The following is a 72,089-nucleotide window of genomic DNA, read 5'->3' as shown; positions in this document are numbered from 1 at the left end:
AATCGCGGTATTGACACAATACGAGCCGTGTACCTCCTTCCTGGTGGAATGACTGGAACGCAACATGTCATTCTCAATGGAGAGAAGTCTTCCGAAGTAAGAGTGATTTCAGGTGTGCCGCAGGGGAGTGTCATAGGACCGTTGCTATTCACAATATACGTAAATGACCTTGTGGATGACATCGGAAGTTCGCTGAGGCTTTTTGCAGATGATGCTGTGGTGTATCGAGAGGTTATAACAATGGAAAATTGTACTGAAATGCAGGAAGATCTGCAGCGAATTGACGCATGGTGCAGGGAATGGCAATTCAATCTCAATGTAGACAAGTGTAATGGGCTGCGAATACATAGAAAGATAGATCCCTTATCATTTAGCTACAAAATAGTACGTCAGCAGCTGGAAGCAGTTAATTCCATAAATTATCTGGGAGTACGCATTAGGAGTGATTTAAAATGGAATGATCATATAAAGTTGATCGTCGGTAAAGCAGATGCCAGACTGAGATTCATTGGAAGAATCCTAAGGAAATGCAATCCGAAAACAAAGGATGTAGGTTACAGTTCGCTTGTTCGCCCACTGTTTGAATACTGCTCAGCAGTGTGGGATCCGTACCAGATAGGGTTGATAGAAGAGATAGAGAAGATGCAACGGAGAGCAGCGCGCTTCGTTACAGGATCATTTAGTAATCGCGAAAGCGTTACGGAGATGATAGATAAACTCCAGTGGAAGACTCTGCAGGAGAGACGCTCAGTAGCTCGGTACGGGCTTTTGTTAAAGTTTCGAGAACATACCTTCACCGAAGAGTCAAGCAGTATATTGCTCCCTCCTACGTATATCTCGCGAAGAGACCATGAGGATAAAATCAGAGAGATTAGAGCCCACACAGAAGCATACCGACAATCCTTCTTTCCACGAACAATACGAGACTGGAATAGAAGGGAGAACCGATAGAAGTACTCAGGGTACCCTCCGCCACACACCGTCAGGTGGCTTGCGGAGTATGGATGTAGATGTAGATGTAGAACTGATCGGCTGTCGGACCGCCTCTGTCTAATGGGCGCTGCTCAGGCATGGTTGTTTACTCTTTCGGCGGTTTAGTGACATCTCTGAACAGTCAAAGGGACTGTGTCTGTAATCCAATATCCACAGTCAACGTCTATCATCAGGAGTACTGGGAACCGGAGTGATGGAAAACATTTTTTAATGTGTGTAGCATGTAAAAATGTGCCTGTCTCAGTATAATCGTAGCCAGAAACTTCCGTTGGTGTAATATACTCGCAAAGCACTAAAAATGCATTTTGTTTTACTGTGCCTCATTACACAATAATTATAGTAACATGTCAGTAGAAGTGCCGCTTCACTGTTTGCACTTTCGGTCTTGGATACGAAACCCGGATATGCTTTCATTCTTCTGTCGGTCATAAGACCTAGTGGCGACCCTTTTGTTCAGTAGTTAATTTGATTTTATCAGGCCATTATAATTAAAGTACAACTAACCATGGTGTTCAGTGAGAGCTGTAATTATCGTATGGCAGTGAAACTTCGTAGATATGCTAATGCATTAATGCGAAATCGATCTGAGCTGGAAAAAAAAAATTATTTCCACTTTTGGCCACTAGCTGCAAATCTGGCGCTGTACAACATCTCGTCAACGTCTCGGGTGCTCGTATTGAACATATTGTGTAGGCGGCGGTTAATAATAAAGTCAACATTATGCCTTCCTCACTTGTTTGACCTTTTCTACTCACATTTATTTCCTAATCCATTACGTATGGAAACATTCTGCATGTCTGTCTTGCATTCACAGCGCGAGGTTTGTGTTTGGAGACCAAAACTGGAACTATTTTCTCCAGCGTAAATCAGCTCTGCATTAAAGCGATAAAACATCTACCGAATTTCGCTGCCATACGATAATTACAGCCAACACTGACTTTGTGTGAGTAGCTACACTTTAATTATAGCCACTCAGTATTATATTCCAGGTTCACCAGATGAATTGTAACTGGGACATAACTAATTCGCACGCTGAGAAGATCTGGATAGTCTTTAAGGGAAGGAAAGGAGCTCTGATTGTGGAAGCGAGTACCTGTTACAACCATCTAGGGAAGTTAGTAAAGCGACAAATCGATTTCAGTATACATTTTGGCTCAGAATACGTCAAGAACCTGAATTCACTTGTAATGGTGAGCGCTAAACCGTAATGTAACATGTATGCCATCGTTAACAGTGTTAAGGATAGAGTAATTGGTAACAGAACAGGTTACGTTGCTTGCGGCACTCCTGCTGATGCACAACTGGACTGAGCATCTTTTACTTCCGATGTACCCACACTGCATACTGTTAACAACAGCATACACTTTATAGCCATGTTGAAGAAAAATCACAAATGAAGGCGGTTAATTTATAACATGAGCGGTTTAGAGCTTAAGCCTATCTTCGGGTGATTACATTCAGTCCTGCATTTGGACATTCAGTATTGGAATTCATTGTTATAAAAGGCCAGTTACGTGTTGTTGACAAATGAGATGTAAATGATAAGAGCTGAAAGTAGAGAAGAACTAAAATGTACATACACCACAATGAATTTTCACTTTGCAGCAGAGTGTGTGATTATAGGAAACTTCCTGGCAGATTAAAACTGTGCACTGAGCTTGTCTCGAACCTTTTGCGAGTGAGTGCTATACCAACTGAGCTCCGTGACAATGCCCCATGACCCGTCCTCAAAGCTTTACCTCTGCCAGTAGCTCATACACATACTTGGGCGTCCCCTGGGCGGTTGTATACCGGCTGATCCTTTCACTCCAGAAGAAACATGACAATCCTACAGAAAAGGACCTTATCAGGCCCAGCACTGACGATTATCTCTGTAAATATTGAAGGCCTGTCTGCATGCAAAGAACGTCTACTACAAGACCTCTGTCAGAAAGAGAAATGTGACGTCCTGTGTCTACAAGAAACTCACAGAGACAGCACACTCAAAAGACCCAAGATAAACGGCATGCGACTAGTAGCTGAAAGGCCACACCGACAGTATGGCAGCGCAATCTTTACCAGGCCAAACGTGCAGATCCTTTCAAGCAGTATAAACGACATCAATGATACTGCAGTGCTAACCACTGAACTTAGTGACTGCACTGTTACATCAGTGTACAAACCACCAACTGTGGACTTTTCCAGCTCCAACGTAAACAATTTTAATAAAGACAGAATTAATTTTGTAATCGGTGATTTCAACAGCCACAGTACGCAGTGGGGCTACCAAGAAGACGACGACAATGGCACGGCTGTGATCTTCTGGGCCGAGCTAAACAACCTAAAACTGATACATGACAATAAACTGCCTGCTTCCTACAACAGTGGCAGATGGGGGAGAGGTTATAACCCGGACCTCATCTTCGTTAGCCATCAAGTAACGTCCCAATGCTCAAAAGGAGTTTGCTCACCAATACCAAACACCCAGCACCGTCCAATAATGTGCCAGATCACATCTGTTGTTAAACCCCATAGCGTACCTTTTCGCCGTAGGTACAATTTTAAGAAAGCAAAATGGTCAACCTTTCAAAACCTCATGGAAGATTCTGTAAACAACCTACCACCTGAACCAAGATTCTATGACAATTTCGTGAAGGCTGTGCAGTGGTGTTCCAAGCAATCGATCCCTAGAGGATGCAGAAGCAATTATGTTGAAGGCCTTACGCCAGAATTAGAGGATCAGTTGCAGCAATACCTGACACTGTTTGACGCAAACCCTCTGTCCGCGGAAACTATCACTGCGGGCGAGCAGCTAACCGAGTCACTAGCTAAAACCAGGAGAGAGAAATGGCTGAGGACAATAGAGGAATTGGACATGAAAAGGAGCAGTCAGAAAGCCTGGACACTCCTTAAACGTCTCAACAATGACCCGACTTTCTCTCCAGGACATACTCCCGTCACAGCCGACCAAATAGCCCACCAGCTTCTCAAGAATGGGAAACCCGACACCAAAATCAGGAAGTCGGAGACCAAAATAGACAGGATTGAACACCAAGAAAATTCAACTCTGGCCACCCCTTTCACAATGGCAGATCTGGACAAAGCCATAGCGAAATGCAAGCTAAGGAAGGCCCAGGGCCTGGACGGGATTTTTGTTGAACAGATTAAACACTTTGGTCCCAACGTTAAACAATGGCTACTGAAACTGTTTAACAATTGCATGGAAACAGGTCAGATTCCCACAATCTGGAGGAAGGCTAAAGTTATTGCCATTTTAAAACCAGGCAAAAATGCTGATGACCCCAGAAATTTCCCACCCGTATCACTTCTCTGCCATATCTTTAAAATCTTTGAAAGAATACTCCAGGATCGCCTCTCTAGTGCCATAGAACCCTACCTAATCCCCCAACAAGCACGTTTCCGCCCAGGGAAAAGCAATACATCTCAGGTAATTAACCTCACGCAGCTGATTGAAGACGGCTATGAGAACCGGAAAATAACCGGTGTCGCCTTTATAGACTTGACAGCCGCATATGACACCGTCAACTTACGTCTGCTAATGAAGAAGCTGTATGGCATTACCAGGGACTTTAAATTCACATCCACAGTTAGAAGTCTGTTAGAGAACCGTAGGTTCTCTGTGGAATTCCAAGGGATGCATAGCAGGTGGCGGGCCCAGAAAAATGGTCTCCCTCAGGGCAGCGTATTGGCACCCTTACTTTTTAACATAATTATACACCATCGATCAACCACTGCCAGCTGGTACGGAAAACTATATCTACGCCGATGACCGTGCTATGGCCGTACAGGGTGACTCCTTTGAGGATGTTGAGACAAAGCTCACGGATGCGCTAGACATGCTCTGTCAGTACTACGCCGACAATCAACTCAAGCCGAACCCTAGCAAAACACAAGTCTGCGCCTTCCATCTCCGTAACAAGCAGGCATCCCGTAAGCTGCGTGTCTTCTGGAAGGACACACTCCTCGAACACTGCGTTAATCCCAAATACCTAGGAGTAACCCTAGACAGGGCTCTGACGTATAAACAGCACTGTATTAACACCAAAATGAAGGTGAGCGGCAGAAATAATATTCTTCGGAAAATAACGAACTCCTCCTGGGGCGCAAAGCCAGAGGTAGTGAGGACCACAGCACTAGCAGTTTGCTTCCCAGCAGGCGAATATGCAAGCAGTGTCTGGCACAACTCTACCCACGCTGAACAGGTCGACATTGCTCTGAACGAGACCTGCAGGCTCGTCACTGGATGTCTGAAACCGACGCCAACAGACAAGCTCTACCATCTGGCTGGGATTGCACCTCCTGCAGTGCGAAGAGAAGCGGCAGCCTATAGTGAAAGAGCGAGGGCTGAGATGGCAGAGAGCCACCCCCTCCACAAAACTCAGCTAGCCACCAAACGCTTGAAATCTAGACGCAGTTTTCTCAGAGCAACCGAAGATTTTAGCGACCAACCTGGATCTAGGGTGGAGAGATGGAAGCGGTCGGGAGAAGGGCACTGGATGGAACCAAAGGAAGAATTGGCACCAGGTTACGATGAGGACTGGGTGGTCTGGAGATCACTAAACAGGCTACGCACCAACACTGCACGGTCAAGAGATAACCTTCTGAAGTGGGGATATTCTACTACATCTAATCTCTGCGACTGTGGAGAGGTGCAGAAGACCCAGCACATGGTTAACTGCCCTGAATGTCCTTCACACTGCACTTTAGAGGATCTGATGTTGGCAACCCCAAATGCTGTCGACGTAGCCCGCTTATGGACCAAATGCCTATAACAGTTTGTTTCTGTGCACACATATTTGTATATATATTTATATATATTTTCATATGTCTGTAATTAATTTTTTTTTCTGTGTGCTATTCATTTATTTATATTCCTGTATCCTGTATTCCTGTATCCATGGTGCTTCTGACACGAATAAAAAAAAATCTGTACCTACATGCTCACATATACACTGAGGTGACAAAAGCCATGTAATACCATAGTGCAGCAGCTCGACATTGCATGCACTCAATGTCGTAGGAAGTCCCCTGCAAAAATGTTGAGCCATGCTGCCTCTATAGCTGTCGGTAGTTGCGGAAGTGGTGACAGTCCAGGATTTTGTGCACGAACTGACCTCTCGATTACGTCCCATAAATGTTCGATGGAATTCATATCAGGCGACGTCGCCAAACGATTTGCTCGAATTGTCCAGAATGTTTTTCAAACCAATCGCTAAAAATTATAGCACGGTGGCATTTCACATTGCCATTTGGGGAAATGAAGTCCATGAATGGTTGCAGATGGCCTCCAAGTTGGCGAACACAACCATTTACAGTCAATGATAAGTTCAGTTGGACCAGAGAACCCATCACATTCCATGCAAATATAGTCCACACCATTATGGAGCTGTCACCACCGTGTACAGTGTCTTGTTGTCAAGTTGGATCCATGGTTCGTGGGGTATGCGCCACACCAAACCGTACCATCAGTTCTTACCAACTGAAATCGGACTCATCTGACCAGGTGACTGTTTTCCAGTCGTCTAGGATCCAACCGATATGGTCGCGAGCCCAGGAGAGGGACTACTGTTAGCAAACGCACTCACGTTGTTCCTCTGCTGCAGTATCCTATTAATGCCTTATTTCACCTCAGTGTTCTACCAGACACGTTCGTTGTATGTCCCACATTGACTCCTGCGGCTATTCCACGTAGTGTTGCTCGTCTGTTAGCACTGACACGCAAACGGCGCTACTCTCGGTCGTTAAGTGAAGGTCGTCGGTCATTGCGTTGTCTTTATTGAAATTTGGCATTCTCAGCACTCTGTTGACAGTCTGGATCTAGGAACACTGAATTCGCTAACGATTTATGAAATGGAATGTCCCACGTTTCTACCATTAACTACCGTTCCACCTTCAATGTCTGCTGATTCCTGTCGTGCGGTCATCACGTCGGAAACCTTTTCACATGAATCACCTAAGTGCAAATTACATCTCCACCAATGTGCTGCCATTTTATACCTTGCGTGCTTGATACTACTGCCATCTGTATATGTGCGCATCCCTATCCGATGACTTTTGTCACGTCAGTATATAAGTTAAGCAACTTCTCAGCTGCAACGTTATTTCCAAAAGACAGTAGTCGTATACAGCTTATAATGCGACGTTCGTCCCCTCGTGTACTTTTCCGTGCGCTCCGACGTAAATGGTTATTCGAAGTCACTAATTGTCTGTCCTGACGAATGACATACCACTGTTAGCGAATGCACATTCGCTTGTGTTCGCTTCGGTAAGAAGGGGATTTAATAGAAAGGAAAATTCTTTCCTTCCCCTCTGATTCCCCAGAAACACCCTCGCAAGTGTACCACCGTCTGACTGGCACCTTGCGCATCCTAGGGCAGGGTTCTGCGCAGTTGATACACCGAAACACTGTCATAGCGTGAAGACTACGGCGCCGCCTTCCGAAAACAAACCGCCTCGCGCGGCGCGTCGGCGCGGTTTCCAGTATTTACGGCCTTGTCGGTAGTTTTGTGCCTGCCTGCCGCCAGCTATTGTGTGGGAGGCGGGGGCGGTCGTGTGTCGGCGCAGCCGCCGCCGCTGGCGCTCCTACCTGCCGGAGGCGGCCGGGCCGCCGTGTTCTTCACGGCTCCCGCCTCCGCGGCGCAAAAAACCGCCTAAGTATACTCCAGAAAGAAACTAATTTCATCCTGTTAGCAGGCGCATTTCGGCGCTTATAAAGAGCGCCGCGGCCAGAAGTGCTGCGTCAGGCGAGTATGTTACGCTGGTTAGGTTAGTGACACAAGGCCGGAGCGGGGGCCGTCCCACCCACACGCCTGCAACACACACAACACATTATGGACGGCCGCTGCTCGTAAGCGCGATTTGATAACGCCGCGATTCTGGGAACCACCACCCCTTCTATGCAGGCCTGAACCGTGCGTTTGACTACATTTCTTAATATGACGTTTTAATTTGAATCTTTCAACTCAGTTGTTAATAGTTGCATTACATTCGTACAATAGGCCTATTTCAACGGTTATGCCAAGTGCCCCTGCGAATATTACAGTTAGTAAATTTCATTTATTTTTGGGATATTTGTACATGGAATTACACTACTGGCCATTAAAATTGCTACACCACGAAGACGCGAAATTTAACCGACAGGAAGAAGATGCTGTGATATGCAAATCATTAGCTTTTCAGAGCATTCACACAATGTTGGCGCCGGTGGCGACACCTACGACGTGCTGGCACGAGAAAAGTTTCCAACCGATTTCTCATACACAAACAGCAGTTGACCGGCGTTGCCTGGTGAAACGCTGTTGTGATGCCTCGTGTAAGGAGGAGAAATGCGTACCATCACGTTTCCGACTTTGATAAAGGTCGGATTGTAGCCTATCGCGATTGCGGTTTATCGTATCGCGACATTGCTGATCGAGTTGGTCGAGATCCAATGACTGTTAGCAGAATATGGAATCGATGGGTTCAGGAGGGTAATACGGAACGCCGTGCTGGGTCCCAACGGCCCCGTATCACTAGCAGTTGAGATGACAGGTATCTTATCCGCATACCTGTACCGGATCGTGCAGTCACGTCTCGATCCCTCAGTCAAGAGATGGGGACGTTTGCAAGACAACAACCATCTGCACGAAAAATTCGACGACGTTTGCAGCAGCATTGACTATCAGCTCGGAGACTATGGCTGCGGTTACCCTTGACGCTGCATCACAGACAGAAGCGCCTACGATGGTGTACTCAACGACAAACCTGGGTGCACGAATGGCAAAACGTCATTTTTTCAGATGAATCCAGGTTGTGTTTACAGCATCATGATGGTCGCATCCGTGTTTGGCGACATCGCGGCGAACGCACATTGGAAGCGTGTATTCGTCATCGCCATACTGGAGTATCACCCGGCGCGATGGTATTGGATGCCATTGGTTACAGGTCTCGTCACCTCTTGTTCGCATTGACGGCACTTTGAAAAGTGGACGTTACATTACAGATGTGTTATGACCCGTGGCTCTACCCTTCATTCGAGCCCTGGGAAACCCCACATTTCAGTAGGATAATGCACGACCGCATGTTGCAGGTCCTGTACGGGCCTTTTTGGATACAGAAAATGTTCGAATGCTGCCCTGACCAGCACATTCTCGAGATCTCTCACCAACTAAAAACGTCTCGTCAATGGTGGCCGAGCATCTGGCTCGTCCCAATACGCCAGTCGCTACTCTTGATGAACTGTGGTATCGTGTTGAAGCTGCATGGGCAGCTGTACCTGTACACGCCATCCAAGCTCTGTTTGACTCAATGCCCAGGCGTATCAGGGCCGTTATTACGGCCAGAGGCTGTTGTTCTGGATACTGATGTCTCAGGATCTATGCACCCGAATAGCGTGAAAATGTAATCACATGTCAATTCTAGTATAATATATTTGTCCAATGAATACCCGTTAATCATCTGCATTTATTCTTGGTATATCAATTTTAATGCCCAGTAGTGTAATGTGCACTCGTACTTACGTGTTGAAGTACATATTGCATCACTGATTAATCCATTTGTCAATTGTCGATGTTTTTATGGCTAGTTCAATGATGTTGTATGTTTACAAATTGGCTATAGCTAGTCAGCGGTATTGTTTGTGCTGCGGATAATTTAGTTGTCTGTGTAATCTTTGGTTGCTAATTTTATATCCGATGTCATGTTCCAGAATGTCAATAAAATTTTCTAGGTAGCTTTAATGTTTGAAACCGGTCTGTTCGTTTAATATGGCGTGCGCTTAATTTTTCGTTCTTATATAAATTTTTAATTCTTCAGGCATGTTTTTGGCGAGTAATTTTGGTGTTATAAGTAGAATTTGAAGCACAGTTTCTATTTTGTTGACTTCAGGGTTTTGACGGACAAAGAGACTCGACTGATTGCTTTCACTATCTTTAGATCTCTAGTACTTTCTCTAAATCTGATGTTAAATTTCGTCTTGTTTGTCCAATGTAACATCAAAGTTAGTGAGCACACTAGAGGCAGTGATAGTCAAAAGTCGAGTTTCTCTGTGAATTTAAAAATCCGAAACTCTAAAGTCAGCAAAATTGAAACTGCTCTTCAGATCTTCCGTATAATACTAAAAGGACTCACCACGAACATGCTCAAAGAAATGAAAATTTATGTAAATATGAATAATTATCCGCAGGACATATTAAACGGACTGACCGACTTCAAACATAAATATTACCTAGACAATTTTTTGACATTGTGCAACATGAGAAACGATAAAAAAATAAACAACCAAAGAGAACAAACTCAAACAATACCGCTGACTATCTATAACCACTCTGTAAACATACTGCATCATTGAGAACTGTCAACTCCCCGTAAAAACAACAGCAATTGCCAAAAGATTTATTAGTGACGCAATATTTACGTTTCGCCTAACTAGCCGTAAGGGTACATGTACTTTTAACTCCGTATACAAACAGATTTGATGACTGGGTGTTGTGTGATGTCCTTAGGATAGTTAGGTTTAAGTAGTTCTAAGTTCTAGGGGACTGATGGCCATAGCTGTTAAGTCCCATAGAGCTCAGAGCCATTTGAACCATTTGAACAAATAGATTGAAAATAAATGAAATTTACTAACTGCAATGTTCGCAAGTGTCTTGGCAGTACTGCCGAAATATTGGTTTAAAATGTAATATTACGAAACGTTTCTTGCCGCGGGCCCAACTACGTATATATGTGTATAAATTTTTTTTAAAAAAAGCTAAAGTTTATCCACGTTGTATGGAAGTGGTTAAAGTAAGCGATTTTCCCATAAATTTATGAAATACTTTCTACTGCTTCAGTCACTTTTTTACCAATACTTATTAGCACCACACAATTTGGCAGGATGCTGCTGTCAACAGGTGCTTTACAGTTACATGTCATTAATATGAAGTGTGATGAGAATTATTTGCTGGGTGTGCCAGTGAGGGCACGTACTAAAATTTAGTCATGCACGGAAAGATTAGCTTCTTTCAGCACAAATCTTAAGCGAGGCGTATGTTTAAATCTTTTCATTTATCTGACATACAGAACACTGTAACAAACACATCATCATTACAACACTTTCGCATTGAGAAGTTTCCATTACGAGGACTCTGAACTGCTGAGACAAACATATTTCAGTTGCTAAGATAGTACAAACAATGAAAATCGTTTTATATAAGCGTATTTACATCATGGCACATATTAAATATTATGTTTATTTGGTGTTTATTGGTTATTCAGTATGTTAGATAATTTTTTCTCTCCATTTATACGTGGTGTTTCAAGAGGAATGATCAATACTCAGGGATATGAGAGAAACCATCATTCGTAGCAAAAATTTCTACTAAACATGGACTCTAAACTGCATACCTTAAAAGCTATGAACACTTGTTCATCTTCCACAGTGTGAAAGAAGTCTCGTCTACTGCAAGCTCTTTGCTTTTCATTTTTTGGGAGCAGCTATTGTGACCGAAGAAAAAAAATGTCAGGCTAAATGTGGGTTCTAGTATGCACTTCTTGATAGCTATGAGCACTTGTTCGCTAGAAGAGATATGTGTCACAGTAGCGAAAATGAACAAGTGCTCATAGCTCTTAAGGTATGCATCTTCGACCGCAAATTTGCTGGACTTTTTTTCTTGTTTTGGTCCATACTCCTATGTCTCAAAATATTGAAAACAAAGAGCTTGCAGCAGAAGAAAATTATTTCACAGCATCTAAGATGAAGTAGTGCTCATTATTATTAAAGCACGCCTTCTAGAGCCCTTGTTTACTGGACATTTTTGCTAGTAATAAATGAAATAGATGGTACTGCTTTTGCTTTGTTTATCTCTCTTTCCATCTTGTTACTACTTTCTAGGTCATAGCCACATTTTGAAGCGATCATTTCAGCCGTCAGCCAAGCTGACAGTATGGGATGCTTCATCACTAAACCTAAACTTCTCCCGAACAGGTAATGAATGCACAACGGTACCGACCGGCCGCCGTGTTATCCTCAGCCCACATGGGTCAGTTGATGGGGGTATGGAGGGGCATGCAGTCAGCACACCGCTCTCCCGGCCGAGTGTCAGTTCACGAGACCGGAGCCGCTACTTCTCAATCAAGTATCTTATCAGTTTGCCTTATTAGGGCTGAGTGCACCCCGCGTGCCGACAGCGCTCACCCCTCCAAGAGCTAGTTCAGCCCGACAGCGCTTAACTTCGGTGATCTGAACGGGAACCGGTGTTACCATTGCGGCAAGGCCGTTGGCACGCTCCACCACTGCTCATCGACAAATAAATTAAAAAATTCAGTGAAGCTGTGGTACACCCGTTTCCCAAACATACAATTTTCAATCGATGTCGCGAGCTAATGACCGCCCGATGTGCAAAGTAGTCGACGACGACCGCTCGTTAGGAACGAACTGAGCAGCCCGCGGAGGACTTCAGATCTGATACGTCACCCGGAGGTCGCGGGCAGTTAATCCCTCCATTACCCCCCTGGTGGAACGTAAATTCCAGACTGCGCCGGCGCGACCGAGACTTGGCGGTGATGAATGTTTACACGGGCGGGCCTTTAATTGCGGGCCGGCGGTAACGAAGCCCCCTGCGCTATCTCGGCGACACGCACGCCTCCGCCGGCCTCTTGTGTGGCCCGCTCCGCCGCGCTGCGCAGCTCGGCACGGCGCGTGTTGCCGCTGATGAAGACGTCGCCGTCGCAGTCGCCGTCCGGCTGACAAATCGCCGGCACGCTATGTCAAGGCCGCACCGCTGCTCTGTGTGGTCCGCGTCCCCCCCCCCCCCTCCGCCGTCGCGCCGCTAACGACTCCCGCCCCTCCGCTGCTCTCCCACCCCTCCGGCAGGTGTGGCGGCGAGGTGGCGCTGCCTGCCGTTGTCTCACGCCCTCACGCCAGCTACACGCCACCAGGCAAAGCCGATGACTAAACACCACAACAGGATGTCAGATATAGAAATGGGTTTTTCCAGTGATGATGATACAAACGTGTTTTTGATAAGTATGTCCTGCAGCGAACAAATGAGAAACTGAAAATGGAAAACGTCCTAAGCGCCAAATTTGAAAAAAAAGGGGGGGGGGGTTATCTCTGTTTGTACGTAACTGATTTGTATCCAGAAAACTGATAAGGAATTCTGATAACACACAATTTGGCTACGTTCACATGACGGATATCGGAAGCGTTTTCAACCCGGATTTTCATCCAGTAATCTGACATACAACCGATCATATGGGCGCGCGTTGCGGCGCGTTAATGCGGCGTTAATGGAGAAAATGTGCAGACGCAGACGAACGCGCTTTCACGCAGTGATACCAAGTTAGATGGCCGGCCGAAGTGGCCGTGCGGTTCAGGACGCTACAGTGTGGAGCCGAGCGACCGCTACGGTCGCAGGTTCGAATCCTGCCTCGGGCATGGATGTGTGTGATGTCCTTAGGTTAGTTAGGTTTAATTAGTTCTAAGTTCAAGGTGACTGATGACCTCAGAAGTTAAGTCGCATAGTGCTCAGAGCCATTTGAGCCAAACAAGCTAGATGGCGCGCTCGTGCTGTTCAGTTGATCGCACCTTACCGTCGTGACTAGACCAATTTTCTGTGTTTCTTTAAAGTCAGTCCCGCTATTAGACCGTCTTATTTGCAGTGTTACATTTACATGGTCATGATTTCGGCTTTAAAGTGCCATTATCAAATGTTTTAATGTTATACAGTGCCTAAGATGGCATACTGTCGTATTTAAAATACACTACACTTGAACCAAGATGGTATACTAAGTGACAAAACAAAGCAGTAGGCTTTTACCGAAATATTGACCCGTAGACAATGTGTCTAATAGTGTATTTTAAATACGACAGTATGCCATCTTAGGCACAGTACAACACTAAAACACTTGATAATGGCACCTTAATGCCGAAATCATGATAGTGTAAATGTAATACTGCAAATAAAAAACAGTCTAATGGCGGTACTGATTTAAAAATATATATATTATGAAAAAATTATTAAATTTTCTGTGTATTTCAGTTATTTTTCTCTGTTGGACGTTGCGAAAAATGAGCGAGACCGAAAATCAGAATACTGACGTCGAGCTACTATTTTTGAAGTTTACTGCCGGAATTCCATTTTTTGCTTTCGATTTAATGTGAGGGAAATGACTCAAGGGAAAAAAAATGTAGGTAGGAAAAACTGAGTCGTGCACAAGTACACTTCCGTTTATGTCATACAGTTTGCATTTTGAAGTCTACCTTAACTGACAAAATTGTTCGTAAATGTAACCCGAACGTTATTCACTGATGAAGTGGGTCATCCCTTGAGGATAGCATTTATACTTTTGAGATTTCCTTCTAAGACGTCTTCGTATTTAAATCCACATTTGTAGTATAATCGCTCCTATAATGTGTTCGGCACCATCCACACTGACGTCTCCTGGGCGATGTTGTATTGTCCACTTACTATATGCCATACCAAAAGCACACTCGACATACCTGTGTGCTAAAGGTAGCCAACAGTTAAATATCAGTTTTTCAAAAGTCAGCTACTTTCCGGCGTAGGGTCTCAATACATTTTCCATCAGCTTAAATGCTTCATCATCTGTGACCATGTAAGGAAAGGCCATGTCGCGGTTTTCGGTTAATGGTCTTGGTTTCGGTAGATTCTGAAATTTTCCAGTGAATTCTGCATGTAGAACGTTATCTAAAACTTCGTGAGTCGCTGTCTTTTCCATAAGCTCGAATTTCTACCCAGATAGAGAGATAGCAAAAATCACACAGCGCCAACATAACAAAATATAAAAGTTTATAAGTATGAGGAACTAGAATGTTCTGTATTTTGTATATGAAGTGTTTTACTAATGAGAGATCCGTTGCAATCCGAAAACATTGCTTCCCGTTGACCAGTCTGGCGTGACACTTGAAGATAGCAAAACGAAAGCCGAAATCTTAAATTTCACGTTCAAGAAATCGATCACACAGGAGAATCAATACAAACATACCGTCATTTGACCATCGGATAGACTCCGTATGGACGACATAGTAATAAGCATCTCTGGCTTAGAGAAACAACTGAAACATTTTAAAGCAAGTAAGTCACCAGGTGCGGATGAAATCCCAATCCGGTTTTAAAATGTTGAAATGTGTGTGAATTCTTAAGGGTTCAAACTGCTGAGGTCATCGGTCCCTCGACTTACACACTACTTAAACTAATTTAAACTAACTTATACTAAGAACAACACACACACCCATGCCCGACGGAGTCCTCGAACCTCCGGCGGGAGGAGCAGCGCAATCCGTGACATGGCGCCTCAAACCGCGCGGCCACTCCGTGTGGCAATCCGGTTTTACAAAGAGTACTCTCAGGCATTGGCCTCTTACCGAGCTCGCATTTATCGTGACTCTCTCACCCAGCACAAAGTGCGAAGCAACTGGAAAAAAGCGCAGTTACTCCAGTGTATAAGAAGCGTAAAAAAACTGATCCGCAAAATTACAGATCAATATCCCTAACTTCGGTTAGCTGCAGAGTCCTTGAATATAGTCTCAGTTCAAATATAATAAACTTTTTTGAGTCTGAAAACTTATGTTCATGAATCAGCATTACTTTTAGAAAGCGTCGCTCCTACGAAACTCGGCTTGCCCTTTTCTCACATGATATAATGCACAGTAAGGATGCAGGGCAACAGGCAGATTCCACATATGTGGATTTCCGGAACGCATTTGACACGGTGTCCCACTACAGGCTGTTAGAAAGGTACGAGCATATGGAATAAGCTCACAGATAATTGAGTGGCTTGAAGACTTCTTAAGTATGTTGTCCTCGACGGCGAATCTTCATCAGAGACAAGGGTATCGTCAGGAGGCCCCCCGGGAAGTGTGATACGACCACTGTCGTTCTCTATATGCATAAATGATTTTGCGGGCAGGGTGGGCAGCAATCTGCCGTTGTTTGCTGATGATGCTGTGGTGTGCAGTGAGGTGTCAAAGTTGAGTGACTGTAGGAACATACAAAACGACTTAGACCAAATTTCTAGTTGGTGTAATGAATGGCAGCTAAGTCTAAATGTGGAAAAATATAATTTAATGGGGATGAGTAAGAAGAACAAACCTGTAATGTTCGGTTACAGTATAACTAGTTCCTGCTTGACACAGTCAAGTCGTTTAAATATGTGGGCGTAACATTGCAAAGCGGTATGAAATGGAATGAGCGTGTGAGAACTGTGGCAGGGAAAACGAATAGTCGACTTCAGTTTATTGGCAGAATTTTAGCAAAGAGTGGTTCACCTGTAAAGGAGACAGCATATAGGACAGGGTCATCTTCAGATACTATCGATTTTTTTTAGATTTGGTGTTGTTAACACTAGCTGTTTGCTATTTTTCCAACAACTGATGTAAACAACACACATATACAGGGTGAGTCACCTAACGTTACCGCTGGATATATTTCGTAAACTACATCAAATACTGACGAACCGATTCCACAGACCGAACGTGAGGAGAGGGGCTAGTGTAATTGTTTAATACAAACCATACAAAAATGCACGGAAGTATGTTTTTTAACACAAACCTACGTTTTTTTTAATGGAACCACGTTAGTTTTGTTAGCACATCTGAACATATAAACAAATACGTAATCAGTGCCGTTTGTTGCATTGTAAAATGTTAATTACATCCGGAGATATTGTAACCTAAAGTTGACGCTTGAAACCTCCGACGTTCAGTTGCTCGTTGTAACAAACACGGGCCACGGTCGGTGAGCAGCATCTGCAGGGACATGTTTACAATGACGACCGTGCTTACGAGTGTGGCTGTAGTGCACAGTTGTGGTTTGGTCTAGCTGTCGCAGTGTCCGCATATAGCGCTTGCTGCTATTGTTATTCTGCATTCGTCTCCGTACGCAGACCAACTGTAGTACACCGTGTTACCAGACGTCTGTGATGTGTAGTGTTGTACGAACTGTGACCATGGTGTATTCGAACTCTGAAAAGGCGGAGGTGATACTCATCTATGGCGAGTGTCGACGAAATGCAGCTGAAGCCTGCAGGGTGTATGCAGAACGGTACCCGGACAGAGAGCTTCCAACGTGCCGCACATTGCAAAACATCTACCGCCAACTGTATGCAACAGGTATGGTCGTAGCACGCAAATGGGTCCGTAACAGGCCCGTCACAGGAGAAGCGGGTGCAGTTGGTGTGTTAGCTGCTGTTGCCATGAACCCACACATGAGTACACGGGACATTGCGAGAGCCGGTGGACTGAGTCAAAGTAGTGTCATGCGCATACTACATCGTCACCGCTTTCACCCGTTTCGTGTGTCGCTACATCAGCAATTACATGGTGATGACTTTAATCATCGAGTGCAATTCTGTCAATGGGCATTAACAGAGAATGCGTTGCAGTTCTACCTGTTTACCGATGAAGCGGATTTCACAAACCACGGGGCAGTTTAATCTACGGAACATGCATTACTGGTCCGTGGACAATCCTCGCTGGCTCAGACAGATAGAGCGACAGCGACCGTGGACTGTAAATGTATGGTGCGGAATCATTGGCAACCACCTCATTGGTCCTCACTTCATTGCAGGGGCCCAAACAGCTGCAACATACATCGCGTTTCTACAGAATGATCTGCCAACGTTGCTCGAAAATGTCCCACTGGAAACGCGTCGACGTATGTGGTATCAGCATGATGGTGCACCTGCACATTCCGCAATTAATACTAGGTTGACCCTTGATAGGATGTTCGAAGGGCGTTTCATAGGACGTGGAGGACGCATAAATTGGCCAGCCCGTTCTCCTGATCTTACACCTCTGGACTTCTTTCTGTGGGGTACGTTAAAGGAGAATGTGTACCGTGATGTGCCTACAACCCCAGAGGATATGAAACAACGTATTGTGGCAGCCTGCGGCGACATTACACCAGATGTACTGCGGCGTGTACGACATTCATTACGCCAGAGATTGCAATTGTTTGCAGCAAATGATGGCCACCACATTGAACATCTATTGGCCTGACATGTCGGGACACACTCTATTCCACTACGTAATTGAAAACTGAAACCACGTGTGTACGTGTACCTCACCCCTCATGGTAATGTACATGTGAGTCAGTGAAAAAGACTAATAAAAAGGTGTTAGCATATGGACGTAATGTGCTGTTCCAGTCTCTTCTGTACCTAAGGTCCATCACCGTTCCCCTTGGATCCCTACGTAATTCGGTGCTCTCCGATACACACGATCGAACAACGGAGGAGTGGTACTCAAGCGTCAACTTTAGGTTACAATATCTCCGGATGTAATTAACATTTTACAATGCAACAAACGGCACTGATTACGTATTTGTTTATATGTTCAGATGTGCTAACAAAACTAACGGGGTTCCATTGAAAAAAACGTAGGTTTGTGTTAAAAAACATACTTCCGTACATTTTTGTATGGTTTGTATTAATCAATTACACTAGCCCCTCTCCTCACGTTCGGTCTGTGGAATCGATTCGTCAGTATTTGATGTGGTTTACGAAATATATCCAGCGGTAATGTTAGGTGACTCACCCTGTATACCCGAAGCAGGATTCGAACCTGCGACCGTAGCAGTCACGCGGTTCCGGACTGAAGTGCCTAGAACCGCACGGTCACCGCGGCCGGCGACAATTATACACACACTACGAATATAGTGCGGGACGATAAGTTGGGAATGTGGGTCTCACGGGAGGCGTGCCAGAGATAAGTCCCTGCAGTCTCACTATCCTCTGCGTCTTCGATGGCTCAGATGGATAGAGCGTCTGCAATGTAAGCAGGAGCTGCCGGCTTCGAGTCCCGGTCAGGGCACACATTTTCAACTGTCCCCGTTCACTTATATCAACGCCTGTATGCAGCTAGGGGTATTCATTTCACTGTAAACAACAACAATAATAGTACGAACGTCTACAGCCGTCTGAAGAAGAAACTATCGCTACGAAACCTGTAACGATGGCATTTGTGTAAATAAATAGCACTATATAGAGTGGCTGGCTGCTGTTTTCGTCTCTGTATCAACTAACTTGTGTTTTGTAAACAGCCACGGTCTGAAAAATGTCATTTTTCTGCAAAACAGAAGAAATTTTCTGTTCCAAGTGTCTGTTAATACTGTGGCACTAAAATTTGTTTGTGACGAGCGAACCTGGCAATGCTTCGCAATTGCTAAATTTGTGTGGGAATTGGATGTATGTCCTGATGTCCTTCTCCCCCTGTCTCTGTCCATCTCCTCCTCTCCCTCCCCCCACACTCCATCACTTCCTCCATCGCTCAGTCGATCCGCTCCTGCCCCTATCTCCCTCCAACTCCTCCTCCTTCCTCTATTGTCCTTCTCCATGTCAATTCCCACACCCCTTCCTCCCTCTCTACTTACTGTTCCCCTCCCTTGTTGACATTGAGAGTTATTTATCGTTATAGCCTGTGGAACGTTGATTGGAGAGTAAAGTGATTTAAAATAAATGGGTAAATTGGTTGGGATCATTGGTATAAAGGATATGAGAGACATCTCGTGCTGCTGGATCTGTAGGAATAGTAGCTTCGATGACAGTATTTCGCCTCTTTTTAATCTGCAAGCGGATAGGATTACCAAGATTTGGATGATTCGGATTCCGTAGTAGTGTTCTAACCATACGCCGATAAACCATAAATACAAACAACTTTCCTGTTTCTCTTTAAAACCGGCCTCGAGGGAGAAAACAAAATAGCACATAGAGGGGTATTCAGTTTACATATACTGTATATAAAAGCAGAAAGAACTCGTATGTATATGGGAGAGAATATTATTAGTTCAAAATGGTTCAAATGGCTCTGAGCACTATGGGACTCAACATATGGGGTCATCAGTCCCCTAGAACTTAGAACTACTTAAACCTAACTAACCTAAGGACATCACACACATCCATACCCGAGGCAGGATTGGAACCTGCGACCGTAGCAGTCACGGACTGAAGTGTCTAGAACCGCACGGCCACCGCGGCCGGCGTCAATTATTAGTCTAATGGTTTAAATTCCTTGCTGTCATAGTTAAAACGGAAAAGAAAACCAAACAGCACGTAGGGCCTATATATAACATAGCTTATGTCAATTTTGTTTATTAGAACATCCTTTCAAAGTTTGAAGTAAATCAGTCAAGAGTTTTTCGTGATTTTTTGCTATCAACGTTTCCTCTAAATATAGCCTGTGTCCTTCCGAAAGTTTATTAAAGTATCGTGCAAAAGTTTGAAGTAAATCGGTAAAGAACTCTTCGGGATTTTTGTTAATAATCTTTACTCCCAAAGCATAACACCACAAATATAAAAATATGAAGCCTGTGTCTACCCGAAAGTTTATTAAAGAATCTGGTAAAAATTTGAAGCGAACTGGTAAAGAACTTTTGCTAATTTTTAATAATTGAAACATCGACTTGTCTTTATATAATAGTATAGGGTTGTTTTGACGGAGGAGGCCAGAGACCGATGTTGTCGGTCTCATCGGATTAGGGAAGGACGGGGAAGGAAGTCGGCCGTGTCCTTTCAAAGGAAGCATTCCGGCATTTGCCTGGAGCGATTTACGAAAATCATGGAAAAACTATAGCAGAATGGCCGGACGCGGGATTGAACTGTCGTCCTCACGAGTGCGAGTCCAGTGTGCCAACCACTGCGCCACCTCGCTCGATATATATACAGTAGTATAGACAAAGTAAATACAGAATTACGTTTCTAAGCAGTAGAACTGTAGTCAAGAAAAACCGTGTCTCACAGTTGTTGAATTTTGGAAATACAGAGGCAAGCGCAGCTACACAAGGAACATGCGCAATCTACTAACGGAGGTTTCTAAAACTTTCTCGGTTGTTTGACACCTAGATCAAGCCTAGGGACATACAGCAGAGCACCGAGATCACAACAGCACTTATAACGTTTTCCGTTTCCACTCTTTAAATATTTTCCTTCCTGATATTATCTTGACACCTAACCATACACATCATATACTTGAAAATATATTTTACTTACCACCTCCTCCACATTTTTCACGATAAACTTGATCCATTGTGAGTCACGTACTCTACTCAGAGCGGCGCTTCAGTAGCTGTTGTCATTCACGCAGCCTTTATGGGCAGTATTTCGATACCTAACACTACGCAGTATCCGCTGCATTCCTTTTGCACTCCGGCTGGTTGATGGGACTTAGCGAGCATCGCCTGTGCTGGCCGCTATGTAGCAGTTTTCATGGGATGATCTACGAGTGCGCGGCCGGCCTCGCGTGTGTACAGAGGTCGGTACGGTACTGGCAGGCCGTAGTGTGTGGTCGAATCCGCAGAGTGACCGGTTGCAAGGTGTGTTGATGTTTTGACGGCTGTTTGTTCAAGTGCACAAACAACCGAAATACACTTTAAGACACATACACCCAAAAAGATACACTACAAAGGAATTATCGGAATGGGACGGAAATCAGTAAACGTGATTTACTTGTACAGGCAAACAAATGATTACAATGTCACAAAAAATTGATGACATATTAAAGATAAATAAAACAAAGAGCTTCATAAATGAGTCAAGTCAATAACGCGTTGGTCCAGCTCAGGCCCTTATGCAAGCTGTTATTCGCCTTGGCGTTAATTGACAGAAATGTTGGATGTCAAATGGTTCTACGCGCTATAGGACTTAACATCTGAGGTCATCAGTCCCCTAGACTTAGAACTACTTAAACCTAACTAACCTAAGGACATCACACACATCTATGCCCGAGGCAGGATTCGAACCGGCGACCGTAGCAGCAGCGGGGTTCCGGACTGAAGCGCCTAGAACCGCTCTCCCACAGCAGCCGCCATGTTGGATGTCCTCCTGAAGGATGCCATACCAAATCCTGTCCAGTTGCAAAGTTAGATCGTCAAAATCCCGAGCTGGTTGTAGGGCCTATCCATAATGCTCCAAATGTTTTCAATCGGGGAGAGGGCGAGCGCATAGACAAGCAGCAGAAACTCTCGCTGTGTGCGGGCGGGCATTATCTTGCTGAAATTTAAGCCTGGGATGGATTGCCATCAAGGGCAACAAAACGGGACGTAGAATGTCGTCGACGTACGGCTGTGCTGTAAGGGTGTCACGGATGACAACGTGACAAACAAAGGGTTCCTGAAATGAAAAGAAAAGGCACCCCAGAAAGCACCTGCTAGTTGTCCGGCTGCCTGGAAGGTGACAGGATGTATCCCACTGCTGTCTGGGGCATCTCCAGACATGTCTTTGACTGCTGTATTGTCTTCAGTGACGAGTTTCGCTTCGAACTGAGCCCCGATGACCGTTCAAATGGTTCAAATGGCTCTGAGCACTATGGGACTTAACAGCTATGGTTATCAGTCCCCTAGAACTTAGAACTACTTACACCTAACTAACCTAAGGACATCACACAACACCCAGCCATCACGAGGCAGAGGAAATCCCTGACCCCGCCGGGAATCGAACCCGGGAACCCGGGCGTGGGAAGCGAGAACGCTACCGCACGACCACGAGATGCGGGCGTCCCGATGACCGGCGAAGGTGTGTCCGGATAGCAGTGGAGTAGCAGCCTGACTGTCACCATCCATGAGGCCCGACATCCAGGAGTGATGGTGTGGGGTGCCATTTATTTTCATAGCAGGACCGCTTTAGTTGTCACCTGCGGTACCATTACAGCACACCGGTACGTCGACGATACTCTACGCCCATTTTGTTGCCCTAGGTTTACATTTCAGCAAGATAATGCCCGCCCGCACACGGCGAGAGTTTCTACTGTTTGTTTTCGTGCTTGGCAAATCCCACCTTGTGCAGTAAGGTCGCCGGAGTCTCTCCAATTGAAAAGGTATGGAGCATACTGGGAGGGACCCTCCAACTGGCTCGTGATTTTGACGATCTAACACGCCAACTGGACAGGATTTGGCACGATATCCCTCAGGGGGACATCCAAGAATTCTATCAATCTATGCCAAGACGAATAACCGCTTATATAACGGTCAGAGATGGACCAACGCGTTATTGACTTGCTCGGTTTGTGAACCGATTTTTCTTGAACAAAACATCCAATTTTTGTGAAATTGTAATCATTTGTTTGTATCCATACATCATGTCAACCAATTTCGGTCCAGTTTGGATAATTCCGTTGTGGTGCGTCGTTATTTTGCTGTTGGGCGCCATCTGTCATTCTGCCAACAGATTTTACTCTAAGACTGTTTAAAGGCAATGTAACAACACCAGTGCACCGTTGGGAACATCACCGGCGTTTGTCTGGTGTGCTGAAGTTGGTTTGTTCTTTTCTTCTTAACGGCTCGGTTAAGCAGTTTCCTAGCGGCGTTGCGATCCCAGCTGTATAAGGATTTTCTTTCTGGTAACCGCTTGTTCCCTGGGCTGTTTGCCTTCTACAATAAGGTAGAAAAACCAGCTAGTACTAGATCCTAGGAAGAGACGACGACAAGTGCCATAACCCGATTTCGCAGAAACTTCGCGGAGAGGAAGAGGCGTCAAAACAAGCGAACACGTGTCTCGGCTTATCCGTAGATACTCAACCGTTTCTGAGAAAATGACCTTAAAAGTGTTCGTGGTAGTGTACATGTCTTCTAGCCAGTAAACACCTGAAGCGATAGGGTAGTGGTACAATGGCCAGCGGGGCAACCTCACATATTTACATCCCGTGTTCGAAATCCGATTACCATTCTTATTTTTGTTTTTCATTCACCTGTGTATGCCCTTATTACATTTACATCTACATGGATAAGATGGATAATTCTGTATTACTCGAATCTCGAGCAGCGCGAGGAAAAAACGAACACCTTTATATTTTCGGGCGAGCTCTGTTTTCCCTTATTGTAATATGATGATCGTTTTTCCCCAAGTAGGTCGGCGTCAACAAAATATTTTAGAATTTGGAGGAGAAAGTTTCTGATTGAAATGTCGTGAGAAGATTCCGCCGCAACGAAAAACGCCCTTGTTTTAATGATGTCCGTCCCAAAGCCTATATCATTTCAGTGACGCTCTCTCCTCTATTTCGCGATAGTACAAAACGTGCTCCCGTTCTTTGAAGTTTCTCGATATACTCCGCTAATCCTGTCTGATAAGGATCCCCCAGCACGCAGAAGTACTCTAAAAGAGGACGGACAAGCGTAGTGTACGCAGTCTCTTTAGTAGATCTGTTATATTTTGTAAGTGTCCTGCCAATAAAATGCAGTCTTTGGTTTACCTTTCCCACAACATTTTCTATGTGTTCTTTTCAATTTAAGGTGTTAGTAATTGTGATTCCTAGGTATTTAGTTTAATTTATGGCCTTTAGATGTGACTGATTTATTGTGTAACCGAAGTTTAACGGATTCCTTTTAGCACTTTTCGTTATTTAGGTTCAGTTGCCAATTTTTGTACCACACCGATATCTTTTCTAAATCGTATTCCATTGTGTATTGAAATAACATTGTCTTTCGTGCTCCGCTCCGGGTAGCTGATTGGCGCCGGCACGGTAGCTCAGCGTGTTCGGTCAGAGGGTTAGCTGCCCTCTGTAATAAAGAAACTGAGTTAATGGATCAACAATGAACTTAAACGGATGTCTTACGACGTCCTCCCCGAGCAGATGCAACGAACAAAAGCCGACAAAATGAAATTAAAAAAAAAAAGGTGGTCAGCGTGACAGACTGTCAATCCTAAGGGCCCGGGTTCGATTCCCGGCTGGGTCGGAGATTTTCTCCGCTCAGGGACTGGGTGTTGTGTTGTCCTAGTCATCATCATTTCATCCCCATCGACGCGCAAGTCGCCGAAGTGGCGTCAAATCGAAACACTTGCACCAGGCGAACGGTCTACCCGACTGGAGGCCCTCGTCACACATTTCATTTTTATTGCCTTTCGTCTTCCTTACTCGTCTGCTAATTGTGTGTCTTGTGAATGAATACTAAATAAATAAATGAGAAAATTATTTGAAATTTTTTTCGATCAAATTCCTGTAGCGTATTTTGAATCATAATCAATCTCAAATGCCAGTTTCCCGTAAAATGATCCGTTATTCGTGGTTTTCTGAGAAGTTATTGCCAACGCGAGAAATCTTCAGCATTGTTCTTTCCCGAATGAGATTAATTTGATGAACTGTCACTTTGAGAAACCTGACTTCGCGCTGCACTCGTGATATTCGGAATTTGTATGTTTCTAATGTTTCTATTCTAGGTATGATTCAAGGAAATTCACCAAGAATAAACGTATAAATAAAATATAACAATTAATAGAAGAATTGATATAAGAATGAAATGTAAGAATATGAGAATTTAAAAGGATTGTAACTCCTGAAAATACCATACATACATACTACACTCCTGGAAATGGAAAAAAGAACACATTGACACCGGTGTGTCAGACCCACCATACTTGCTCCGGACACTGCGAGAGGGCTGTACAAGCAATGATCACACGCACGGCACAGCGGACACACCAGGAAACGCGGTGTTGGCCGACGAATGGCGCTAGCTGCGCAGCATTTGTGCACCGCCGCCGTCAGTGTCAGCCAGTTTGCCGTGGCATACGGAGCTCCATCGCAGTCTTTAACACTGGTAGCATGCCGCGACAGCGTGGACGTGAACCGTATGTGCAGTTGACGGACTTTGAGCGAGGGCGTATAGTGGGCATGCGGGAGGCCGGGTGGACGTACCGCCGAATTGCTCAACACGTGGGGCGTGAGGTCTCCACAGTACATCGATGTTGTCGCCAGTGGTCGGCGGAAGGTGCACGTGCCCGTCGACCTGGGACCGGACCGCAGCGACGCACGGATGCACTCCAAGACCGTAGGATCCTACGCAGTGCCGTAGGGGACCGCACCGCCACTTCCCAGCAAATTAGGGACACTGTTGCTCCTGGGGTATCGGCGAGGACCATTCGCAACCGTCTCCATGAAGCTGGGCTACGGTCCCGCACACCGTTAGGCCGTCTTCCGCTCACACCCCAACATCGTGCAGCCCGCCTCCAGTGGTGTCGCGACAGGCGTGAATGGAGGGACGAATGGAGACGTGTCGTCTTCAGCGATGAGAGTCGCTTCTGCCTTGGTGCCAATGATGGTCGTATGCGTGTTTGGCGCCGTGCAGGTCAGCGCCACAATCAGGACTGCATACGACCGAGGCACACAGGGCCAACACCCGGCATCGTGGTGTGGGGAGCGATCTCCTACACTGGCCGTACACCACTGGTGATCGTCGAGGGGACACTGAATAGTGCACGGTACATCCAAACCGTCATCGAACCCATCGTTCTACCATTCCTAGACCGGCAAGGGAACTTGCTGTTCCAACAGGACAATGCACGTCCGCATGTATCCCGTGCCACCCAACGTGCTCTAGAAGGTGTAAGTCAACTACCCTGGCCAGCAAGATCTCCGGATCTGTCCCCCATTGAGCATGTTTGGGACTGGATGAAGCGTCGTCTCACGCGGTCTGCACGTCCAGCACGAACGCTGGTCCAACTGAGGCGCCAGGTGGAAATGGCATGGGAAGACGTTCCACAGGACTACATCCAGCATCTCTACGATCGTCTCCATGGGAGAATAGCAGCCTGCATTGCTGCGAAAGGTGGATATACACTGTACTAGTGCCGACATTGTGCATGCTCTGTTGCTTGTGTCTATGTGCCTGTGGTTCTGTCAGTGTGATCATGTGATGTATCTGACCCCTGGAATGTGTCAATAAAGTTTCCCCTTCCTGGGACAATGAATTCACGGTGTTCTTATTTCAATTTCCAGGAGTGTATAATAACAAAAGTATGACACTTTTCCTGAAGCCTGGTTAAATAATTTGACAATTAATGTAACTTCCTTGTATCTCCTAACTTGATAACAACATTAGTATAGTAACCTTCTACGAGCATGGGTATATAATTAAAAAATAAAATAAATAAAACCAACAATCTATTTTAGAAAACGGATTGCAAAAGTGAGTCGCTGTGACAATAGCTACTGGGCCGCAATTTCGGCTGCTAATATAGCGCGCTCAGAAGGCATCTTAAGCACGATAAAGTATCTACGGACAAGCTGATACACGTGCTGGCTTATTCCGACTCCTCCCCGGCTCAGCGAAGTTTCCGGGAAATCGGGTTGTGACTCTGTCCGTGTTCTCATCGTTAGCTGTAGCTACGGAACACGCGGGGAACGTCCTAGAAGCAAGTTAATCTTGTAGACCGTACCACGTCAATGCAAAAAGTTTCTAGACTGGATCAGTAGAAAGTAGACAAAGGTCAAGATAGTGGTTGTAATGCTTCACCTGTTCTACATAGTCTCTCCCCACGTGTATACATCGCACAAAACGTTTACACAGTCATGTGAAAATGTCAGAAAAGTCCTTCTATTGTTGTTCAACTCGAGCGTAGCATTGGCTTGAATGCTGGTTATGTCGTCAAAGCGGGGACCCTTCATCTGAATTTCTTCACTTTGCCATTTTGTGCTAGGTTCCTATTGATGACATCAAGTCTTGTCACCCTTGATGAAAAGAGAATGTTATCCGCGTTCTGCATTTCAGTCAAGTCGCTGCAGGCGTTCGGGAGTCAATGTGAAAGGGTCAGACTTTGCAGACACTTTTCTCTTCTGGAGAATGTCTTGAACACTTGATGTAGAGATGTGTTCCACGGCAATTTGTGGCACAAAAGCTTTGACACGCTGCAGTCGCACGTCCACTGCATAACACCGCCTGCTCACAACTGACTGGACGAATGCACACCTGTTGTTTAAGGTTGTTAGTTCAAGCTGTCACAGTAGTTAACGCGCTGACATCGCTTATCCGCCAGAACAAAGGCATTCTTGAAACTTTTTGGACGGCTGGTGTATTACTGTAGACTGACGTTATGCAAATCCTCTGCTTGATCAAGTAACTTTCTTATTATAACATCAGGTGTTTATTTTACATTTACTCCTTTAACAAATTTTTTATAAGATTAACAGCTGTGAAATTTTACAACCTATTTTACTCTTGTCATTTTGTATTTGCGCCTTTGATTTTTTTTAATTGTCCAATTTCACGTTGACTTCATGTATCTATATATTTTTTAAAAGTGTTATTCCAGCAACTGAAATAGTTAGATTAATATTGATTAAATTTGTTACAAGAAGAGCTGTTGCAAGTCTTTTGTACATAAAGCAGTTGGACACAAGAATACAGTTATTATAAATTACAAACGCTTGTCAAGCAATTTCTACTTGATGTTATAATAAATATCAAATGGGAACTGTCCTCGTAATATTGCAAGGCATAACTAGAGGAACCGGCAACCTCCACTTCCCAAACTCATGTCCCTACTATGTCAAAACCCATTATCAACAGTGGGACGTGAAAATCTGCAGAATTAACAGTACTTAAGTGTATACACGAGGGTAGACTGAATAGCCGAAAAATTACCGTATTTAACAGCATATGTACATTCAGTATTTCGTACAGCGGTGAACTAAATTTAATATATATCTTATCCCACATAAGACCACACGCAGTATGATGTCAACTGAAATTAGTTTTCGTTGAAGTACAGAACACATAATGGGAATGAAAAATGACAAATTATGAAAGACATAGTATGGCGATAATTTACAATTAAGAAGGAACTCAGGACAACCGAAGATAAAAGGCGGTAGGTAAATACATGATCAGGAAAATATGGCATCCTGTGTTTACGACAGTTACTTGAAAGGACCGGGAGAGCTGTCGCCGTGGTTGCGATAATAGACGCGCATGAGAAAAAAAAGTGGATTGAAATCCGCATCCGATTATCCAGGGTTAGAGTCCTGTGGATTTCCTAAATCACCTCTGACGAACGACACCACCATTCCCGAAAGAGTCCACAGCCGATTTCCTTTTCTGAACCTAAGTGAACCAGCGTCACGTCTCAATGTCGATGAGACTTAAAACTACAACCTCCCTTTTTTTCCGAAACTGAATCATCCAAGGAAATGACCAGAACTTTCTGAGTAGTTTCCAGTGATCCTTTGGCCGACCAGGCTCAAGTACCGGATACAAAACGATTTCCCTAGTTGTTAACCGTTAGCTGCCCCACATGAAAGCCTAGCCCTGAAATATCCTGAAATCCATGAAGTTCCCATCATCGTATTCTCTAAGTCAACCCTATGTGTTCGTAATAGGCGTACCGGACCTTGGACTGGTGGGGCAAAACATCTATTCTGCACTTACCCACATAGATGGATAAGATTGGAGAGGTTTGTTACAAGTGCAGTGAACACATAGTATGTTGTGGGGCGATCACTCTGTTGTGGAAATAATTCAAAAGCCAAGATCGCTTAAACACTGTTTAGTGTTTTTGATTATTTCTATTGTTACAAGTGGTTGGAGCAAAGACAATGAGTGCTAAACCTGTGTTAACTTTCCCAGATACCTAACGTCCAGACCCACTTAACCGATCATCAAGCGACACCTTATTATGGTTGTATGGCTGCTATTACTTCAAGGGGCATCGATAATTTGCAGAGTATGGCATGTCTGGTTTGTGTGATTAATTTAAAAGCTGCAGTTGACCGTACAATAAATGAAATGTGTTGCAGCTAAGCTGCACAGGCAGTGGCAAAAGGAGCAGACTTTCTACACTTTACAGAGACTCGAAGTCCCGTGACTAGATATTGTGATTTGATACTTTCTATTGACTCACAAGACTTTTTATTCAGATTTGATGCAGTTCTTCAACTTCTCTTACGTTATGTTAATCTATTCACTTCAAAAGTGCCCCCTTCACTGCAAATTTCCACCAAAAAGTAACTATTCTGGATGTCGTAGAAGGCGTTCCACAAACCTTTCACTTCTCCTGGCAATTATCTTCCATATTCTTCCCTCACCTATTCTTGTTACGACATTTTCTTTTACTGTGTTATCTGTGACTTAATTTTAAGTCTTCCACGAAATCTCTGGTTCTCAGCTGAAAAGTGGCGTCGTGTTGCCGCAACGTTTCGGCTGGTTTCGACACCTACACCTACATCTACAACCATACTCCGCGAGCCACCTGACGGTGCGTGGCGGAGGGTACTTTGAGTACCTCTATCGGTTCTCCCTTCTATTCCAGTCTCGTATTGTTCGTGGAAAGAAAGATTGTCGGTGTGCCTCTGTGTGGGCTCTAATCTCTCTGATTTTATCCTCATGGTCTCTTCGCGAGATATACATAGGAGGGAGCAATATGCTGCTTGACTCCTCAGTGAAGGTATGCCCTCGAAACTTCAACAAAAGCCCGTACCGAGCTGCTGAGCGTCTCTCCTGCAGAGTCTTCCACTGGAGTTTATCTATCATCTCCGTAACGCTTTCGCGATTACTAAATGGTCCTGTAACGAAGCGCGCTGCTCTCCGTTGGATCTTCTCTATCTCTTCTATCAATCCTATCTAGTAAGGATCCCACAATGGTGAGCAATATTCAAGCAGTGGGCGAACAAGTGTACTGTAACCTACTTCCTTTGTTTTCGGATTGCATCTCCTTAGGATTCTTCCAATGAATCTCAGTCTGGCATCTGCTTTACCGACGATCAACTTTATATGATCATTCCATTTTAAATCACTTCTAATACCAACTCCCAGATTATTTATGGAATTTACTGCTTCCGGTTGCTGACCTGCTATGTTGTAGCTGCTCTATGTATTCGCAGCACATTACACTTGTCTACATTGATATTCAATTGCCATTCCCTGCACCATGCGTCAATTCGTTGCAGATCGTCCTGCATTTCAGTGCAATTTTCCATTGTTATAACCTCTCGATATACTACAGCATCATCCACAAAAAGCCTCAGTGAACTTCCGATGTTATCCACAAGGTCATTTATGTGTATGGTGAATAGCAACGGTCCTACGACACTCCCCTGCTGCACACCTGAAATCACTCTTACTTCGGAAGACTTCTCTCCATTGAGAATGACATGCTGCGTTCTGTTATCTAGGAACTCTTCAATCCAATCACACAATTGGTCTGATAGTCCATATGCTCTTACTTTGTCATTAAACGACTGTGGGGAACTGTATCGAACGCCTTGCGGAAGTCAAGAAACACGGCATCTACCTAGGAACCGTTTTCTTCAGTGGAAGTGTCGAGTACACTTTTTTTCGTTCCTTTATGGCACATGGACCGCAGACTCCTCTGCCGATGTTGGTGGTGGGGTCGGGGGGCGGATGGATTAAAAGGAAGAGGGAGGAAGCTGAGCGTCTAGTCCAGGGGCTTCCCATCTATTTCGCCTGCTGCGTCAGAGCGTTGCTAACGCCACGTCCCTTGTGGCGTTCAGTTGGAGACCACGGTCCTGGTTGACAAGATACTTAGGTACTTGTATTTCCGCTGCCTACGTGATGACTGACTCCCAGAACCTGTTGGCGCCGCACAGCAGCATTTTCAGAAGAAGGAGAAGATTCTGTCCGTCGTTGACACTGCTCTCGATTTCACAGAGGCGGACACTCCTCACATACTCTTAACAGTACTGTGGGATAAACTATATCTGGAAAGTAACTAGCGGGTGTTAATATGGGGTGTGTCCACTATTCTCCTTTATGACATCTTCGTACAGTGAGATATCTGAATGTCTGTGGAGGAACGGAAGCCCACTCTTCCTCAAGAGCGAATTTAGAGAAGGTAGTGTTTGACGCAAGGGTCTATAGCGAAATGGACGTTGTAGCTCATCCCAAACTGCTCTAAGCCGGCCGAAGTGGCCGTGCGGTTAAAGGCGCTGCAGTCTGGAACCGCAAGACCGCTACGGTCGCAGGTTCGAATCCTGCCTCGGGCATGGATGTTTGTAATGTCCTTAGGTTAGTTAGGTTTAACTAGTTCTAAGTTCTAGGGGACTAATGACCTCAGAAGTTGAGTCCCATAGTGCTCAGAGCCAAACTGCTCTAGTCGGTTCAGGCCAGTTCATTTCAGGACTGTTATTATCCACAATCCATTGACTCACAGATGCTGCATTATGACAGAGTGCGTTATCGTGTTAATATAAACATCCATCGTCCTCTAGTGTAGGCAGCACTCCTTAGCGTAACATCACCTCCTCCATGCTTCGCGTCCGTAGCTCGTGGTCTCGCGGTCACGTTCTCGTTTCCCGAGCATGGGGTCTCGGGTTCGATTCCCGGCGGGGTCAGGGATTTTCAAAAATGGTTCAAATGGCTCTAACCACTATGGAACTTAACTGCTGAGGTCATCAGTCCCCTAGACTTAGAACTACTTAAACCTAACTAACCTAAGGACATCACACACATCCATGCCCGAGGCAGGATTCGAATCTGCGACCGTAGCAGCAGCGCGGTTCCGGATTGAAGCGCCTGGAACCGCTCTGCCACAGCGGCCGGCTCAGGGATTTCACCTGCCTCGAGATAACTGGGTGTTTGTGTTGTCCTCATCGTTGCATCATCATTCATGAAAGTGGCGAGATTGGACTGAACAAAGGTTGGGAATTTGTACGGGCGCTGATAACATCGCAGTTGAGCGCCCCACAAACCAAACATCATCATCATCATCACATCATCATCATCATCATCATCCATGCTTCGCTGTTTAGTGAACGCAGCATGCCGTATCGGCTCGCCATACTTCCGCCAAGTGGACGGAAGAATGTTTGCGATCACAGTTCTTTGATGTTGTCTTTATCATTACACACGACAACCAGACCATCTATGTCTTGACTTCAGCACAACTCGGCAACCTTGAAGATGTGCAAAGAAACAAAACCGGATTCAAAACAATAAATGCATAAGTAGCTGAGGGGGCTTTCATTAACCGATAAGATATACAGAAAACTTTTATCTTAAGCAACAGTCAGTCACTTTGTTGTTCTGACACAGGTTGGAATACAAATATTTGCAACGATGGTGCTTTATTTCGTTTCTAATCACGTATGAAGCAAATTCGTGGCACGATTATAGCTCTTTGTTGTGTGAAAGCGGTTGTTAGTGCAGCGAAAACTGTGATGCGTCAGTCTGGTAGCTTCCCCTAAACTCTGAACAGGATGCGACTCGCGGAGGATGACACTCACCTGGAGCGAGTCACTCTCGTCGCGTGTTTGAAACTGTTCTTCCGGTGCCCTTCTCGCAGCAGTCTGCACGCTGCTCGTCAGCGTCTGTCCTCGCCTCGTTAGGGCGAGTTTGCATTATGGGAGAGGCGGAAATCTCTGCTCGCGCGCCTGTCTCCGCATGATCGACAGCTCTCTGCTGCGCACACTGTAGAGACGCTACAGCCAGACACACTAAAACTCTGTGGGCACACTACATGGCCGCATATAAAAAACTTTTATTACATTGACGAAAAAAATTTTCAAAAAGAAGAACGAGTTGTGCGACATAAAGTTATATGACGATGGCATCTGTTCTTTCGGACCTGTCCATCGGTGACCATAGAGCTCTCTTAGAATGAAATGATAATTAAATCAGTACCCTAAGCTGTCGACTGACGTTGATATACATCAATGGGGGCAGTTGAAAATGTGTGCCCCGACCGGGACTCGAACACGGATCTCCTGCTTACATGCCAGACGCTCTGTCCATCTGAGCCATTGCCCGAGCTCTTACGGGACTCGGTAAGATTGTCTTCCGCGAGTAATGAGTGTAATGGGCAGGGGCACTACGAATGTAGTGTGTGGACATTAAGTTGGGAATGTGGGTCACACGGGGAGCGTGCAAGGGATAAATCCCTGCAGTCGCACTATTCTCTGTGCCCTCGGTGGCTCACATGGATAGAGCGTCTGCCATGTAAGCAAGAGATCCCGGGTTCGAGTCCCGGTTGGGGCACACATTTTCAACTGTCCCCGATATTGATGTATATCAACGCCTGTCGACAGCTTAGGGTTTTGATTTAATTATCATTTCATAAACGAAAGTTAGTAGGCGTGTTACTACATCTGGATGTCTGTTCCGATTTCACGCCAGCTGCATAAGAGTGGCGCTAGCAAATAGCCGCTGTAACGGTCGTGAGCGTTAGATCCCATTCAGATTGGACGTGGTGAGCCGTTAGTCAAGAAAGCCCTTTAAAGTGACAAAGATGCCATTATCGCACATCACTGAGTTTGAGCGATTGAAAGGGTTCAGTACCGCCCAACATTGAAAATAGGTACGAAATACTTCATTTTTGTCAGAACAACACATTTTTTGTGTAAAAATAACTCAATTTCAATTAATACAGCGAAGCCGGATACCAGTGTGGGAAAGAATGACAATTTATTTATTTAATTGATCACATGTGCACTCCCACAAAGTAAATCCCTACATCCAGTTTGGTGAGATCTGTGAAATGAACGAATGTATGGTCGTCTGCTAACCGCAGATAGTGAATGTGGATATATGATCATCTTTGAGTCGATCCTTTGGCCACCTTTGGTGGGACCAAAGACATGAAAAATTTACCAGAGCTTTGAGCGCCTGAAATGTGGTTGACCAATACGGTGGCAAGGTGCTTCCCCCACCTCGACAGAGGTGCGAGATGACCTACAGAACGGCCATGTTTCAGCACTCTGCCGCTGGATCTTCTGCCGTTAAGACCTGTTCTTGTTGTGCTCCGTAATGACGAAAGAGTGGAGGTATGATATGCATGTGGAATATTTAAGAGTAGTTTGAATTAATAATTTCTGTTTCTCAGGAACTTTTGTGGGGAGAATTAAATGTCAGGCAGGTAATATTAAGGGGATTGTAGTAATCTTCGGAAGTGACCAACGGTCACAATGAAACCACGTGTAGTTATAAGTTGAGATACTTCCGTGTGCTTAAGTTAAGCTGAATTACTAGCGTGTGTACAATAAGTTGAGATATTTAAGAAATAGCGTGTGTATCATAGTTGAAATATTTAAGAAATTACGTGTGCAGGACTTGAAATTAGAGACGAGTACTTCCACGTGGTGAGTACTGTGTGAGTCTCAATCTGTGTATGAGACAAAGGATAAAGAGAAGTACTCGTCCATGGTATCAGTTGAGGACTCGCGTGTGTGCTTAACATTAAACTACATGATATGATTCCGGGTGACGCTAGATTTAAACTCTGAGAGAGAATCAAGGTGAGTCGGCCGTCTATCCAGCAACGCCACTTGGCTTGCATTGCACAGGAAGACGTGCATTTATCTCCAGAGTTCACAGTAGGAAAGTAGAATTACAAAGTGGGGCAGTGTCGTGTGAAACTGGGATAAATATTGATTGAGGTGGGAAAGCTGAAAGTGATAATGTTGTGACTATTTAGTGTTTAGTATTTCATATTGTTGTGTGGTGTATGTCATGTAATTTGGGTATGTGTGGTTTGCATGGGGGAGTAGCAAGGTAGTTTCAAAAGATTTGTGGGTTATGCTTGTTCCTTCTGTATCGCTCGATCTGGAGGAAAGTTTCGTGATGATTGTGAGAGTCGAAGTGTGAGGTATAATGAAAGATCCACCATCCTATCCAGAAAGTGCACTGTAGCGCTAAATAAATTACGAGACCATAATATAGAGATTCACTAATTTAGCCAGGCCCACTGGGCGGAATTTCTCATGTGATATTGTTGTAGGTTATAGAATTTGTGTGTTTAGGAATAAATCAGATAGTGAAAAGAAAGAGATTGGTGGGCTTTTTCATTGAATTGTATGTTGTCATAATGTCCCGAATTTATAATGTGTGCGCCATTCATATTCAGTGGGATGGCCACGTGTTAATAAAAGCCGTTAAATAAAAGACAAAAAGAAAATGTGGTATTGCCAGTGCGTAGTGTACAGTCAGAGTTCTGTAAATCACTGATAGTCAGATATGCGTTTCCGTTGCGTATTATTCATACAGAAGGATAATTTGTAACTAAATAGTAAGATACGAGAATTCATGTTGCTCGATAAATTAAGGAAGAATCCACTCGCTTGGCAAACCACTCATCTTGCAGGCCTGACTGCTTGATGCCACAGTATGAGTAAGGCAAGTGGGTGCCTCTCATAATTTCGACCCTGCCAGGATATTTTGCTGTTAAGATTTTTTTTATGGAATGTATTGTGATAGCGCTAAGAAGTAAAATTTTTTCTGTTTGCAATTTCTTTCTGGGTTGGTGAGGATCTTTTATTTTTTTATGTAATTAATTGCTATATAGTCCAAGGCTGGAAGGCCGTGGTATAATTTTTTTTGCGTAATGTCCGTTGTAACTAGGTCGTGGTCGAAAAGCGTAGCCACCATGGAGAATAGCGATTCTGGGGAGAACGTAGCAGTGCAGCAGGAAGTAGCTGTTGACCATGGGATAATGAGCTGGGATGACAAACACTCTGAAGGGGCTGTATTGTTCAGTGGACCGCTACTGGGTGATCCTTTATGCGGTGGGCTTTGTCCACAAACGCGGGCTTTTCCCGACGACGCGAGCGAGCTGGGACTGGGTCAGGTATGCAGTGAAAGTGCAGCTACCCTTAGCGAAGCTACGGTTTCTCAGGCGAACGAGGTGAGCGCACCGAAAGTAGCAAATGACAGTGTGCTACTGCAGTTTTTACAGAGGATTGATAAAGATAATACGGAGAGAGATAGGGAGAATAAGGAAAGAGATAGGGAGAATAAGGAAAGATTGGAAGCGATGAATAGGGAGACTAAGAAAGGATTAGAAGCAATCAATAGAGATAATAAGGAGAGAGATAGGGAGAATAAGGAAAGATTTGAAGCAACTAAGGAAAGATTGGAAGCAAATAAGGAAAAATTGGAGGCAATGGATAAGGGAAATAAAGAGGCAATGAGGAAGCTACACACAATTATCGATGAGCGTCTGTCCGCAGTTAATAATCGGATAGATGAGGGGGAGAAGAATCTGGGTGCGGTGAAGCAAGTTTGCGATGCCGTGAAAGAAAAAACCAATAATTTGGAGGTACGAATAAGTGCAATAGAGAGCGATATTACAGAACAGAGGGGCGTGTGGCCGGATGAGCGAATCAAAGAGATAGTGGAGGACTTACTTGCAGATAAACCAGGGGCATTAGACAGCGTGGAAGCTCAAGTCACACAGCAGGAAATGGCGCTAAATAAACACAGGGACGAAGTTGCGGAGGTAGTGGCCAGAATGAATACGATTAGCGCAGATGTAGAAAAGATTAGTATAAGAGGCGAAACGGGCTCTGACAGTACGCAGCGAGAGGTTTATGCCGACCAGGAGGGGATACAATCACTATTACAGTTTAAAGAGGCACAATTAGAAACAAATAGGAAACATAGGGAAGAACTAGCACAGTTGCAATTAGCGTGCAGAAGCGAAGGTGAAACACCACCAGGTAGACTGCAGAGGGAGAGTGGGATAAATTCAGAAAACGAAAATAGGCAGAAAGAGGAAGACGAACTCAGAGAGTTGGAAGAACGGCTGTGTCGGATAAAACAGGTGGCAAACCCAACTGGGTATAGTCCAAGGTCGGAAAACATAAATGCGGAAGAAGAATGTAGGAGGCACTTCGTGTCGGTACAAACGTACACTTGCTTTCCGGATCCTGATAATTACCAGCATCCATGCCTGTGGCTGTCTCAATTTCAAGATTCATTACCTTCATCGTGGGGACCGCTCCTCAAAATGAAGTTTGTGTGTAACCATCTGAGGGACGAGGCTAGAGCGAAAATGCAGGAAGTTATTAAAGACTGTAGTAGCTACAAGATGTTTTGTGACAAATTTTTAAATGAATTCTGGTCGAAAAGTAAGCAGGACCAGGTTAAGCAAAGCATATTGATGATGCCAAATTGTAACGAAGGTGGTATAACAGATCCAGTGTCGTGCTATCAGGAAATGTTGAGACGAAACAGGTATTTGGATGTGGCATACGAAACTGGGGAGCTCATTAGGATCTGTATAACGAAGTTGCCAGTGAGATTGCGCAGAGATATAGTGATAGCAGGCAGAGGCTTGAACGATTCTGCGTCATTTCAGCACTTCTTACAGGAACTGGGCAATGAGAGCAACATTGTGAACGGCGACATGACTCATAGGTCAGACAGAGTTGAGGATAGGAACGGTAGAAACTATCAGAATGACAGGAGAGCATGGAATCAGAGGAATGACGGAAATGGAAGATGGCGAGGAAATAGGGGGCAGAATTCATGGGGATATCGACCAGCAAACCGGGAAAATAGAAGATGGGACAGAGATGGAAGAAGAAGGGAGAATGAAAATGATGGGCGAAGAGAGGATAGGCAGTTATTGGGTTCACGACAGAACAATCATTGTCACAATGACGGAGGGACAAGAAGGTGACTACTTGATAGACGGGTACAAACCAGGAAAATTAATGATGTAAATATTAGGTATATCGATTACGGAAGACTAAGGGAGAATCTGTTAGAGGAGGTAGGAGATGTGGGGAGTGAAGTCCACCCAATAATTAGCGTAGAAATAAATAATATAATCGTACCTTGTGTCATCGACACAGGCAGTGTAATGAGTGTTTTGAGGGAAGATGTGTTTAAGTGTTGTAGTCTTACAAAACCATGGCCAACGTTGCCATTGCAAAGGACAACAGTGAGAGGGGCAATTACAGGAAAGGGAATTGAGGTGAAGTTACAAGCGCAGGTAGACTTTGTGTGCCAGGCGAAGAGGTTTAGTACAGTGTTCATGATTGTGTCATCTCTAACTGTTGAAGGGATATTAGGCGTTAATTTTTTGAACCAATATAAAGCAGTCGTTAACATGAGAAATGGTTCGATGGAGTTGAAACGAGACTCGGAGGAAATTACGTTAAGATTCGACGATTGCTTACATGGTAAAGATAACGCACACTTAGCATTATGTCTGGCGGTAAAGTCCGGTAGACAGGCACAGAATACGGGGTTCGAACAAGAGAAGAAGGAAATTCATAAATGTTTGGAGGAGGAGATCAGGGAGAAAATCTGGCATTTACGAGGGACCACGGTCTACGGGGAATTGCAGAAAATTTTATACGAGTATAGAAAGGTATTTAAACATGCTGCGGGTACAATAAGAAATTTTGTGTATGGATTCAAGGTCAAGCCACATAAACAGTTTAGGGCCCAAGTGTACCCGATACCTGTTGTGTACAAAGAAAGAGTGGAAGCTGAGATCGAAAGCATGCTACAACAAGGGATTATCGAACCAGCATCCAGTCCGTACAACAGCCCTTTAGTTTGTGTTGAAAAAAAGGATGGGTCAATTAGATTAGTTTTGGACGCAAGAAGGATTAATAAGATAATAGAGCCAGAGACAGATCGGCCGCTGACACTTGACGAATTGCTACAAAAGTTCCACGGGATCAGAGTTCTCAGCTCAGTTGATTTGAGAATGAGTTTCTGGCAGGTGGAGTTAGACAGGGGGTGTAGAAAATACACTGCTTTCTTGTGCTACGGGAAATCGTATCAATTCCGGAAACTACCATTTGGGTTAAATGTATCATCCGCGGCATTTATCAGAGCGCTAAATACAGTCATTCCTAATGAAATAAAAGATAAGGTAACGCAGTACGTGGATGATGTCCTGATAGCCGAAAGAAACTGGGAAGACCACAATAGGACGTTAGGCATATTGCTCGGTGCACTGGAGAGACATGGGGTGACCGTGAATTTGGGAAAATCAGAATTTGGACGAAAAGAAATCGAGTTTCTAGGTCACATTGTGACGCCAGAGGGAATAAGACCAAATCCAGACAAACTCGAAGCAATCAGAGATTTTCCGGTGCCGGGAACAAAACGTCATCTACGGGGTTATTTAGGATTAATCAATTTTTACAGGAGGTTCATTAAGATTGGGGGTGCAGCGACACCCAGACTATGTCAGCTGACTGGAAAGAAAACGGTATGGAATTGGGACCCTGTCGCGCAGGAAGAATATGAGGCGTTAAAGAAGGCACTGCTATCGGCACCTCTTCTCGGGCATCCAGACCTAGGGAAAGAGTTTTGTATGGCCACGGACAGTTCCCGTAGTGGACTTGGGGTAACATTGTTCCAAGAGCAAGAGCAAGGAGGAGAAGTAATACAACAACCTATTGCATTTGCGAGCCGAGTTCTTAGCAAAGCTGAGAGAAATTACACGGTAACTGAGCTTGAAGCTTTGGCAATAGTATGGGGTTTTAGTAAGTTTAGATACTATTTGTATGGAAGGCATACTAAAATCTATACTGACCACAAGTCACTACAGTTTCTGATGTCGGCCAAACTTAACCATAGACGACTCGCTAGGTGGGCACTCTATTTACAGGAGTTTCAGTTTTCGGTCATGTATATTCCTGGGCCACAGAATATAGTGGCAGATGCGTTGTCAAGGAACCCAGTAGGTCATGGTCAATGCTTTGATGAGGAGGTAAACGAGAACAGATATGATATATTGTATATGCAGGGCGTGCCGTTCGAGAAATACATGGGGGGCGGTACTCACAAATATCGCGAAAGAGCAGGATAAAGACGCGTCATGGAGAATGGTGAAGGACAGAGTTAGAGCGAACTTAGATGCCAATATAGCACGTTTTTATACAATTCAGAACGGGGTCCTTTTCTACCGTAGAAATCCGAACACACAGGACTGGGTGTTGTGTATACCAAATGAAATAGTCAACAAGCTGATCTGGTACACTCACTTAAGTTACGGGCATTACGGGGCAAGGAAATGCTGTAAGAAGTTAAGGGAATCAGTTTATTTCATTAGTATGGAGAGGAGGATCAAGAACGTGCTTGGTAGTTGCAAATTGTGCCAGAAGGCAAAATCGTTAACTATCTCATGCAGAGCACCGCTTTTTCCGATAGTGCCAGGTAGATTGAGGGAATTCGGAGCAACAGATTTGTTTGGCCCGCTACCTAAGTCAGTGCAGGGATAGAGATATGTTTTAGTAGCAGTGGAATTGGTGTCAAAGTATGTGACTTTTACCGCATTGAAACGTGCGACGGGAAGGACAGTGGCAGCAGCGATCGTTAAAAACTTTTTTGCGAGAAGTAGGAACAGTAGAAAAGTTCATAGCTGACAATGGACCGCAATATAGATCCAGACAATAGCTAACCACACTGAAGAGAAGAAGGATAAAACCGGTGTTCATATCCCGATACCATGCTGCAAGTAACCCCAGTGAAAGAGTGGTAAAAGAACTGGGAAAATTGTGTAAGATCTATTGCCATAGGCAACACAGAAGTTGGAGTATTTTTCTCAAAGATTTTCAGGACATCCTCAATGAGCTACCACATGGAGCAACTGGTTTATCACCAATTACGGTACTAAAGAATGAACCACCACCAGACCGAGTCAGGGAGCTGGTAGATTTTCCGCGATCAGGAAAGCAGAGGCACTCAGAAATTGTCAAGGTTGCGATAGAGCGTATTAAGAAAGCAGCTAAGGATAGGCAGGAGAAGCAGAAAGGAAAGATCCGTAAGATCGAATTGGCAGTAGGAGACAAGGTTCTAATTAAAACTCATCGATTATCAAAGAAGCACAGATTCCTAACTAGCAAATTTTTTACGGTGTATAGTGGACCATTCAGAGTGAGGCGGATTGTCCATGAAAATGCTGTACTGATTGAGACGATAAAGGGAAAACAGTCTCGTGGGCTTCATCACATTTCTAACATCAAATTATGGAAAAGTTAAGGATAGATCGAAAGTAGGCAAGTTATGGTAGATAGTCAGTCTATTTACTCGTTTTTGCGGTGTGTAACGTTGTGCAGGGTCAAATCGAACATAAGAATTTTCAGGCGGGATGTCAGGAAGTGTGACGGAATAGACTGGTCGAATGAGTCATGAACAGGAGTCGACAGAGTGGTGTATGTACGTATTTTTTGTCGTATGAATAAGGATCAAGCAGAAACGACGTGATGATTAATGGGTGGATAAAGATGGTAGATAGAGAAGTGACGTGATAAATAGTAGTGGATAAAGGTGATATTTAAGGAAAGAAGCGACGTGAAGCAGTGTGATTAATAAAGAGAGATTCGATGTGATGAAACAGTGGTAAATAAAGGTGAGTAGAATTGAATAATGTGGAGATGTCTTAGATGTATGTTACAGAGAGGCCTGTGTATGCTGCAATAGAGATTGATGCCAATGGCGAAGGAAGACCAGGAAATGATGGAGTAATGGACGGACGGAGAGCCGAAATACGAATGAAGAGATGAGGACAACTGCACAATGTGAAAGGACATAAAGGGAGTATGAGACCCAGATGGTGAACGTTGTGGAATACTGACGTAGGGTGTAATATAAATGTAAAATCTAATTCTTACCGTAAAATATGCAATTTGGCAAAAAATAATATTTTTTGTTGTTGTTGAAGCCTGGTACCAGTATAACTAATCAAAACGGTACCAAGAATGTGTACAGTTATTTTGCAGGTTGAATAGTTTGTGTATTTTTTGTTCTTAGATGAAATGTCGCAATTCTAAGTTGGTGTTTAGCAGAATGATTAATGGGTAAAGCGAATGCGGAGGTAAGCCGATGGAGAGAGGTGCCAGAGTGAAAGGACGAATTCGGAGACTGGAAAGCTATCTCCGAAACAGCTTCATGTGTTATGTGGTTGAGTATAAGGGAGCAAAGGTATGGTATGTTGTCGTGAGTGTGATGGTGTTATGAGTATAAGGGAGCAAAGGTATGGTATGTTGTCGTGAGTGTGGTGGTTTTAAGGTTATCTGACTTCTATACCTATTCTGTTAGTGTATTAATGGGTTGAATGAGAAGGAAAATGTGATGTCTGGTGAGTGAGAGTCGTAGAGTAGTGTGATCAATGCGCACACTCCTGTAAAGGGGATGCTACCGATCTGTAACTAAAAACATTATTATGTATTGTTTGATTGGGATGAACCTCGATGGTACATACATGTCCTAGAAATGTTGTTATATATAATAAAATGTAAAATATATAAAAAGATACTAATTTCAGTCTGTCACAAGCACAAAGGTGCATTGTATATAAAAAGATACTAATTTCAGTCTGTCACAAGCACATAGGTGCATTGTACGTTGTAGATTTAGTCATCAATTTCTAAAATGTTTATTGTGTTAGGATTTTAAAGTAATTTACTATCTAACAACATGTGGTAGGTAATTGTGAGCTGTGTAGATTATTTCTTATTTTTTGTTAGAGCACTTTCAAGGGGTATTAATTTTCAGTCTGTCACAAGCACAAAGGTTCACTGTATATTGTGGTTTAGAATAAACTGTTTCTAATATTTTCGCTGTGATAGAATGTTAGAGTAGCCTACTATTTGATATTGTAATTATGAGCAGTATAGATTGCTTATTATTCCTTTTGTTTTATTTTACACTTTCATGTTTTGTATGAGGGACGACAGGTACAATGAATAGCACAAGTGTGGGCGGTATATAGAAAAGAGATAAATGTTAATGTTGTATGTGTAGAAAACTAGGGTGTATAATTTTATGTTTTTTAGAACAAAGATTCTTTTATTACCAATGCATCTAATAGATCATACATGTGACCAATGAGTATTTGAATAATGTAAGAATATCCTTTTGTCTGAAATGTTGCGAGATGTACGGAAGGGTCTGACTGATTGGGTGTCGTAACGCCCATACCGCTAGCGGGCCGAGCTGACGTTGCCATGGCGATGGGCGACAGAGCCGCGGCACTCCCCACTCCACTGCCGGTCGAGGTACACTCCACGCGCCCGCTACGGGAGGTCAACGGCCTGGGGCGACACGCACGTACCACTGGCCATTCATGAGTTCCGCCACCCTTACGACTGGGGAAAGTATCCCGCGGAGGCAACAGCGGGTGGTCTCTTCCGCTCAACGGCGCGCGCAGCGGCGCCTCGGCAGAATGGACGACGCGCGGCAGAGCCCGGCGGGCATTTTTTACCAGCAGCTATTAACTAGTACTGGACTGTGGAGCCGTGAAACAAGATGACTGCTCGTATGTCTCCATAAGGTGGGAAGTGAGGGACTAGTGTTTCCACGTTGTGAGTGGTGGAAAAGATTTTGTCTTTAGCAGACAGGACAATCGTTTTGTTTTGTCTTGACCACTGAACGGTGGGATCCATAAACTTTTGACAGTGACTTGTTAAGTGGGCTTTGTGAATTGTATGTGGGACACTTGGTATACTTAAAGAGGACAGTTGTCGTTTAGTGACCAATTATTGTATGTACACAAGAAACTAGAGTGGGACATTGACATTTGCGTCTGTAGTAGGAGACATTTCTTGAATTGGTGCGGGAATAAGTGCTGTTTGTTGGAACTTACGACTTTTAATTACACCATGAACTGAAAGGACAGAACCGTGGGTAATAGTAGTTGTAGGGCCATTTCTGGACGACCAGATTCGTGTGGATGGTGCGCTGAGAATGACTATGACATTTGTGTTTAATGTGAGATACAGTTTACTGTTCAGTGCGTGTTCAAAATGCCGATTTGAGTGACTTAAAGACTTTCGTCCGGGTAACCATGGGAGAGCTTTGACACCGAGACAGAGTTTCTAGGAAAACTATCAGCAACTTTTTGACCACAAGAAAATCACAGAATGAAATGTTTCCATGTGACTCGCAAGATAGGGAATAATGTATTTGTAATTGTGTAAATGATTTTTTTTATATGTTTCATTCCTGAAGGGACAGCAAGTGTAATTGTATTTCATTAACATTTGTGTTTAGAATAGTTAGTTTTTTGGTTTGTTCTGGGTTATCAAGTTCACGTACCATGTTTATTAGAAATGCTTTAATTATTAGCCAGTGGCGTAATACTAACGTAGCGGCTCTTGTAGCATTGATCAGTAAGGTTGTCACAGGGGACAAGGGTTTGCATTGCACAACAAATATCGGAATTAATTGATGCATTTTGATGTCGTGGACAGTAATGATCTTGTTGGTGTGTTGACTGAAGCCACTTATTTTATTATCACAGTGGTGATATTTCACATTAAATTGTAACGAAGGCTAGTAAAAAAAATGCAAGTTCTTGTCATCTAAATGTGTGACAACAGAGAAATAAGCAGTAGAGTAAGATAAGAGAGCTACTGGTGGATTCAAGCACTTATTGCTAAACCATTTACTGCGTGTATTGATCAAAGTTGATCGACTGACTGGCTCAGCAGCAGGTATTTGTACTGGTGGATGAGGATAAGGTTAAACTCACTGTCGAGTAGTTGTGGCAATTGCTTAGGTGATGATAGTTAATGAGGTATGACATGATGTCTTAGACGAACTATATTACGTAACCAGTATGTAACTTGTATATTTCATTGTTTTTCTTCTCAGTTTTATTTCTCTGTAGATTTGAGGTATATTTTAGAGTAATGGTATGGAGCTTAACATTCTACGTGTAACTAGTGTGCGAAATTTTTTCTTTTGCTGATTTTGTTTTGTATTTAGACATTGCCGTGTAAAGATTATTACAACGCAATTTATGAATGTCAGATTACTTGTTCTGTGTTTGGACGGTCAGCTATTTAAAATTTCATGAGTACAATTAGTATTTTTCATTTGTTTTAGAATTATTGAAGTTTGGATTACTCCTAAAAATAACGGAGATCCCAGTAACTAAGCCAATTTTTATCTCACCATTGTTTTTTTATTTCTATGATGTGATGTTTTATTTGTCATGTGGATTGTTATAAATTTGTATGTGGACGTTACTCCGGATTGTGGAGAGTACAATAATGCAACAACTGTCAATAATTTGGTAAAGTAACAACATTTGGTCGTCTATTTGAGGTCACCAGGGGCTAAGGTCTCCTCCTGGGTATTTTGATAACTTGCTACGTTTGTTCTAATACAGTTTTCTTAAAAAAATGTTCGGAACTACCCTCGCATTGCAAGGATAGTACCGTGCCATTTTTTTCTGCATGGGTAGCCGGTGGTGAAAGGGTACAGTACCGCCCAACATTGAAAATAGGTACGAAATACTTCATCATTTTTGTCAGAACAACACATTTTTTGTGTAAAAATAACTCAATTTCAATTAATACAGCGAAGCCGGATACCAGTGTGGGAAAGAATGACAATTTATTTATTTAATTGATCACATGTGCACTCCCACAAAGTAAATCCCTACATCCAGTTTGGTGAGATCTGTGAAATGAACGAATGTATGGTCGTCTGCTAACCGCAGATAGTGAATGTGGATATATGATCATCTTTGAGTCGATCCTTTGGCCACCTTTGGTGGGACCAAAGACATGAAAAATTTACCAGAGCTTTGAGCGCCTGAAATGTGGTTGACCAATACGGTGGCAAGGTGCTTCCCCCACCTCGACAGAGGTGCGAGATGACCTACAGAACGGCCATGTTTCAGCACTCTGCCGCTGGATCTTCTGCCGTTAAGACCTGTTCTTGTTGTGCTCCGTAATGACGAAAGAGTGGAGGTATGATATGCATGTGGAATATTTAAGAGTAGTTTGAATTAATAATTTCTGTTTCTCAGGAACTTTTGTGGGGAGAATTAAATGTCAGGCAGGTAATATTAAGGGGATTGTAGTAATCTTCGGAAGTGACCAACGGTCACAATGAAACCACGTGTAGTTATAAGTTGAGATACTTCCGTGTGCTTAAGTTAAGCTGAATTACTAGCGTGTGTACAATAAGTTGAGATATTTAAGAAATAGCGTGTGTATCATAGTTGAAATATTTAAGAAATTACGTGTGCAGGACTTGAAATTAGAGACGAGTACTTCTACGTGGTGAGTACTGTGTGAGTCTCAATCTGTGTATGAGACAAAGGATACAGAGAAGTACTCGTCCATGGTATCAGTTGAGGACTCGCGTGTGTGCTTAACATTGAACTACATGATATGATTCCGGGTGACGCTAGATTTAAACTCTGAGAGAGAATCAAGGTGAGTCGGCCGTCTATCCAGCAACGCCACTTGGCTTGCATTGCACAGGAAGACGTGCATTTATCTCCAGAGTTCACAGTAGGAAAGTAGAATTACAAAGTGGGGCAGTGTCGTGTGAAACTGGGATAAATATTGATTGAAGTGGGAAAGCTGAAAGTGATAATGTTGTGACTATTTAGTGTTTAGTATTTCATATTGTTGTGTGGTGTATGTCATGTAATTTGGGTATGTGTGGTTTGCATGGGGGAGTAGCAAGGTAGTTTCAAAAGATTTGTGGGTTATGCTTGTTCCTTCTGTATCGCTCGATCTGGAGGAAAGTTTCGTGATGATTGTGAGAGTCGAAGTGTGAGGTATAATAAAAGATCCACCATCCTATCCAGAAAGTGCACTGTAGCGCTAAATAAATTACGAGACCATAATATAGAGATTCACTAATTTAGCCAGGCCCACTGGGCGGAATTTCTCATGTGATATTGTTGTAGGTTATAGAATTTGTGTGTTTAGGAATAAATCAGATAGTGAAAAGAAAGAGATTGGTGGGCTTTTTCATTGAATTGTATGTTGTCATAATGTCCCGAATTTATAATGTGTGCGCCATTCATATTCAGTGGGATGGCCACGTGTTAATAAAAGCCGTTAAATAAAAGACAAAAAGAAAATGTGGTATTGCCAGTGCGTAGTGTACAGTCAGAGTTCTGTAAATCACTGATAGTCAGATATGCGTTTCCGTTGCGTATTATTCATACAGAAGGATAATTTGTAACTAAATAGTAAGATACGAGAATTCATGTTACTCGATAAATTAAGGAAGAATCCACTCGCTTGGCAAACCACTCATCTTGCAGGCCTGACTGCTTGATGCCACAGTATGAGTAAGGCAAGTGGGTGCCTCTCACGATGACTTGTAATAGGGTTACGAGAAGCTGTAAGTTTCTTCTGTGATACAGCAGAAAGACTTAGCAGTAATGTAGTCACGGTACATATTACTGGCAGATGTCGTCACGAGAAGGAACGGTCGCAAGCAGACCGGCCTCCAGATAGCCACTTCGATTTCGGCGTGTGGTTTTGTCGCATCGTACTGCATATGCAGCAGCAATCTGAGCAGCAGTTGGCACCACAGTGATACAACGAACTGATCGGTCAGTTTAAGGATAGCTCCGAGCCAGACCCCTGTAGTGTGCATTCCTTTGGACCGCAAACCACCTACATTTGCGACTTCAGTGGTGTCAAGCGAGAGCTCATTAGAGAGCAGGGTGGACGTCTGTTGTATTTTCTGATGAAAGCTAGTTCTGCTTCGGTGCCAGTGAAGGTCGTGTGTTGGCTAGAAGGAGGCCAGTTGAGGGCCTGCAACCAACGTGTATACGTCCTAGGCACACTGGACTTACACCTGGAGTTAGGGTCTGACAACTCGAGCGTCATCCACAAACAGCATTTACCGTCCCTCTATTGACTGTGACCGACAAAGTGCAAGAGACATGAAATTCCAGAATTCCATCCCACAATCTGACATCCAGAACCTGTACGACACAATGCATGCACGTTTCCATATTTGCATTCAACATTCTGGCGATTACACCGGTTATCGGTGTACCCAGCATTTTACATTTGCAATTCCTTATCTCGTGCTCACATTAACTCCTGATCTTGCAATGTCAATCACTTAAATGCGTTACCTAGACAAACGTATTCATGAAATTTCGTAATCTTACGCTTATTTTTTGGTGTTGCGATTTTTCGTTCCGTCAGTGTAGTTCATAAAAGCACTCCACAAGTGCCGAGAATTCTTCCGGGTTGTATGGCCGTGGTCCATGGAACTCTTCTATCCCTGACGTTTCGTCCAAAGCTACGTTGGACATCTTTGGAGGTGCTCTTGCCGACGAGACTCAGCACAACCAGGAGCACCTCCGAAGATGTCCAACGTAGCTTTGGACGAAACGTCAGGGATAGAAGAGTTCCATGGACCACGGCCATACAACACGGAAGAATTCTCGGCAGCTGAAACATCTGGTCGTGAAAGCCTTCATTGTATTGTCCGTCGGGACCATCGGACCGCCGTGTCATCCTCGGCTTTGGATGCGGATACGGGGGGCCTGTGGTCAGCATTCCGCTCTCCCGGTCGTTATGATGGTTTTCTTTGACCGGAGCAGCTACTGTTCAGTCGAGTAGCTCCTCAATTGGTGTTACGAGGCTGAGTGCACCACGAAAAATAGCAACAGCGCATGGCGTCTCGGTTGGGCACCCATTTAAGTGCCGGCGACGCCCAACAGCGCTTAACTTCGGTGTTCTGAAGGAAACCGGTGTATCCACTGCGGCAAGGCCACTGCCTCAGTGTAGTTCATACAAGCGTATAACATCTAATGACAGTACCTGGACATACCTGTATAATGCGGAAACGACCGCTAGATGTCACAAGAGATGGAAGTACCGGTATGAAAGGAATCAGACAGCAGAAAACCAGTAACTCTAGAAAGAATCGGGCAGGAGAGCTAAATAACTTCGAACGTAGACCAGTCATTGTACGTCAGGTGAGTAACGAAACCATCAGGGGCATTTCTACCCATCTAAAGTGGCGCTAGTCGACTGTTGGTGATGTGATTATGAGCTGGAAACAATCGCAGTTCAACTAAGACCAAGCGGCGACATGTAACGGACAGGGACTGTCGAGCTCTGTAGAGGATGGCTGTAAAAATCGCTTGAACTCAGTGGAAGAAATGACACGTCAGTTCCACAGGTCTACTAGAAGTCCAACTAGCACAGTGACTGAGGATTGGGAGTTAAAAGAATGGGATACACTGACAAGGCAGCTCCTCATAATCCACACATGTCTCTAGTCAATGCTAAGCGGCGCTTGAGGTGATGTTGTAAGTAGGCTGTTTAGGTGTTTTTTATTGGTAACGCCACCTCTCTATGAAAATCACTGGCTGTGCTGTGTGCAGTCTGTGGCTGCTTTGCATTGTTGTAATACTCGCCACTGTAGTGTTAGGCAGCTGGCTGTGAACAGCGCGTAGCGTTGCGCAGTTGGAGGTGAGCCGCCAGCAGTGGTGGATGTGGGGAGAGAGATGGCGGAGTTTTGTAATTTGTCATGAACTGCTATATATATTATGACTATTAAGGTAAATACATTGTTTGTTCTCTATTAAAATCTTTCATTTGCTAACTATCCCTATCAGTAGTTAGTGCCTTCCATAGTTTGAATCTTTTATTTAGCTGGCAGTAGTGGCGCTCTCTGTATTGCAGTAGTTCGAGTAACCAAGATTTTTGTGAGGTAAGCGATTTGTGAAATGCATAGGTTAATGTTAGTCAGGGCCATTCTTTTGTAGGGATTTCTGAAAGTCAAATTGCGTTGCGCTAAAAATATTGTGTGTCAGTTTAAGCACAATCTTGTACTATTATTTAAAGGGGACGTTTCATATGGCGACCCTGCCAGGATACCTCACTGGAATCTTCTGATTTATTTCTTGTAGTTTGTGTAATTAGTGTAGCTTTTGTTTATTACCAGCGTGTAATTATAGAGAGAATTTCCATTGTGGTTGTAGTTTTTCATTGTTGTACAGTAAAGCAGTTGTGGCATGCATGTAGATTTGCAGCAAGTATTTCGCAGCTGCGCTTGCAATTAACTAGATATTATTTTCAGTGCTATGTTAATGTGTTCCCCTATTTTTGCTCTTCAAATTGTGTTTTTCTGTGTTGTCGTGTGAAATATTGTGACAATAATGGCGTGTGAAAAACGTAACACTAGGCTCCAAAGTAAATTGAGAAATGACAGCGAAGACGAAAGCAGTGTGTTAGCGCCACCGTGTAATGAATTAACCAATGTTCAAAGTAGTAATTTGGTAGTTGTGCATAAGGAAATGGAGCGGGCGGCAAACAATGGCGTAGGCAGTGAAACAGGTAGTGAAGAGGGAAGCATTATCGATCGATCGGTCGGCAACAGCACGCCTCAGGAATACGAAATGACAGGACACAATCTTGCAAATACTGCAAATTCAGGTTTTGGGGCCTCACCGTTTTCTCAAATAAGTCAAAACACATTTTCTGCTTGTCAAAATGTGAATGCTGCCGGTGCAAATGCACTGCCGAAATGCATAGAGGAACAGATTCCAGACACTAATACATTATTACTGCAATTAATGCAGCAAATGAAACAAAATCAGAGACAAACACAGCAACAGTTAGACACAATGGAACAAAATCTTCAAAAGTTAGACACAATGGAACTAAATCTTCAAAAGTTAGACACAATGGAACTAAATCTTCAAAAGTTAGACACAATGGAACAAAATCTTCAAAAGTTAGATACAATGGACCAACAGCAGAGACAAACACAGCAACAGTTAGACGCAATGGAACAAAATCTTCAAAAGTTAGACACCACACTTGAACAAACACGTGAAGATTTAACTACTGAGTTACATAAAATCGAATCGAAATATCAAAAAGTCTGTAATGACGTAAAAACACAAATTTGTGAGCATTTCCAACCTATTTTTTCGCGTCATGAAAATGCATTACAGAATCACGAAGCAGCCATAAAAGAACTGCAAACTATTGTTCATGAAAATCACGACATCCTGCAAGCTAAAATTGACTCAGTTGCATCTACCGATTCGGTTATGCAACTTGCAAAAACTCAGGAAAACTTAAAGGACACAGTAGATACCATTTCAACACAAATGGACACTCTGACACTTGGTTCAGAAAAACACACAGAAGAAATAAAAAATGGTTCAAATGGCTCTGAGCACTATGGGACTCAACATCTGTGGTCATAAGTCCCCTAGAACTTAGAACTACTTAAACCTAACTAACCTAAGGACGTCACACACATCCATGCCCGAGGCAGGATTCGAACCTGCGACCGTAGCAGTCGCACGGTTCCTGACTGAGCGCCTAGAACCGCTAGACCACCGCGGCCGGCCCAGAAGAAATAATTTCACTAACAGATAAAGTAGCCGAACTTTCAGATCAGTTCACTAACTTATCTACAAAAGTAGATGATAATCTGAATGACACAAAACCGGTAGTCTTTAATGACACAGAAGAGAGCGAACAAATTAGGAAACTGAAACAAAATTTGAATCAAATTAATACGCAACACCAAAGAGAAATCCGGGAAGTACAAGATCAGCTGACACAGGTAATACAAGAATTACGTATTTCAGAGGACACTCGCGCTCCAACACGGGAAGAGGGACATAGAAATAAGGAAAAGCCGCAAAATAATAACACAGGGCATTTCGGAAGTTATGAAAGAAATTGGCAATGTGCACCGAATTTTGAGATGGAACCGCCGAAACGACGTAATAATGACCGACATGCGACTCGCCGACATGATGATTGTGACTATAAGTTGTTCATTACTACACGTAAATTCAAAACATTTAAGAATTCCGGCAACGACATTCATCCACAAGTGTGGCTTCATCAATTCTCTCATTGTTTTCCTCCCAACTGGTCTTAGAACACAGATTGCAATTTATGTGTGGCTATTTAGAGAATGAACCAGCTGTAAGAATGCGATCGGTCATTCACGATTGCCACAGTGAAGGAGAGTTTTACCATGCCTTCCTCTCAGCATATTGGTCTCAAGCCACACAAGACCGAGTAAAACATAGCATCATAATGATGAAACGTTTCGAACAATCTGAATTTTCCAGTCTTGTCAAATATTTTGAAGACATGTTGCACAAGAATCAGTACCTGTCAAACCCATACAGCCCCTCAGAACTCATCCGCATTTGCTTAATCAAATTACCTGAACATTTACGACATATTATTTTGGCAGGACGTTGCAAAGACGACATTGAAGCTTTTCAGGGACTCCTACAAGAATTAGTAATTGACACAGACAGTCGCCGGATGCGAAAAGAGGAAAACAATCACTACAGGTCACATCCGTCACAATTCCGTGACGACAGAAACAATAACTGGACACGACAAGTCTATTCTTACAACGCAAATCGTGACCAAAACAGACACCACCCATATGACAACCACTGGCAGAGTAATAGTAGGTACAGAGAAAGATCGCACTTCCATAGTAATGAATATGATAGAGATTACCATGGAAACAGACAATATGGGAACCAAAACACTTATTATCAAGGGAGACAGAATAACTTCAGACGCAACAGTTCGGCGCACAGTTACGATTCAGGGAGAAATTCTCCACCACGTGACGGACAAGAAAGAAACTACGGAACCTACCGACAAGACGACAGACGATATATTCGTAACGACAGACCTGAATTGCATCAGAACTGGCGGGATTTAAACAGGGCAGGGCCTTCTCGGCAAGGTGAATTTGTAGACGTTAGGTCTCCTAATCCCAATAACGACGCGCGCCAACGAAGGGACAGACAATGACTCGCACAGCAGGCAGCCACGTGCGCCCGCTGGCTCCGAGAAAAATAACATAAGACGCTAGCCTTGAGAAAAATTTTAGCATTCTTTACCGATGTATAAAACATGACAATTGCTTTTCAGTTGAAAGTCTGAGTACTATGAAGAGTAAAGGTTTACACCACATTTCACATGTAAAACCGTTTATTGAAAGATAATCTGCTTTTTAACTTTGTCTTTGCCATAAAACGTTTCACTTCACATTTCTAGTATGCTTTGTCAGACTTAAGAAACTTTTAACATGCAACAATGTTTGAAGTTAAATATCCAGTCTAGAACCTAGGGAACATTTTTAAACAGAAATTACGATTGCGTTGTTATAGTGAACAGACGACACAGTGTTGGATTTGTACATTCTTGCTTGTTAGTTGCACGATTACGTAACAACTATCAGGCTCACATACTTAGAACATATACCGGCACTGCTAATGAGATTTTCATGCAACATTTTGGTTTACTTGAAAAGACATTCTTTATTTGAAGTACTTTCTGTGGGATTAAAGATGACTTAGCACTTGGTTTCTTTGACAGCTACACAATTATATCACGACGCTACTAATGTGTGATACAATTTACATTGTTGCTTTTGCGCTGTATCTGCTTTATATCTGCACAGTTTTTTCTGAATTCTTCTGGAAAGTAAAACATGTTTTAGTAGTAACTTTTGTGGTATAGCAACAATGAGACAGCATTTTTCGTGGCACAACAATACGTTACTGTACAGTACTTTCTTCATCACGCCAATAAGCATAATAACTACGATATCTATACGCTAAGCATTTCACTTTTGTTTATCATGAGGTAAGTACATTGACTTCAGCAGAACTTTGCTTACAGTGGACGATAACTACGAGACTTCCACAGAGATTATCTTACAAGACGCACGGTTTAGCGCTACAGTACACGTATTTGAGTGATTAATTTTGTACTTAAAACATTTATTTTTAATGATATTTGAAGTACAATGATGCAAAGGTTTTCCGTGATACATTTCATTCCATTGCTGTAATCTGTAACACCTGAGGGTATAATTACATTAATCCTCAGGGGGGTACACGCTTACTTTGTGTACCATGTGTTTGGCAAGCACAAGGAGCCCTAGCTAATATGGTATTTGCTTATACAACTTTACACATCGGTACCATATTTCTCTAACACACAAATTACACAGCTATCTGATCATGTAACTGAGAGATAAACATTTTTTTTACTACATCAGTGACAGATGTTTACGTAATTACACAGTTGGATAACTTCACACTTATGAAATTGTATTTTGTCTGTACTTTGTGAACTGTTCATGTTTTTTCGGAACCATTGTGATACTATAAGAGCTTTGAATGATGTATTTGGTAAGGGAGCATGATTTTAAAGTACGTTTGAGGTAGATGACACTCTTGACATGAGCAGAGAATTTTTTTAGGTTTTGAAATTATTGGAGGAAGCTACGATGATTTTGAGAGTTGACTGAGGTATTATGATGTTATTTTTACGACGACGATGTGTATTATGCTGTTGAGGTATGTTTATGATCAATAATTTGATGCTATATGAGGAATTTGATTATGCTATGTATTTATTACGATGAAATATTGAAGTGTCGTCGCAAGATTGACGTGTCGACGAATATGTATATGTGTAATAAGGTAAGGAGTAATGAATAGTGGTTAGGGACTCTGACTTGTGAAAAAGGATGTTGGAAACCAAGAATCGTACTTTAAGGGTTATGAAATGTATGTAAATGCGTGAATGTATCACAATGTCTACGAAAATTTTTTGGACACTGTTATATCAATAGGATTTTGTTTCTACAGATTTGTAACGCAAATTCTTGACCTGTGAAATATTTTTATATGAGACTGTCATTGTAGGGGAAACTGCTGTCGTAAATATTTCGGTAAGAAAGGTAAGTGACCGTGACGTAATGCGTTGTGAGCGGCCAGGTGTGCCAGACGCCTTGAGAAAAAGCCATTAGGTGGAGAAAAAAAAAGATACCATTAACCTCGCTATTGACATTCCTTTGTAGAAAGCATCGCAAATACGACACGCTCATTACTTGGAAACATATGATTACTCGTATTTTGTGCTACTTACTGAAATCCTTATGAATTGATGGGAAATATTCGTACAACTGCACACCTGATTAGGAAAAGTGTCTTTCTACGAGAATTGAGAGAATTTCTATTGACTTACGAAATGCCACATAGCTACTGAATGATGTTTTTATGGTTTGGTTTGCGTAATTGCTTATTTCATTTGATATCTGTTTTCCAGCTGTGTTGCAGCATTAGTTTTATAAAAAAAACTTAGATGCATTTGCTAATGTGAACACTTTCTGTCAACAGATCTAATAAATAATTATTTTATGATCCACATTCTTCGAAAAAGGAGCTCTTGGAATGGAAAGAACAATAAGAAGGGACTGATAACAATAACTGCATATATAATTTTTTTCAAGTACTTGGTAATTTTTTGTAGAATTAGTTTTTGTGGTGCACCACTTTAATTACTTAGACATTAAGATGTGATTATATATTTCCCTTATCTGCATTGTTATCTTTAGTGTACTATTTTTTCTGCTTGAGCTTTGCCATGCTTAGGTATTAATTATAGCATTTGCTGCTGCTGTTTGCCATGCATAGTGCTACTAAATTTCACTTTGTATTATTCTTTTAAGCCAGTTTTACTAATGATTTATTTTTATTGTTTGCTGCACATTGCCTTATGTTAGTTGTAATATTGATGCTTGCTTTGCGAATTTGAATATTTTGTCATTGCTGTTTGTGTTAATTGTTTTGTGCTGCTGCATTGCCTCGTCCCTTAGTTTAGCATCTGAGCTCAGTAGATTTAAGTTAGCTTAAGAGAGGGTAGACTATATAAGAAACTGATTATGGACAATAGGGACAAAATGCATTGAGAAGTTATATGAAAAAGATTTGGGCCAAAATGAGTATTGTACACTGAGAAATAATTATTTTGAAAGAAATATGAATAGAATACAGGAAGCAGGTATAGATAGCACTTTTTGAAATAATGAAGAACGAAGGGAGATCTCCAAGAAGTAAAGAAAGTTTTGTTTGCAAGATAATGCAGTAAAACAAACCCTGTCCTTTCCCTTACTGTTATTACGCTGTGTTTGTGTACTCTTGTATATTTATGTTCTTCCTGTCTTTACATGTTTACCTCATAAGACTTATGTTGCAGAATTTTTCTCATACTCAGCTACATGAACTATGATGAGGAATACTGTTATCCTCAAATATAATTTGCATTAATAATATGTTATTTACTTTTCAAAGATGTTTAGACATTATTTATTCTGTTTTGTTTTAATGCTCATGTGTGAAGTTGATATTTCAAAAGTTATTCTGATCTTTTAAGTATTTACTTATGTCATAATTCCTGTAACACTGATGTATCTATTTATTTCTATTCTTTTGTAAACCCTGTTTTACTACAAATGTTATCTGTATTGTTATGTTCTTGAATGATGTATTTTGTACCTTTGTAATTGTATTCTCATGTTATAAAATTGTAATTGACACCAGTTCATCAAATTAAGTACCTTGTAAGTTACATTTCACTGCACACGTTTCTGTTGGTCATAGTATATGGACAATATGTGAGAAGTAGGGACTGTTAGTGTTTGCACGTGTGTTAATAATTCAGCAAGGGACTGGATAACAGCATTGCTGGTTCTAAGGACAATTCCAAAAACTTTTTGAGTGCACAAGTGGTGGTTTATGGACTTGCTATATTGTCCACAAGACTCTTCAATGGTGATTGTGCACCTGCACAGTCACAACAGATGGCTGCTGGCCATTTCTACAAGGACTACAGTGGGTCTACACCTTTGCTGACTCACCAGACCATTATTTCTACAAGGACTGCAGTGGGTCTGCACCTCTGGTGGCCCACCAGTACCGTAATCTCTACCAGGACTACAGTGGGTCTGCTCTGTGATGACCTACCTACCAATACTCTTCAAAACTTCGACTGACTCTGCTGTGGGTTTGCTCTGTTGTGGTCCATTACCTGTCAGCATGTCAAGAGTCAGCACTGTCTTTCCGTTGGAAGGACAACACTACTTCTTCAAGACTGCATGGAAATCCACTACTTCTGTGTGCAATTTCTTTTACTAATGAGACTTTGTAAAAAAAACTGTAATTACTATTATGATGAATGATCAGAACTATCTTTATGGACTGTGAGAAAATTTTTGCTTTTGACCAACATTGTATCAATAAGTGTGTGCATTTGATTTCTTTGTTATTGTAATTACGATTATGAAAAATTTTAACAAATATGTATTGCCCAGAGCCCAAAACAATTTGTAAAATTTTTTGTGGGGAGCATGGGGGCTATGTAAGTAGGCTGTTTAGGTTTTTTTATTAGTAACGCCACCTCTGTATGAAAATCACTGGCTGTGCTGTGTGCAGTCTGTGGCTGCTTTGCATTGTTGTAATACTCGCCATTGTAGTGTTAGGCAGCTGGCTGTGAACAGCGCGTAGCGTTGCGCAGTTGGAGGTGAGCCGCCAGCAGTGGTGGATGTGGGGAGAGAGATGGCGGAGTTTTGTAATTTGTCATGAACTGCTATATGTATTATGACTATTAAGGTAAATACATTGTTTGTTCTCTATTAAAATCTTTCATTTGCTAACTATCCCTATCAGTAGTTAGTGCCTTCCATAGTTTGAATCTTTTATTTAGCTGGCAGTAGTGGCGCTCGCTGTATTGCAGTAGTTCGAGTAACCAAGATTTTTGTGAGGTAAGCGATTTGTGAAATGCATAGGTTAATGTTAGTCAGGGCCATTCTTTTGTAGGGATTTCTGAAAGTCAGATTGCGTTGCGCTAAAAATATTGTGTGTCAGGTTAAGCACAGTCCTGTATAATTGTTCAAAAAGGGGACGTTTCAATGTAAAGAACGAAGCCACTGGACAATGGGTGACTGGAAGCGAGTGGTTTGTTGTGGTGTATGCTCTTCCGATGGAAGAGTTTGGGTTTGGCAAATACCTCGAGAAAGTTAGCTGCTATCGTCTTTAGTGTGAATAGTGAAGTGTGGAGGATGGGGGTCTCCTTACTGCGCTTAAGAAAATGCTAAATGCAGCGGGATGTGTACGCAATTTTACAACATTGTATGCTGCGTACAGTGGAGGAAGAGTTTGGTGACGATGACTGTATCAGCATGACCAGGTACCTTGTCATAAAACAGCATCAGTAAGGCAATGGTCTGTAAACAATAATATTCCTGAAATGAGCTGGCCTGAACCCACTTGAACATCTACGAGATCACTTTGCTGCAGACAGCGTCGACCATTATCTTCTCTGGTTTCGGCTCTTGAGGAAGAATGGCCTGCCACTTCTCCACCTACACCTTACTGAAGGCGTCCCAAGCAGAACACGGGACGTAATAAAGGACAAGGCTGGACACGCTCCGTATTAATATCCACTAACAGGTGTCGAATACCTTTGAACAGATCGTGCATACATATTTGATAGACTAAACTTCTGTTTTTGATCACCAACTTTCGTAAGTACCCAAAGCTTTTGCTTCTTTCAACATCTTACCTTTCTACATTATTTTGACGGAAACTTTATGTTTTCTGTTTCTCATCACTTTCGTCGTTCCTCAATCCATAATTCTTTTCTAATCTTACGATGTCTCCATCATAAGTTTTGGTTCTTCGATTGATTCAGTCAACATTACTTGATGATCTGTCTTTATTTTTCTTCTCTTTCTGTTATGCCTCTTGCTAATTCTATGCCAGTTTCGCAGCATAAATGCTGAAAAGCATTGGTGGCAATTGGCATTCTTGTCCAGCACCTCTTCCAATATAAGACATTTCTTTCACAGATATAATATACACTGAAATTGGTGGGATGGTGTAGGAGGGCTCATTGGGATGAAGATAGGGTGGAAGGGGTAACAAGTATATTGGAGTAGGTGTACGGAAGGCGAGGAGAGGGTTTTGCAACGTAAATAGTTTAGTCAATTTCTTTATTGTAATGTCATTCCTCATGTTGGTCTGGCTGGCTGTTGCAATGCAGCGGCTCTTCAAGCTTACAGGTGTTTAAACATAGAAGTGGTATTGCAAAATATTGAGGTTCAAATGGTTCAAATGGCTCTAAGCACTATGGGACCTAACATCTAAGGTCATCAGTCCCCTAGACTTACAACTGCTTAAACCTAACTAACCTAAGGACATCACACAGATCCATGCCCTAGGCAGGATTCGAACCTGCGACCGTAGCAGCAGCGCGGTTCCGGACTGAAGCGCCTAGAACCGCTCTACCGTAGCGGCCGGCCAAAATATTGAGAGGTGATAAAAGATGATCAGTAAACACTGAGTGATGCTCATTCTGCGGAACTGACTATGTAAGGTGGCTATCTTGGTGGTGATGAATTACTGAAGAAGATGCTGATGCTGATGACCGTTCTTGATTGATTACCAGTAGGTGAAGGATAGCGTAGGAAACTGACATTGAAGCTATAGAAACTGAGAAAAAAATTTTTAGGTGTGGTTTGTAACAGTTGTGATGGCGGGAAGGATCTAGCCATTTTTGGTGGTGGGAGAGGGATTTGCAGTTAGGTGCAATGGATTTTGATGTACTGCAGAAGCATGAGTGGCAAAATAGGAAATGAGAGTGGAAAAGGTTTAGGGAATATAGCGCAGTCGCATTTAAGCGGAAAACTGAGTACACTGCCAGCGTGATTTGAAGGGGCATGTGGAAATTCCCAAATGACTGGATATTTTGGAGGCCAGTGGTAATGAAGCGAATGACGTCTTCAGCGGTGGGAAGAAGACGTAGGGAGTTGTTCAGGTAGTGTCTTAATATGAAACATGGGGAGGGTAAAATCAGTTTTGGTTTGGGAAATGGAGGGGGTCGGCTTTGCTTTTGTGGGAGTAGTTGGGATGGGAGTGGCTGAAGAGGAGATAAATAACCTAGTTACAGGGCCGTTCGAGGATCTCATTTCAGTAACTTATATCTTTGATTTTAGTATCAAGAATCTCGTCACAGTGAAGCCCCGATGTTGTAGCTGCCGGCCGGGGCGGCCGAGTGGTTGTAGGCGCTCCAGTCTGGAGCAGCGCGCCCGCTACGGTCGCAGGTACGAATCCTGCCTCGGGCATAGATGTGTGTGACGTCCTTTGGTTAGTTAGGTTTAAGTAGTACTAAGTTCTAGGGGACTGATGACCTCAGAAGTTAAGTCCCATAGTGCTCAGAGCCATTTGAACCATTTGATGTTGTAGCTATAGCTTGGTAGAATTACTTCCTAATTTTGCCTGAGTTTTGCTTTTTGCGGAAGTCGAAATTCACTGAACCTCGGCTATGCCTTGGCACGGTACAGAACGAGAGGTGCCGTGGACAGGAACCTTGGTTGGGTTGCGGGGCGGAAGTGGCGGCATCTGTTGGCGGCAGCTGACAGCCACCCCACCTGTGCGACCGTTGTTCGCCCAGACAGACGCGGTCCGAACTCCGAAGGTGCTGCACCCTGCGAGCTACTAGCGTCACCAGCAGAAGTACGTATTCCTCCTGCTTCCGCCTTGTCCTGTCTGTCCTATAAGCTCACAAACTTTTCACTTCTCACTTTTGCCCGCTCTGTAAAGTAGGATAGGCGACGATCCGCGGCTGGGCTCACGAAAGAGTACAGTGCTGTTGGGCAACCGAATTACACGATGTTTTAGGTGGATTCCATGTTAGTGCACTTGTCGCTTCGTCGAGGGGAACAGTTAACATGGCACGTGACAGTGATATAATATTCTAAGTCACGTATATGATAGCGGCCAGATCTTTGAAGCACGACCCATCTACATACGCTGATGAGCTATGACATTACGATCACTGCCCACCGCGATATTTAACGTTCCCTGGCCGGCCGTTGTGGCCGAGCGGTTCTAGGCGCTTCAGTTCGGAACCGCACTGCTGCTACGGTCGCAGGTTCGAACCCTGCATCGGGTATGGATGTGTGTGATGACATTACGTTAGATAGGTTTAAGTAGTTCTAAGTCTAGGGGACCTCTGATGTTAAGTCCCATAGCGCTCAGAGCCATTTGAACCATAACGTCCCCTGAGGGCGTTGGGGGCTCGTGACTCTGTAAAGAAAGTACGCTGCTGCGCAAAACTTAAGGACGAAACGGCTAAGTAACATAGGTCGATGAAACTAGGACCGTACATAGAGAGAATTGATACAATATAGTACAGAAAGTAATTGAAAGAAATACGCAATAAGACGAACAGAAATTTCACTTTTGTTCAAAAGCAACAATTACACTGCACGTAGCCTCATTCTGTGAGAGATGGGAACACGTATTGTACACTGGAACATTGTCAAACGTGATCGTTTCGTGATCCAGTAGTTACGAGGTGAAGAGGCATAATGTTGCATAGATCGTTGAACACTGTGCACTCACCGTTGAACGTTATTCTGACATTCTACTCCTTCCGCATGTGCATCTTTTCAGTGGTCCATTTGACCCTGACTTCAATGTTATGGATGAGAATGTGCGAACGCATCGAACAGCGCACGTGGAGGAATTCTCGGAACGTGAAGACATTCGGGGAATGGATTGGCCTGACAGTTGCCCTGACTTAAATCGCATTAGGCACGTTGGGATGCGTTGGGGAGACATGCACATGCACCAACGATCATCCAACAGTTGTCAATAGCGCCGATGGCGGTACCAGTCCTTGTGGCCGGCATAGGAGAAAGTTGCAGATCAAGCATCGCCGTCCCTGGTGAGCAAACATCGTCTTAAGAACCATCTCCAGGGTGTAACGCCGGAAATGCATATCCTCCTATTTCCATCTATTGTACTGTAAATTTTTTCCTTATTTTGTTACCTGAATATATGACATTTCTGTGCCTTTATATGTTGTAATTGTTTTACTATTTGTATATATATATATTTATGCATTTATGTCGATGTATAATTGATTTGTTGTGTAAAGATTATTTGTATTTATACGCTGGGTCTGGCCTAGGGAAAACTATACTATCGAACGAATACATCGATAGGTCGTGTGGAGAACGAAAGTGTTTAGGATCTTTGGTAGTGTTAACTCTGTCGCATGGAGCGCGGGCAGAGCAGGAGAGTCTGGCTGGAGTAGCGAGTGGAGCAGGTGTGTGGTGTGAAGCTCCCGCGAGTTGCCGCGCTTTCGGGGTTTGGCAGCATGTAATTGCGCTCGACTTGCGATGATAGTTTCTGACATGGTGTCGCGGACGGGAAGCAGTAGCTGGCGCACATCAAGAGCCCGTTTCGTCTGGTGACCGTGTCGAGAAGAAGGCGCGCCAACATCCAGCTTCTGCAACGGCGACGGCCGACAATGAGTGACTGTCGCCACATCCTCGATCGACGGCTTCAAACCTTCAATCAACCAACAAGGAAGACTGGAAGCACGTAAAGTTTTAGAACTGTATGGCAGACCTCAGCTTTTCAAACTTTTAAAATTGTTGCATCACAAAATTACAGCTACTTAGCATGAACCTTTGTTGCTCATTGTCCCAATTGCATTACCAAGCAGGGTCCCTTCCTTTTCCGAAATGAACCCGAGTGTCGTTGAAATTCAAACGCCAGCATAATTCCATTTCACTGCTTTAATTTCAAAGTTCAGTTAAAGTATTCATAGCTGGCTACAATACTTAGATTACACAAGCACAAATTAAGAGTGCTAGTTTTGTTACCATATTTTATCTTACCTGTGATTGCAGCTCAGCTTGGTACGTACTAAATTTTACTATTGTTAATTGTTCAGAATCATTTAATTCAAGTTCAAAGTTAAATCTCTTATTTCTAAATTGCGTAGATTCAAGTAGCTTCTGAAATGATTGTTGAGGTAGTCCAAGACTAACCGCATTTTACTGAATTTCGATGTGCTTCAGAAAGAAAGCTCACTATTAACTTCAGTCACTAAATTAACTTTCGATTTTCCGGTTTTATTAATTCTTTTGCTAAATTAAGTGTAGCGGAATATATTACTTCTGACAAACTTTCAGTTTTCACACTACACTTGTCAACCTTCAGTTGCCACGCTTCTAGTGCTAATTATATGTGTAATTATCTTTCTTTTTCAGTTACTATAGTAATTGTCCATAGGACTGGCGACCGTAATTTCCCCCAAATCTCAAATATCTAATTACCGCTAGTTGATTGTTAACGTGACGGCCGCACATTTACTTTCTTTATTAACTTTACCCCTATTTCAAAATTAATTTCCACCAGTTTCATTAGCATTTTCCTTTCATTTAGATGTAACCCTTTCCTCCCTCTTTACCGACAAATTAACCTCGGTGACGATTGCTTTTCCCAAATTTCCATTAGGTACACGCGGTTTAATTTTTCACTGTCATTAAGGTCGATAAGTGAGGGGGAGGTTACAAGGGGACCATAATGAATTTCTGTGACTTCAACGTAAATATTCTCTACGAATAAATCACTTCTGTTCGTATCATTGCGAAGAGGACGTCCTTCATCACGTAGAAGAGAGCCCGACGATAAGTACAAGAATCAATGCCCATGCCAGGGGTTCCTGTAGTGCACATAGATCTGAGCTCATTGTCTCGACCGTGTGTGTACCGTGAATCGCGAGATTTGAAAGTGGTCCGATCTTCAAGCTTATTTTACAGCCACACGATACATGTTATTTATTCGGGGATCACCACTGTTATAATTTCGTACGACGGGTACCTACTTGTTATGGTCCTAGCAGCGCGTTTGTGAATTCGCCCTACATCTGTTTTCACGCCTACTTGATTAGTACTCCAAACGCTGAAACAGTAATCTACAATCGTTCGCAATGGCGGTTTTAACCGCTTCCATTTAACAAATACTCCGCGCTTTTCCAGTATCCTTTCCAGAAATGCTTGACCTCTGTTCACCTCCCACAATACTGACTGTACGTGTTCGCCACCTTCCGTATAGGTTCCTGGTATTACCCAAATGCTTAGACGTTGCAATGTGCGCTGTATGCTTACCAATTGTAGTGTAGTCGGATACTAATGCAGTTCTTCGTCTTTATCATAAGTGTCATCTCACATCTGTTGTTTAAAGAGAGGTGGAAATTTTGTCCACGTTTTTCTCCAAAGCGTCACGAGCTTCCGACGACGACGCTTTCCCTAAGCAGCAGCGTCATCAGCGAAAAATCTGATGGTCCTTTTTTTTCCAGTCTCATGAATTTTTTATATGCATGTTATCTTCTTTGGTTTTCTGGCCTCTTTTTCCCACAGTTGCACACGTACAAGCTGTATAGGTTGATTGCCGTCTTGAGCAACTGTAATAAAAGTCATACGCCGACCAGATGCGTTTCACTTTATTTTAAAGCTTCTTCAGTGATCACTGTAACATTGTGGTCTTTTTTTTACAATTTTGTTTGTTTTGATCATTAACAGTTCACATGCTTTACTTATTACTACAGACAGCTTTTATTCTTTTCCTTACTCACGGTTTTTGTTGTTCATTTCATTCTTCTTCGTCTTCCACAAAAAAAGCCATAAGTAAAACGGAGAACTGTTAACGACCAAAGCAAACTAAATTGTAAGAGAAAATACCATATTGTTACAGTGATCACTGAAGATGCTTTAAAATAAAGCGAAACGCGTCTGGTTTGAATAAGAATTTTATTACAGTCTCTAAAGACGGCAATTAACCTATAAAACTTGAATTCTTTATATATTGAGTACTTTAACTTTCGATATCCTATTACGCTTCCTTGGTTCACACTCGAAATTTCTTTGGTTTCTGTTGAACATTCGGAGTCCAGCATCGCGTTCTTGTTTGTATTAGCCAAATATTCTTTGAAACAATTGCATAAACTATTCTGATACCTAAAAAAAAATGGCTCTGAGCACTATGGGACTCAACTGCTGAGGTCATTAGTCCCCTAGAACTTAGAACTAGTTAAACCTAACTAACCTAAGGACATCACAAACATCCATGCCCGAGGCAGGATTCGAACCTGCGACCGTAGCGGTCTTGCGGTTCCAGACTGCAGCGCCTTTAACCGCACGGCCACTTCGGCCGGCTATTCTGATACCTATTAGACGATATTAATATGGTGTGTCTCCAACTTTCACCTTTATGGCGGCTTGAATTCTGTTACGGAAACTTTCAATGACGCATCTGATTGTAGTGGAATGGCAGACCCTTCTCTCTCAACGGACGGTACTGACGCTCGACACTGTGCTAGGAGCGAAATCGATGTTCTAACTTATCCCAGATGTGTTCCATTGGGCTCAGGTCGGGACACTGGTCAGGCTAGTCGATTACAGGAATGTTAATTTTCACGGACATTTGCCCGCAGTTGCAGTTTTTATTACAAGGAGCATTGCCAAACTGATAGAATTATCATCTTTTAACTGCTGAAACGGTACATTTCTAAACATAGGTTCCTTATCAAAACTTTATCCACTGAGTCCCTTCTACAATATCTATAAACGTTTAATAGAAACTGTTAAACACCCGTTGTATAAAAAAGTAGCAATGCTAGAAAGCTGCACCGAAATGCAGAGACTTGCGAAAGATTGGTGCAAAGTTTCGCAAGTGACCTTCTACAACAAAAATGTAAATTACTGCGAATAAATAGGCAAAAGAGAAATGACTGTACGATTAAGCGATTGTAGAGCAATAACTGCAAGCAGCTGTATCTACGTGATTACTCTGCAATTCAGATTTGAGCGCCTGGCAGGGGGTTCGTCGGACCATCTTCAAGCTTTTTCTCTAACGTGCAACTCCCCAAGAACCCGCGGGGAAGGCGAATACTTAAACCTTTCCGTGCAAGCTCTGATTTCCCTTATTTTGTTGTGATGACTATTTCTCCTTATGTTGATGGACACCAACAAAATATTTTCTTATCCGAGGAAAAAGTTGGTGATTGAAATTTCAAGAGGAGATCCTGCCGCAACGAAAAAACGCTTTTGTTTAAATGAATGCCATCCCAGTTCGTGTATCACATCCGTGGCACTACCTCCCTTATTTCGCTATAAGACAAAACAAGCTGCCCTTCTTTGAAATTTTTCAATGTCCTGTCTGATGCCGATCTCACAGGGCCTACTCCAGAAGAGAACGGACAGCCTCTTTAGTAGACCTGTAGCATTTCCTAAATATTCTGCAAATAAAGTGCTGTCTTTACTTCCCTTTCCCCACAACATTATCTACGTGATCGTTCCAAATTATTTCGCACTTGTAATCTCTAAGTATTTAGCTGAGTTCATAGCCTTTAGATTTGTTTGATTTATCGTGCAACCAAAATGTAGCGAATTCCTTTTATTACTCATTTGGATGACTTTACACTTTCCATTTTTCTGTATTCCGACATAACTGTCCTAAGAAGTATGACCATAATATAACTTAAATGTTTATGTAGCACTACCATAGTGAAACCATAGTCACAGTACATAAAATTTTTCTTTACCTGTTTCAACGAACTACATTGTCGTTTTCAAATGTAAAACATTAGTTGGAGAATATATAATGGGAATTATGACCATAAATCTGACAACAATTACGAGAAAAAATGAGACCAGGCAGTCGAGGCAATGGTGACAAAACCAAGTCACTACAAGTCATGGCCATGCTTGCCTAACTGCTAATTCCATGTTCTAATGTAGAACAGATAAAAACTACACCAGAGTAAAAATTGCCAAGAATTCTTGGCAGTTTGTCCTGCTGTGACACAATGATCGTATGGCTGATAGTCAACTGCCATTTCTCGCGTCGTACAGATATCTTCTATAAAGAATTTTGTAATTGGCTTTGATCAACCGATGACTTTACAGCTTAGGAGGACTGCTCAGATTGTCTACTAAATCGCTTATAACCCTAGACTAGCAACAGCAGAGGGCCTATAACACTTCCTTGAGGAACGCCTTCTGTTTTACACGTTGACCTTCCGTCAGTTACTACGAACTGTGACCTTTCTGACAGGAAATCACCAATTCAGTCGCGCACTGAGACGATACTCCACAGGCACACAGTTTCATTAGAAGCCGCTTGTAAGGAACGGTGTCAAAAGCCTTTTGGAAATCTATAACTATGGAATCAGTTTGACATCTCCTGTCGTCTTATTTTGTAAGAATAAAGAGCCCGCTGTGTTTCACAAGAACGATATTTTCTGAAACGGTGTTGGTTATTTGTCAATAAATCGCTTTCTTCGAGGTAATTCATAATGTAGGAACACAAAATCTTACTGCAGATCGATGTTAGGGACATGGGTCTGGGATTCTGTAATTCAGCGGATTACGCATACTTCCTTTCTTGAGTATTGGTGTGAGCTGTGCAGCTTTCAGTCTTTAGGTATGGATCTTTCGACGAGCTAGCGGTTATATATGATTGCTAAGTACGGAGCTACTGAATCAGCATACTGTGAAAGGAAGATAACTGGAGGCCTTGCCTTTACTAAGTGATTTAAGGTCCTTCGTTACACCGAGGATACCTACGTCTACGTTAGTGATGATGACAGTTGTCCTTGATTCGAATTCTGGAATATTTACTTCGTCTTGTTTGGTGAAGCAATTTCGGAAAACCGTGTTTAGTAACCCTGCTTTAGTGGCACTGCATCAGTAGCATTACCATTGCTGCACGCAGTGAAGGTATTGATTGCGTTTTGCCGCTGGAGTTCTTCATATATGACGAGAATCTCTTTGGATTTTCTGCCAGTTATCGAGTTTATCTGTGGAAAGTGTTAAAAGCATCTCACACTGTAACTGCATTAAATGTAGAGCTTCTGTAAAATTTAGCCAATGTTTGGGGTTTTAAGTACTTTTAAATTTAACATAAATTTTTCGTTGCTTCTGCAGGAGTGTTTTGGCCTGTTTTGTGTACCATGGGGGATCAGTACTATCTCTTATTAATTTATTTGGTACATGTCTCTCAATTGGCGTCGATACTATTTGTTTGGTCTATGCTTAAAGTTGTATACGAAGGAGTAAGGACTGCCTCTTTGAAAGAAGACAAGCGAATTCTTATCTGATCTTTTTTTAATAGATATATTTGCGTTTTTTTTTTGGCTGATTTGGATATTACGGTGTTCAGTCTTGCTACAAGTGTCCTGTGATAACTAATCCCTGTATCCGTCATGATGTTCCCTTTTGCCCAGGATTATTTATTGCTAAGAGCTGGGCGTGTATAGTACACACATGAGACCACATGAGACCTCTACGTGCCGGTAGTCTCTTCTATTTGAACTGAGGTAGGTGGCGTAATGGTCAGCATACAGGACTCTCATTTGGGAGATGGCGGTTCAAACCCGCGGCCGGCCATCCACATTTAGGTTTTCCGTGATTTCTCTAAATCCCTCCAGGCAAATGACGGGATGGCTCCTTTTAAAGCGCATGGCCGATTTCCTTCCACATACTCGGCACAATCCGAGCTTGTGCTCCGTCTCTAATGAGATGTCGACCTGACATTAAACCCAATCTTGAAACTTCATTCTGGAAACCCAATCTTCCTTTTTACGCTCCGAGTGGGATCCTGAAATGGTTGTTCAAACGGATTTTCTGAAGTTTTATGCCCACCACCGACTTTAAATATATATTTTCGCTAAATATCTATGGTAGATTGAAGTCACTACCAATTACGGTATAACTTATGAGTGGGGTACCTATCTAAAATCAAAGTTTTCTTCGTACTGTTCACTACTGTATCATTTGCGCTGTGGACTGTTAAAAGCATCGAATTACTAGTTTATTTCGGTTGTAAAGTATAATCTCTACCCATACTAGCTCGAAGGAACTATCTATTTCAATTTCGCTATACAGTAAACAACTTCTGACAGCAGCCACCACGAAACGTATTTAATCTATCCTTTCTGAACTTGGTTAGGTCCTTTGTAAAAATCTCGGCTGAATTTATCTCCGGGTTTAGCCAGCTTTCAGTACCTAAAATGATTTGAGCTTCATTACTTTGTATTAGTGCTGGAAGCCCTGGTTCTTTCCCAAGACAGCTATGACAGTTTACACCTACTATGCCGATTATTGCTAGGTCTACTCTCGTATTGCGTTCGCCTTGCATCCTTTTAGACTGACGCCTGCTTTGTATTTTCCCGAAACCCTGTAATCTAAAAAACCGCCCAATCGCCTCTACCCGTTTAGCCGTTTCCTGTGTGTAGTGGACACCTGACGTGTTAAGCGGAGCCTCAACTCCCGCCACCCCATGCCGCAAGTCACGCGTCTGCAGCCTTATACAGTCGCAGGGCAGTCTGAGCCTCTGGTTCAGACCCTCCATTCTCGGCTATGTGCCAAAAGTCTGCAATCAGTCCTGTCGATGGTGCTACAGATGGTGAGCTCCATCTTCATCTCGCAAGCAAGACAGGCAGTCTTTCCCACTTAAGCTAACTGCCCAAAATCAATCTCTTAAGAGCCAAAGCGACACACGTTCTTGATACCGACACGAGCCACCACCTGTAGCTGGCTGCACCCTGCGCTCTTCATGGCATCCATAACATCCCTTCCACATCTGGGATAACTCCTCCCGTTTTGCACACTGGATTCTTCCCCCTAAGGGACCCCATTATGTACCTACTGTTGGAGTTCTAACTACCAGTAATCCCATCTTCTCTGGTTGCCCAGATACAGCATGTTGACAGGCTTCCCTGAAGCTGGGCAAATAACAACTTTTAACTGAGGATGTTTATCACTGCCTGAAACCTTTTCGTCAGAGGAACCAGGGAGGCCCTTCGATCGCCCCCCTCCCCTCTCTCCCCTCACCCAGCAGGAAAGTCTTTCACTGCCTGTCATACCTTGGAATGACCTGCCACTAAACCACGGGTTAGGAGTCACCTCATTGTGGGCAGTACCCAGTGGGAGTTCCACAGTAGTGGACTGACTGGGGACGCATGGGACGTACTAGACGTCCCTCGTATCGCCCTCCTCACTCCCTCCCACCCCCCGCCCCACCCCTCGGTGATGCCACAAGTTGTGTGACGAAATACAGCACCGCCTGGTGCTGCGAGCGAAGAGTCACCAACTGCAAGACAGCACCGCCTGGTGCTATGAGTGAAGAGTCACCAACTGAGCTTGCAGCTGCACACAGCACATACAGGGTGTTTCAAAAATGACCGGTATATTTGAAACGGCAATAAAAACTAAACGAGCAGCGATAGAAATACACCGTTTGTTGCAATATGCTTGGGACAACAGTACATTTTCAGGCAGACAAACTTTCGAAATTACAGTAGTTACAATTTTCAACAACAGATGGCGCTGCGGTCTGGGAAACTCTATAGTACGATATTTTCCACATATCCACCATGCGTAGCAATAATATGGCGTAGACTCTGAATGAAATTACCCGAAACCTTTGACAACGTGTCTGGCGGAATGGCTTCACATGCAGATGAGATGTACTGCTTCAGCTGTTCAATTGTTTCTGGATTCTGGCGGTACACCTGGTCTTTCAAGTGTCCCCACAGAAAGAAGTCACAGGGGTTCATGTCTGGCGAATAGGGAGGCCAATCCACGCCGCCTCCTGTATGTTTCGGATAGCCCAAAGCAATCACACGATCATCGAAATATTCATTCAGGAAATTAAAGACGTCGGCCGTGCGATGTGGCCGGGCACCATCTTGCATAAACCACGAGGTGTTCGCAGTGTCGTCTAAGGCAGTTTGTACCGCCACAAATTCACGAAGAATGTCCAGATAGCGTGATGCAGTAATCGTTTCGGATCTGAAAAATGGGTCAATGATTCCTTTGGAAGAAATGGCGGCCCAGACCAGTACTTTTTGAGGATGCAGGGACGATGGGACTGCAACATGGGGCTTTTCGGTTCCCCATATGCGCCAGTTCTCTTTATTGACGAAGCCGTCCAGGTAAAAATAAGCTTCGTCAGTAAACCAAATGCTGCCCACATGCATATCGCCGTCATCAATCCTGTGCACTATATCGTTAGCGAATGTCTCTCGTGCAGCAATGGTAGCGGCGCTGAGGGGTTGCCGCGTTTGAATTTTGTATGGATAGAGGTGTAAACTCTGGCGCATGAGACGATACGTGGACGTTGGCGTCATTTGGACCGCAGCTGCAACACGGCGAACGGAAACCCGAGGCCGCTGTTGGATCACCTGCTGCACTAGCTGCGCGTTGCCCTCTGTGGTTGCCGTACGTGGTCGCCCTACCTTTCCAGCACGTTCATCCGTCACGTTCCCAGTCCGTTGAAATTTTTCAAACAGATCCTTTGTTGTATCGCTTTTCGGTCCTTTGGTTACATTAAACCTCCGTTGAAAACTTCGTCTTGTTGCAACAACACTGTGTTCTAGGCGGTGGAATTCCAACACCAGAAAAATCCTCTGTTCTAAGGAATAAACCATGTTGTCTACAGCACACTTGCACGTTGTGAACAGCACACGCTTACAGCAGAAAGACGACGTACAGAATGGCGCACCCACAGACTGCGTTGTCTTCTATATCTTTCACATCACTTGCAGCGCCATCTGTTGTTGAAAATTGTAACTACTGTAATTTCGAAAGTGTGTCCGCCTGAAAATGTACTGTTGTTTCAAGCATATTGCAACAAACGGTGTATTTCTATCGCTGCTCGTTTAGTTTTTATTGGCGTTTCAAATATACCGGTCATTTTTGAAACACCCTGTATATACTCTAGGAAGTTATTAAACTGCGGAGCCGGCCGAAGTGGCCGTGCGGTTAAAGGCGCTGCAGTCTGGAACCGCAAGACCGCTACGGTCGCAGGTTCGAATCCTGCCTCGGGCATGGATGTTTGTGATGTCCTTAGGTTAGTTAGGTTTAACTAGTTCTAAGTTCTAGGGGACTAATGACCTCAGCAGTTGAGTCCCATAGTGCTCAGAGCCATTTGAACCATTTTATTAAACTGCGGAAATGTGCCTGACAAATACAGAAACATGCACAAATTTTAAGAGTTTAAACTAAATAGCAAAGAGGAAATTCAAAATAAGTCGCTTCTTATGAGAAGCTGCGTCAATTCACAAACCAAACAATGTTTTTCGATGCGCTACTGCTATGAGGGAAGCTACCACTCAACAAAGCTACCACTCAACACCAGTCTAACAACTCTAAGTGGCTCATCAAGCAAAAACAAAACGCCTTTCGCGATTCATTAAAACAAATGAAATGACA

The sequence above is a fragment of the Schistocerca nitens genome, chromosome 2, assembly GCF_023898315.1.
Source record: "Schistocerca nitens isolate TAMUIC-IGC-003100 chromosome 2, iqSchNite1.1, whole genome shotgun sequence".
NCBI lineage: Eukaryota > Metazoa > Arthropoda > Insecta > Orthoptera > Acrididae > Schistocerca > Schistocerca nitens.
This window is presented reverse-complemented; position numbering follows the sequence as displayed.